The sequence below is a fragment of the Vulpes lagopus genome, chromosome 13 (assembly GCF_018345385.1).
Source record: "Vulpes lagopus strain Blue_001 chromosome 13, ASM1834538v1, whole genome shotgun sequence".
In the NCBI taxonomy this organism is placed as follows: Eukaryota; Metazoa; Chordata; class Mammalia; order Carnivora; family Canidae; genus Vulpes; species Vulpes lagopus.
Window position 1 is genome coordinate 450,691 of NC_054836.1, and position 61,833 is coordinate 512,523.

The window sequence follows — 61,833 nt, forward strand, 5'->3', positions numbered from 1 at the left end:
TTTGCTGATTGAGTGGATAGGGAAGTGCCTCGTCATCTTAACAAGACAAATTTTAGAGGAACGGATGGAACAAATACCTGTTTACAGCAGGTTTAAGAGAGATGGGGAGGAAAGTAGTTGGACACAGATTATAGACCACTGCTGAACAGTTCTGTTTTAAAGTGACCATAGATGGAGAGGAAGTAGGATCAAGAGAAGAATACCTGTTTTTTAACAAGAAGTAATAATAACATTTTTATATTGATGGGAGCGATATAACAGAGAGGGAAAACTAATATGAGAAAGGGGGATAGCCAAAGCAACTGAGTAGATGAGAGAGGATGGAAGCTAGCCCACAACAGAAATACTTCTTCCATTAAGAGCATGGACAGAATCCATACTGATGAAGACAGAGCACATAAGCTGTGGTGAGCTAGGTGAGTAGGAAGGGCCATATAGGCTTGGAAAGTTGTCTTCTTTTTGTTCTTTTTTTGAAAGCAAGGTTCTTAGTAGAATGAGGGTGGTAGAAGCTGAGTTGGCCACGTGAGGAGAAAGGTGAGGGTACAAAATTGACAATCATCTAGGAGAGAAAGAGAAAAAGAAAGAGAACTCAAATATCCAGGTATAAGTATGTGAGTGACTAAGGTTGTGTGAAGGACATTATTGATGGACAGGAAGTCATGGAAACAAGAGGCCAGAATATCATATACAGATATTCTGAAATCAGCCAACAAGAATCATAATAGGAAACATATTGCAAAAGACAGGATGCTAGAGCTGAAATCTTAAGTTTTACTCAACTATTTGGCTTAAGTTTAAGCATCTGTTTTCATTTTCATTGAACACTCAGTCACAGTTTCAAAACTGTCTATCTTTTACCAATTATTTCTTTGCTTTCTTTTATCTTCCTTTAAGCAACTAAAAATGGGAATTTACAGCTAGCGTGTGACTAGCCTTTGTGAGTTTTTTAAGTTATAAAGCACATAACGAATATAAGCATATACCTATAATGAATCCAAACTTGAAATAGTCACTCAATGATTTATACCACAAAAAGAAAATTTTCCACTGGGTAAAACAGAAAAAATTCTAGTTTTATATCTTTGATACATATTTTTAAAGAAAATTTTAAAAATGTGTAGTTGGTAAATGTGTGCAAATTTAAAATGTTGCAATGATTGAGTTCAATGACTCTAGCTGGTGAATACCTGGCCAGAGAAGAATGTTAAGCGAAACGGTCAAAAAACAATCATAAGTGAAATCTATCACAGACCCATCATCTCACATTCACTCATTAATCTTCAGCAAGATGCCAACTATGAATCAAATGAGTATCTAGATGTGAGAGGGCATCATCTATAATACCCAATGTTAATAGAAAACTGAGAGACCCATGCTCAATTGTCTACTGGTGATGGTCATTGATCTGTTCTTATAGAAAGACAAAGACTTATGAATTTTGGACACCTTTTAAAGCAGGTTTCTACATGCTGCCCCATCAATCACCTTCAGTATATTAATCAAACTCTAGCTATTTTTAGTTTCAGTCCTTTCCAGGCTGGATACTGGGGAAGGGATATATAAAATTAATGAGGGACCTAAGTTGATATTGAAGTTCTAAAAGCTAAACCATAGGATAAGGATCCAATTAGTTTGGGCTATATCTCAAATTGTAAGCCTATTCTCTAACATGAGAAACACAAACTAAGTTCATTAATATCTATTAACATTTGAGGACTCCAGTGACTCATAGAATAGAATTCACATACCTTCTTTGTAAGTAATCTCAACTTGAAGCATGTAAGATTGTACACGCTGTGAAATTTTCAGCACTGATTTTTAATTCATAAAGAGCAATCACTCTAAATTTATTTAAAGTAAGTACTTCCATTTCGTATTTTTAGAAAAAGAAATCTAATGTGAAAGAATCTGAGGACCATTTTAGGATATGGATATTAAAAGAAGCAAACAAAAATTCAACTTAAGGAAGAACAAGAGATTTGAGGAAAAGGAAGTTTGATGAACAAAATAAATTATGTGTGAATGAGCAAGGACAGGTAGAGTGGTTTACAAAATCTAGAACAGCAAAACCCACCACCAATCATTTCCATCTGCACTACAGGAAAAAACTCCATAAAGAAAATCACCTGATGTTCTAACAAAATCTCAGTAAAATTAATGCATCAAACAAAAAGACCCTCATGAATAATACGTTTCTCCAGTTCTGTGTGAGAAGATTGAAGTTATCTCATGAGTGCTATATGATGTCATACTTGTGGTAAAGCAACCTTAGTTTGGGCAGCTATAACAAATTACCATAGACTGGGTTGCTTAAACCACATTTATTCCTCACTGTTATGGAGGACGCAAGTCTGAGATCATGGTGCCAATATGGTCAGGTTCTGGTGAGGTATCTCACTGGGGTTGCAGGTAACTAACTTCTCATTGTATCCTAACACAGTGGAAAGATGAGTGAATTAGCTCTCAGGCTTCATTTTACCAGGGCATAATTCCATTCATGAGGTCTCCTCCTTTATCACTTATCATGTAGAATCCAGGGTGAAGAGCAACTAGTTCAGTTTGGTTTTGTTTTGCTTTTTATTGACGCTGAGCCTTTAGGTGCAGAGATAATAGCATTACTTTAGCTATTACACCGAGAACCTAGTAAGAACAGAACCTTAATTTTCCAACGAACACTAGTAGTTAAAAGAAGTGGACAAGTAAGTCAACCAGAGAAAGAAACATATAATAACCAATAATTCAGAAGTCTAGTTGATCTTTGCAATACTATCAGTCTATACACTTGCCTATCTATATACACTTTGAATACTAACATTTTCCTCACTGATTCTCTCCTACTCATGAAATGCCAAAGATATGATCTTCTGAAGACACTCCTGGGTGGTTGTCAAGAGGAGTTGAGGTAGAATATGGAAAACTATTATTGAGCCAGCCTATTGTCCAACTGCCCTGTGCTGTCCCTCAAATTTTCCTATAATCACCATTCTGGATACATAGGACAATTATATTTCCTTACGTCTTTGAGGTTAGGAATGGCTATATGACTTTTTAAAATGGAATGCAGGTGGAGGTGATATATGTCATCTCTGGGCAGGAGCATTTAATTGCCATTGGAGATTTTTCAGAATTCTCTTCCTTGGCTACTGCAATCATGGAAGCATATATTGATATTGAGATGCAAAGCTGAGCTATCATGTGGAGGACAGGTGCCTGGAAAGTTACCTGAGGTACAGTGCACTCTGTTTGAATAAGATTTAAACCTTTGTTTTTTAGGCCACTGACATTTGGAAGTTGTTTAAACTACTGCACAATAACCTAGCCTATCCAGACTAATATAAGCTCCAATTTCCCCAAAGACTCAGAATAAACAAAAGAAACACCTTAACTCTTTGGTATCAAAGCCAGCAGACAATTATGTTGGCAGGCAGCTTTATGTTAGAAAACTCATTTGCAACTCTTATCCCTGAAGTTTCAAGACTACTTTTTAGTACTTAAAAAAAAAAACAAAAACAAAAAAAAAACATAGCCCTCAGCACAACTATATACTGAAAACTGATTATGAAACAACTACCCTACTGACTGCATTCCATATACCCTCTCACTTGTACTTGCTAGTCTTCCTTTGAACTCCAAGTCCTTTATAGGAATGCCGATTTAGCCTAGGACCCTAAGATTTCTTCAACATCCTCTAATTTAGATGTAAAGTAGGACTGTATTTTATTTTCAGCCTTTTATTCATTTCATAGGACTTCTTTCTAAATACTTTGCTATAGATCTGGGTCAGAAAGATAAATGAGCAAGGTAGTAAATATTTTCAGTTTTGTGGGCTCTCTGATCTCTATTGCAACTTCTCAAGTTTGTCATTGTAGCATGAAAGCTTCCACAGACAATACAACAAATGAATGCGCCTTTTCACAAAAATTAACAACAGGCTGGTTTTGGCTCACAGATAACAGGTTTGCCATATCTCACTTTAGGTATTACTTCCATTTAAGTCACATCCATATAATTGCATATCATCAGCTATCATTATAGCTTATTTTGGGACTATATTAATTAAATTGCCTGCCATCTGACAACTCATCTGATATTCTTCACAATCATGAAATAAAATACATACCCTATTTATGCTCTAGGCTTAATATCCTTTTTTAAAAAATTTCTTATAATACTAGTTATCTAAGGCTAGATGTAAGAAAAGAAACTAAATGTTGTTTCTTTGTAGGATATTCTTAAGCCCATTTTTGCCAAATATTATATTTTAAATGGACCTCTTTTATGGAAACATTTATTTTTTGCTTCAAACAAATACCAAGAGATAAAAATCTTGGTGAGATAAGGGAACAAAAGACATGATAGTAGCCACTGCAGAACAGAATGGATCTGTAAAACTGTTTTCAGAAAATGAAATCATGACTGACATGATCTAACATTTCTCCCTCAGGAAAACTCTAGCCCACACCAATTTAGGTCTGGGTTTATTAGTTCAAAATAAAGTATCTCTGAAATAGCTGCATATACCGGAGACCTTTGGAAAAAAGAGGAGGGGAGGATAAATATAAAAAATAAATATATGCATGTATACCTAAATCTACTAGAAGGAAAACAAAAATTTTACTTTTTAATTTCAATCTCAAGTTAATTTCTTTTAATTCAATATTTTTTTTAATTTTTATTTAAATTCCAGTTAACAGTGTAATATTGGCTTCAGGTGTGCAATACAGGGATTCAACACTTCCACACAACACCGGGTGCTCATCACAGCAAGTGCCCTCCTTAATCCCCATCATCTGTTTCACCCATCCCTCACTGACCTTCCTTTTGATAACCAGCAGTTTGTTCTCTATAGTTAAGGGTCTGTTTCTTGGTTTGCCTCCCTTTCTCTTCCCCTCCTTTAATGCAATGTATTTTGAATTACTGGGGCAAAGAAGCAAACAAGGAAGCCAGCTATGGCACATGAATTCAAGCACAAAGCTACATATAGAGATGAATTATGATAAGACCCAAGGTTATTTTTGTTTCCTGCTTCAAACAGCATGTGTATGGGGGGAAAAGATATATGTATGACACAACAGTGCAAGGTCTCAATAAGCACATCTAGAACACTAACTAAAAACAATTTTATTGGCTTTTAAAAGATAATATGGATGAACTTTGTCTTTTAATGTACTTGGTTCATTTGTTCCTGTATAAACCCCTGAATGTACCCATTAGTTGGTTTCTAAAGAAACTGGGATAAGTTCTCCACTTTGCTGCTTCATTGCCCACTTAGGATATAACCAAGGACAAGACTTTCTTCAAAGGGAGGAAAATAGATTGACACAGACTGGAATGGTTCAAGCATAAAATAGATTGTAATGTGCCCCTGTGTCCCAACAAAAAGTGGAATCACTTCTATGTTCAGGTTCCTTTACTGCAGTGTAAGTGCCACATAGCTGGAGATGTCACTGAGCCTGAACAGGACTGAATGCTGAAAACAGACTGGTCATGAGATTTGTATATAGATAGACTTTGGATCAAAGCTGGCTTGCTTACTACAAACTATATGAGCTTGTGCAAATTGTTTAATTGTTAAAAGTTTTGGCTCTCTCAACTGTTAGGTTGAGCTACAGTAACTGCCAATATTTGACTTTTTTAATCTACAAAACTGAAAATCTCATGATTCATCATCTACATCTATATGATTCTATGGCTATGATTAAATAAAATGCTTCTAGACATACGTACAGTATAAGTGCAATTATAATTTTTTATTTCCTCTAAGAAAAATTATTAGAAGATATTATTTAATAGTTGCAATGCATTTTACTTAATTTATAGACACAAATTAATAATTGATAAGTTCATATTTATCATTAAAGAAATATAAATTGTATTCTAGAATAATTTATTTGTATATATACTCTGTGGTCCTAGGACCCTAAAGTTTACTTCATCATTTGTAGAGCCTTTGCCAATAGTCACGTCATCAAGTTAGACATGTTCTGGCAATAACATGCTCTCCTGATATAGTCTTAATATGCCTGTTTGATATCTTTCTTATTCCAGGTTAGTATGCATTTGTAAAGTTAATATATTGGCAAGCTCTGTCAGGATACTGCAGCAGTGTTTTCACTTGTGACTTCCATCTGCATGAATAGACCTCCAGGTATAGAACAGAGCTCCATTATTAAATGAAATGGGATCTGTATCTTATACATACATTCAGCTCCAGCAAAGCCCAGTTGTACAATACTGAAATGCTGAGAAGATGTTTGCTTTAAAAAAATACATATTCATAGAGGTATTTAATTCTTTAGCTGAGGGCATATTTGCACAGTACTATAAAACTTGGGTATTGGGGCGCCTGGGTGGCTCAGTGGTTGGGCGTCTGCCTTTGGCTCAGGTCATGGTCCCGGGGTCCTGGGATCAAGTCCTCCATTGGGCTTACCACGGGGAACCTGCTTCTTCCTCTGCCTATGTCTCTGCCTCTCTCTGTGTCTCATGAGTAAATAAATGAAATCTTTAAAACAAACAAACAAAAATACACATCAAGTTAGAGTCACCAAAACCTGTTAACCTTAAAATAAAACTGCCACTTGTTAAAACAAAACACAACAAAACAACAAAAAACTTGGGTATTTTGGTCAAGTATCCATTTGATATATCTTAAGTTTAAAGAAACCCAAGGTGAAAAGTTGAGTATTCATGGAGAGAAGATTGAAGCAGGACAGCAGAAAATAGTCACTAAGTCTCTAGGGTAATTAAGGAATCTCTAATGCATAGTTTTAGAACTGAGAAAACAAACAATAATCCATAATTAATAATAAGATGTGACAGAGATGCTGATAATGTTTATAATATTTATAATTAACCATGAAAAGTACTTGACTCCCCTTGGAATATAGCAAGTGCTTTGTGGTTGCAATGCATCTCCTATTCAAATTTCTCAAATTGGTTTTTAGATACTCTATTAGGTTAAAAACACTCAAGAAAACCATTTACAGTCAGAAGGACACATCACCCTTCTCCTTTATATCTGGAGTTCACTGAAGGTGACATCAGTGGGAGAGGCTATACACCTCCATGGTTCCAATCATACTCTGCAAACTACAGAATGCTAAATATTTTATCAATCTTTCATTCTCACTTACAGGTTGCAGACTGTTCTGGATATATAACTGAAGATGTAACTTGAACACTGGTGAATTTTCTGAAGATTCCAGATCCATTGCAAAATAGGATATCAAAAATCTTGGCCAAATTTTAGAAGACAAATGGTCACTGACAAAATTTTCCACCAGATAGCCTCTTCTTGTATCCTTGTGAGCTTTGTCCACTTCCTATAGACCCAGTGTCCTTCTCATGCCTTAAGCAGCCATTGCACAGAATAGGTAACTTTCATTTCCATTTTTAATTTTACAGATTTTACAATTATTTTGTAGTTCACAATAATGGTAGCTAATTAAATAGCACTCACTCTGGTTAACAATTACATTTTATCTTCAGGAGAAAGTCCAAAAGAGTCACTCATGATGTAAGTGTTAAGCAACCTAATACTGATAGAAGATATTTACTAGTAGGTATCTTGAGAAATTTTCATAGCATCCCAGTGACATTGTCCTATATTTCTGCCTTACTTAAGGTTACTCCTGTTACGAATCAATCAAGAAACATTTATTCTGTGCCCAGGACTAAGGTAGATGTTGTGAAGCATTACAGTATAAGATAAAGTTCTTCTGAAAAATATCTATTTTTTTTCTTTTACCCTTCTAGGTATCACAGTGTCATTTGAGAATGTCCAGCTGCTGCAGGAAAATTGCCCAGAGGCCAAAAACTGCAACTTGCAAAAATCTAACCAGAGTACAATGGGAGCCTTTGGTTATTAACCACTGAATAAAAATCCAGCAGAGATCTTATTCAGAAAGCAAAAGTTCCCCAGAATAGCTTTGCATAGAGAAGCATTAAAAAAAAAGAAGGAAACAAGTATCACAAAAGAAATACCTGAACTTTACAACAACGTGTCTTTTACCAAATATTTTGTGGAATAAGCATTTGAGAAGATTTGGGCGGTAGGGAGAGAATTCTGTTTTCCTTCTTCTTCCAGGAACAATGTGCAGGCACCCTGTTCAGCCTGCATTTCTGAAGGTAGTATAAGGTCTGATACTTCAGGTCTTCATAGTACACGGTCTAAGAAATAAGTACAACAGTGCGAGTCATTACCTGAGGAAAACCCTCCCAATGCCACCTTCTCCCTCACACCTCCCATCTATAACTAAACTCATGCTCAAATGAACAGCAATGAATGGTAGCATGAGTGGGAAAGTAATGTAGAAATTGTAGCAACCCGTGGAGTATACAACTGTGAGTAAAGTGAATTTATTTACCAGCGATGAGGTTATGGGCTAATGGCCTTTGGAACAGGGATGACAAACAGACCGCCCACGGGGCAAACTTAACTGACAAATGGGTTTTAAATGGGTTTATTTTCTCAGACATGTAATTAAAAGCAGACATAGTCTTCTAAGAGAACACAAAAATTGTATCTTCCCAGACAGCAGATTTAAGGCTTAAATGTCTGCCTTTGCAATCATTACTTTCATAATATTCATTTTTAAACCACCATATCCTTAACTTATTTCTAAGAGGGAAAAACATGAATGTTAAAATATTAAGTGTCAATACCCAGTTTATCCATAAGCACTATGTGACTTGAATCTTTGAAAACTTTGTATTATATGATAAAAATCCTGTCAGTAGAACTTTGGATACCTTTTTTTTTCATCCTCCTCAGCTAGCTTGGAAAGAAAAAAAAAAAAATATTGTACCATATTAGAAATAGTAAAAAAAAAAAAAAAAAAGTTTAAAATTTAAGCTTAAGGGATACCTGGGTGGCTCAGTGGTTGAGCATCTGCCTTTGGCTCAGGATGTGATCCTGGAGTCCTAGGATCAAGTCCCACATTGGGCTCCCTGCAAAACAGCCTGCTTCTCCCTCTGCCTATGGGTCTGCCTCTCTCTCATGAATAAATAAAATCTTTAAAAAAAAAAAAGTTAAGCTTAAAATCATGGTCCACAGAAAATCATCGGGAGGGATGTCAGATAAAAAGATGATTTACATGGGGAAACAAAAACTATAGGAACTAATGAGGCTTTTTTGTCTTGCTTTGCAACATTTTACTAACATGTTTTCTGAAATATGTTGGAGGTAATTATACATTTTTATTATTGAAGATTTAAAAAATGCCTGTACTTCTGCCCTTTTCAATATATGATTACAGTTTGATTCTCCAGCATGACTGAAAACCAGTAATATCTGATGTTAATAATTATCCCTTTTACTTCTGAATATTTTCCTCATTATATTCATATACTGCCTTGTTAATTATCATTTTTTACAGTTTAAAATTTTTTCTCAAGGGAAAATAAAACAAAAAGGATGAGGAATTTAATTTGAAAGTGTAATTCTGTATTTTTCTTTTTCCAAACAATGTTGACCTAATTTTATGACTCTCCCTTTGCAAATTAAAACAAACCTAGTTCCTTACTGCTCAGTCTATGGCACTATATTCTTCATAGGTTATATCTGTATCTTCAACTTATTGTATTGCTTTAATTAAGCTGAATTTATCAAAAATGGCTATATGAAAAGAAATATAATTGCAATTCTTAGAAAACATTGATGTCATTATCTCTTTATTTGTATCCATTCCTTTCTCCTTCAAACTTTAGTGATGTGTTCTCCCTGAGGTTCTCTGTGTTTTCTCATGCTGGGAGTGAAAAGAATCTCCTCCCACCTCTGAGGTTGTATTATATGACAAACATACTCTATTCTGCAGTAAGATAGACGAGCCCCAATGGCCTAGAATTTTTCTGGGTCCTGATGGTAGCAAAACTTCTAAAAATAGGATGGATGGCAAGCTTGTGCAATACTCTAAACTCAAGTGACCGAACTTCCATTTCTTTACTCAGCAGGTGTATAGCCCAAAGGGATGATCTGATTGGGTCCAGGTTGCTCAATTCTGGGGTGTCCTTCCTGGGAAAGTTTATGCTAGGTCAATTCAGTGGTGATATACTTCTGTTGTATCAGTACTGTAAACTATTTGTTTGCCTTTGTGACAATCCTTAGTTTGCTGCTAGACAGCTGAACTGATTTATTTCCTACAAGTTTCAAAAATCATGGTATAACATACCAAAATGAACTATTTGGAATATATATATATACACACACACACACACACACACACACACACACACACACACACACATAGGATTCTTCGGATGAAAATAATAAAAAAAATCCACCACTTTGCTCTTAACCCAGTGAGACAGGTATCAGATTTCAGGCCTATAGAACAGAACAAATGTAACAGAACAAATGCATATTGTTTAAGTTATTAAATTTATGATAATCTGCTACAATAGACACAGAATCCTAATGCACTGAATTAGGACACGTGGATTGAACAAATTTAAAACCACTGCTGAACATGTCACAATGGCAAGGAAAATGCTATGATCTAGTTGGCTGAGGTACAAGTTAAGTAACTAAACAAATTATTCTGGAGAGAAAGATGGAGTCAGAATCAATGAGCCTACCTTTGGAGCGGGGAGCAGCAATCCACAGGATTCATGGTTGTCTCACAATAAAGAATAAATGTTTATGGGAAGTCCAGAATATACTCTTTAGTACACTTACCTCAGAAGCCACATGAAATTGGCAAGTACTTTTAAGACTGTTTAGTTCAAAGGTCATTTAGAAAAGCGGTTTCTTCTTTTCTTTCTAAGAGGCATATGGATTAATTTTTCTTCCATGTCTTACAACTTCTCTTGATCAATGGATTTTTAATGTCTGAGGAAGCTATAATTCGTCACGGGGTCTGTCTGAAATGAGGTGAATGATGTTTCATGTTTGGAGACTGCTTGCTTGATGCTTAATGGAGGAAAGAATGATTCAGTGGAAGAAAAATGAGGCTGAGACAAAAGTATGACCAAGTGTTTATGGGAACACAATGTTTTTATCACTTAGAACAGTATAAGATCATAAACGCATGAAAAATATTACAGCAACCTGTTTATTTTTTTACAGCAACCTGTTTAAATTTATTATATAATTCTTACTTCACTGAGGTATTTCTAGAATTCTTTAAATGTGTACTAACAAAGACCTATTCTCTAACTTTTTAGGCTTATTTCCATTTCTGGCATAAAGTAAATGCTCTATAAATATTTGCTGTCATCAATGCTATTTTATCTATATAATGAGTATCTACAGTATAGGAGATGACTCATTTCTTCCTGAGTCATCAGGAAGAACTCTGAGATATAAAGAAGACTATTTCTCTCTGAAGGTAAAATTAATGTCAACCACAAATAGGAAGCAATAGATCATTTCCTAGACATGAGGGAACAGTAAACTTGGCTAGAAACAGCATTCAATTTAATCAGTGCAGTTAGCACAGAGATATACAGAAGTAAACTCTTGTAGCTTATCTATCAGTGTCCAAAGAAGAGAGAATCAGAGTTCTGAGGGACATGGGCATTTCAATCATGAAAGGACATTTGCCCAGGCATCTTCATGGCCTAGAGGAGCTAGCCTTCTGGACTGTCATTTCCCTTCACTCGCCAAGTCATTACATGGTTACTAATGCAAATCCTCAGGTTCTTTGATCTTAGGACATAGCACCATAGACAGAGGATATGAGAATATGCTTACATGGCCCCAAATATACAAATTAATTGATATTCTTATCATAGCTGAGCCAGTGAGCTTGTCAACCTAGTCAAATTGTCCTAGGTAATACTGAGAGTTCAAGGTCAAAAAACAGAATTTGAACTTTGGCAAATCCAACTCGATAGAGTCCCTTAACTCATGGTAACTCCACACCTCAACAAGACTTTGGCCTTTCTATTCAAACACTCTGCAACTTGTTAATTCTTGGAGATGCAGCCTAATGGTTTCCATGGAAAAGTGTGTATAAAGTTATAAGTAACTAATCTTTAAAAATGTAAACCCTTTTGGAATATTATAAAAGGAAGGAATTGTCTATATATATATATACTATAGTTTTAGGGCCAAATGTTACTTTTCATATTCTAATTTTTAAAATATTTATTTATTTATTTATTATTTATGATAGACATAGAGAGAGAGAGAGGCAGAGACACATGAGGAGGGAGAAGCAGGCTCCATGCCAGAAGCCCGACGCGGGACTCGATCCCGGGACTCCAGGATCGCGCCCTGGGCCAAAGGCAGGCGCTAAACCACTGAGCCACCCAGGGATGCCCTCATATTCTAATTTTTATTAAGCATGGTAAACTATGAATAGTGGCTATGCTCTGTATTTTTCAAAATAGTTCACTAATCATACTACCTAACCATGGTTCTCAGTCAGGCACCACTCCAGTTTCCCAGAGACATTTGTAAATATGGGAGACAGGAACGAAAAGGGAGGAGCTTTCTCTCATCAAAACTATTAGGAGATGGTGGTATTTAGCTCTTGAAGGGTCAAGTATAGTCAACTTGCTGCAACACTGGGAAAATTAAACATGAGGAAGAACAACAAAAAACTGTCTTGTCCCAAACGCCAACTATATTTATGTTGAGAAACATTGCTCTTAATTTCTTATGATGTAAGAACTGATTGTGACTTTCTGAGATTATGAGTTAAAACAGAAAGACATTGAGTGCATTTCCTGCTGCTAGATCAGGAAATAGTATCACCAGTTTTGACTTTTTACTCCCATATCATTGTGTATAGCAGAAGCGAGGACGTGGCTTTGCAGGAGTTTCTCTTCCAAAGGCTCTAACAATAAAAAAATATATATTTTCTCTCCTTTTTCAGTGCCTAGTGCCTGATAACAAAATCCTTGGATCTGTAGGAAATGAAACTCTTGTAAATTTGTAAAGTTAATTTGATCAATCAGAGCAGCTAAGTCAGATAGCTCACCTTGGAGACAGGGAATTGCAGAACTGAAAACGAAGTCCCAGTCCTCACTCAGTTTGGCATGGATCAGTCATTCACTTAACACTTATAATTATTCACATTACACTTCTTTCCACTAGACTTAATCTTCCAAAGGTGACAGTACAGGGGGAACCTCTGATCACCCACGTTATTTTCTCAACCAGATTACAAAGACCAGCATTATATGCACGCTTTGCTGATGTAGAAATAGGTTGAGATACAAATGGGCTGATCAAATATCAGAGCAGGGCTGACCATTTTTACACAAAGGCATTCATTCCAGAGACAGATGCAGCTGGGTCTCACAGGCCTGCCCGAGACAAAGACTCTTCAGCTAAAATCCTTTGAGTGAGGTTTAAACAATCATACAATCAGTTGGCATTACAGCATCCAATCTTTTGAAATGTGGTGACCAAAGATCAGTCCCAACCAGGGAACTTTCTGATTGTTGCAAATGTCACGTAAATGCCTGCCTTGTCCTGCCCCAAGGTTTTCAGGAGATAAAAGTTAATTCAGAAACAAAGTTCTATGGAAGTCAAGGAAGCCTTTTAAAGAAACATTATTGAGATTTTTTCATCTCTTGCCAAAATGAAGAAAAGAAAAAGTTAGATTTCTGTCCAACAATCTCAAAATCAGCAAGACAAAGAAAAATAATCCAACCCCCAAAGGCAACAAAAGGCCCATTTACTATCTGACACCCTGGGTGGACTTTGAAGCCACACTTCTCCAACAATCACTGTATTATGTCCATAGTATAATGCCAACCTATTAATGTGGGGTTTGTTCAATTAATTTGGAATTCAAATCAGAGTAAATCAGGATAGAAGCCTGCCTTAACACCAAGTCACTAAGGCTAATCAAATATAGAGACACAAAAACAAACAAATAAAAAAAGCCTTCATTCCAGGAGTAGTGAAGGCAGGATTAAAACTTAATAGAACTCTGCCCACATTAGCCTAACTATATGGTACAAAAGCATATTTTCAAAATAAAAGAAAACATGACCCTCAGGACTTACAGGGAGTCAAATGTGATTCATGTTGTCCCTCTTGTCCTCACACCAATTCACAAAGGAACATATTCATCTTTACAGACTGTTCTTAAAATTTTTAGACTTTAAACTTGAAATATCAGTGTGATAGAACCAAGCTGTAGAGAAATTTTAAATACATCTACATATTTAAGACTTGTTTTTAAAGAAAAACATGGATGTGTTTTTAGAATGACTAAAGCAAATCCCAACATAATTTCTCCATTACCAAAATGCTTCATGACTTTGGTCACTGTATCATGCCTTGGAAGCAATCAGAGCCCACTTAATTGGTAAACAGAATTAGAACGATAAGACATTCAGAAATAAAATTCATTAGTGGAAGAAGAAGAAGAAGATTGAAGAAAAATATGATTATGTCATTTTTATAAGCTCCTTTGAAATCACAAGCTCTTCTAGACATTTCAAATGTTTTCTCTCATCTCTCTCCTTCTCTATTTCTCCCTCTCTCTCTCTCAGGGACACTATTCCCTTAAACTTCCAAATTCTGTCCCAGACAAACTTTCAAATTTTATCAATTTCAGAATAGTTTATTTGATTAGGGAAAAGAAACCCAGTCGACCTAAATCTCTAAATAATTATCAAAACAAATACAGATAAATAAAATCACAAGAGACTATTTTTCTGAAATCTTAGGAAGATAAATTATGATTAAATAGAAAAAATTTAAGTGTAGGGTTATACTTAAATTCAGTGTATATAAAATCACATGTCTGTCCATATAGCAAGGCATTCATGAGGAAGTTTTTATCGATTTCACAGAATGTATTGCATGAGTTATTTATAGCTCTTAAAAATCCAAGAAAAAAAGTCTTGAATTCAATTTGTAGAATCGACAATTGGACCAGCAGGAAAAGGAAATGTCATTAGTAAGTAGCCGTGTGACTGATTAAAGTATTATTAGTTCAAGAGAACGCTCACTTTAAGATATACTATTTTTTTAAAAAATCAATCTTTAAGTTTTGAGCATTTGAGGCCCAAAGACTTGTCATCCTCTACAAATGCTCAGAATGCAATGGAAAACTGATCTAGCACCAGAGCTCTAGGAATCCAAGATCTCATAACGAGGACAGTAAATGATCTCTTCTACTTATACCAACGCAATCTCTTCAACCAGTGCGTTATCACCCTATTTCAGACTGCAGTATTAGGGGCGCAAGCATGAAACACAATTCAGCAAAATGAAATGAAAAATCGAGGCCGAGAATCGTGAGGCTCTTCCGTTCCAATATACGGGAAGTCGGTTTTCTAACAGCCATGGTAGGTGGTCTCCTATGAAGCCTACAAGGACAGTCCAACCCTGACGACGTGGGCTTACTCTGCCGACACACAGCGGAAACCCACTGCCGAAGACCAGCAGTTTGCCCCCTACACACGCCGGCCTCGAGCCACTTCCGCTCCCTTGGCTTGTGGCGCGCCAGCCTTCCTGGGCCCTTCCCAGGGCTTGACGCGCTGTTCTGTCTACACAAAGAACCTTCGGACCTTGCGGCGCTCTCCCCTTACCCACAGGAAATAGTGCCAAGACTCCCGCGGATGCCTGAAACCGCTATATATGTATATACATGTTGCACACCGAGCTCCACAGACACGGGTTTTCCTGGCCATACACACCCACGTAATAAAGTTAAATGTACACATTAGGCACACTCACAGATTCACAACAGTAACAGAAGTCGTAACAACGTACTCGAAGGTTACGTGACTGCGCTCTCCCTCCCGCATACTCGTAAAACGTCTCATTACACGGAGTTCACCCTTCTTCCGGGACGACCCGAGACGATGAAAGGCCTGCGCGGGGCTGAGGGAAAGGCAGGCGGGCGACGCGCACTCCCACCGAGCCTCAAGCTACGGTTGAGCTTCCGCTGATTCGTCACAAGCCGAAGATCTACTTCCGGAGCGCGCCTGAGGCGAGGGCGAAAACCGCCGAGAAACTGCGGCGGCCGAGCGGCTAATAGGCCGACGAGCCAAACGACCTTGTGCCTGGGCTCGGATGCCCTCAGGCCTCTTCAAGCACCTCCTCGAAGAAGTGCTCCTGGACACTGCCCTCGGTCAGGTTCCCCTATGACATACTCTCAGGGCACTTGTTTCCTGAACTTTTTTTTTTTTAATATTTTATTTATTTATTCATGAGAAACAGAGAGAGAGGCAGAGACACAGGCGGAGGGAGAAGCAGGCTCCATGCAGGGAGCCCGACGTGGGACTCGATTCCGGGACTCCAGGATCGCGCCCTGGGCCGAAGGCGGCGCTAAACCGCTGAGCCACCTAGGCTGCCCTTCCTGAACTTTTCTAGGCATTACTCATGCTTTCAGTAAATATTTTATTGAGGAAATGATGTTTAATGCTTGAAGTTGCTGCCAAAAGGCTCTGAATTGTATCTCATTGGTATACTGTTAGGTCCTCAGGATTTAGCAGAATGTCTGGTGTTTAATGAATGCATGCAATGAATGAGAGAAGGAATGAAATGGGAAAAATATTAAGGAGACTTTTTGGATACTTAGACTCAGTACCTTTGGGATGGAGAATTTTGAAGATTCAATGGTAGCACTCAGGATGATTTCTCCAGAACATATGCTATATACATGGCCATAAGTATGTATATGATACCACTAGATTAACGCCGGACTGCTAATTTTACAATTTGAACACTTTCAAAAAACTTGAACTTCCTTCCTTTTTCTTTTGCTGCTGCTTCTTAACTCAGTCCTGGTTTTCCATCTGATTTTGCTTAACTGTGTTTCCTGCATGTTCTTTCAGTTTAAAATGGTATTTATTCTTTTACTAATTTATTGAACACCTACTATCCGTTGCCAGATTAAGATTTCATATATTGTTGTATCAGTTAAGTAGGAAAGAATTATTCTTGGAAGGAGATCTCCTAATTCTTAGAATTCCAATGCTAAATTGATATTTAACCAGGGTCAAATTACACGACTTGTTGTAAATCAGTTAATTTCGTGAAGAATCCATTCTGTATACGTAGAGAAAGAGCTGGGTAATACTGAAAGTTTGAGATCATTTTGAGCTCTAAAGTAGTGTAACTGCAGTCTATTACATAAGCCCTATGTTGGGTAACTTCAAATTAAAAAAACTGACAATATAAGTATCAAAGCAATGTATTTTAAATCCCAGTAAATCCCAAATTTACTGGGATTCAGTAAATACTCTTCAGTTGCATTCACTAAAAGATCAGGCCAAAGAAAATATATATTTTTCTACTCTCAGAAAGAAGACATTCAAATCCTTTTTTATATCTTTTGAAAAATAGTTGCATATTTTATCAAGAATATACAGGAAAAATAATTTGCATTTTAAGTGCTGCTATCATAAAAGTAGACATAGAAATAAACCAAAATATCTAAATTGTGGGGGAAAGGGAGGAAGGGAATACTCATAAAACATGATTGTGAAATTGTAGAAACTTTAACATGTTTTTTTGTTCCTCTTTATGAAAATGTTCAGCCATAATCAGATATGTTGGGAATATGCTTCCTAGAAAGACACCATAGAAAGCCGAACCAACCGAACGAACATAAGTAAAGAGTACTTTAAAATGTGAGATGAATCCAAATGATCAAGAAGAAGCTTTAACCTGTTATCTTAGAGAATCCTTGAGGACTAGAAAACTCTTTTTTTTTTATTATTATTATTTTTATTGACAGAGAGTGAGCAAGCACGAGCAGAGGAGCATCAGGCAGAGGGAAAGGGAGAACTACGTTCCCCGCTAAGCAGAGAGCCCAACATGGGGCCTGATCCCAAGATCCTGGGATCATGACCCAAGCCGAAGGCAGACACTTAGCCGACTAAGTCACCCAGGCACCCCCAAAGCCCATCTGTTCTTAAAATGAAAGGCAAAGTTTGGAGAAGTAAGTTTCTTGAATAGGAGTATCTTAAATGTTTCTTAAAGGAACCATGCTCCCTGCAAAATATTTTCCAGTTCAGGACTAGGTACGATTACAGGGGAGAAGAGTGAAGTATGGAGGGAGGGTAGGGCCTCTCCCTTAAACACAAGATATGCGGCATGCCAAAGACATAAGGCTGTATAACTGCTTGCTTTAGGAGTACGGACTAGTCTTCAGGAGTGTAAATTTGTGTTTTGAATATCTGATGATAATGGCATCTTCTGTAGTGTCAGGCCATCTCTTAATCTAGATAGTCCTAAAATGGAACATTTTGGGTGAGTATGAGTAATACTCACTAAATGTGTTTCTTTTGAAGTTCATAGTGCTGGTACATAACTGTGGTACATAATAATATTGATGGTATTGATATAATAATAGTGGCCAATATTCAGTGAGTGCTTACTCTATGAAAGACACTGTTCCATATATGTATTAATTCATCTATTCAATATTATGATTCCCTAGGATTATCAAACAGGAGAGAATATTCATATAATTATAAATTAATCACATTTTGTTAGAAATTGTGAAAAGGCTAAAATGAACAAATGAAGACTCATCACAGTTTTTAGAACATCTAAGGCAAGTTTTATTGAAATGAGGTCCCCAATAGAACCACTTGGATGCTTAGTTCACCATAGACTTAGTCAGGTTCTGATCCTATGGCTCAGAATTAACTTGGAAAAGAGTGTCTCATGTGATAAAGACCCAAGACTTTTTACAGAATCAGGGAACTTTCTGAGTGTGAAATATTCAGTCTGAAACAGAAATCCTTATATGAATAAAGTCTGTAAGACTCGGAGAGGTAAAGGATTCAAATATAATCATTGCCATACACACCATGAAAATGAATCAGTAATTTAAAATCTCCCCACAATTGAAAGCCCCAACCAAGATGGCTTTGCTCATGAGTTCTATTGAATATATGAGAAGAAAAACAGCAACTCCTCAAAAGTTCTTTCATAAAGTTAAGAATGGAATATTTCCAGTTCACTCTTTGAAGCCAGTATTACTCAGATAATAAAACCAAAGATATCATAAGGAAAAACATACAAACTATAGACTAATATTCCTCAAAAACAGGAAAGAAGAAACAAATAAGTCACTGGCACTTAAATCCTTCTCTGCTTTTGCTTTTAGGAACCCCCACCCAAGAGGACAATAATGTTCCAAATGTAGAAAGAACCAAGAAAGAAGTGGGCGGGGGGGGGGGGGGTAGGAAGGAAGATCTATAAGGAAACTCTTATAAAGGACATTATTGCAGATAAATTTGGGAAATTTGAAAATGTATTGCATATGAGGAAATATGAGTGTTTCTAACATTTAACTCTAGGTTCTAATAATGATACTGAGTTCAGCAGGAGAATGTTCTTGTTCTTAGGAGATACAAGATGAAATGTATATAGGTGAAACATCACTACTATCTGTAACTTATTTTCAAAATAGAGAAAAAATAAAGTGCAGAAACTGTTAATTTGTGACTCCACGTGGAGTAAAAAAAAAACACTTGATTTTTCTGTTGGTTAATCCTTTTTAAAAATAAAATTCACTAGAGAAGTGCAAAAACCACAGGCACTGCAATGCACCTATTTGAATGGCTAAAATAAAAAAAAATTAAAACTGGCAATATCAAGTATTGATAATAGGGAGAAAGTGGAGCTCTCTGGTGAGAGGGTGGAATAGTACAGCAACTTTGGCAAACGGTTGTTTCTCATAGTTAAAAAATGGACTTACCAAGTGACCCCAAATTTCTTCTCCTAGCTGTTTAACAGAGACACAAAAACTTGTTTACATAAAAACCTATACATCAATATTTATAGTGACTTTATTCATAATCACCAAAAACTTGAAACATTGCAAATGTCTCTCAACTGGGAAAGAAAGGGATACACTGTGATATATCGACACAATGGAATATTACTTTGCAATAAAAAGAAACTACGGAAACACACAACAACACGGGTGAATATCCAATATATTATGCTAAGTGAAAAAAGCCAGACTCAAAGGCTATGTATGGCATAATTCCATTTATAGAACAGTCTGCAAAAGGGAAAATATAAGGACAGAAAACAGATGAGTAGGTGGACTGGGGTTGAAATAAGGAGTTGTCTACAAAGACACATGCAGGAATTTTCTAGAATGATAGAACTGTTCAATACTTTTCGGTAGTGGTTGCATCATAATATGCGCTCAGGACTGTAGTCTAAAAGGGGTGAATTTACTGTATATTTCAATAAAAATTTTATACTAATTTTAAAATTAAGTGAATAAATATTGTTTATAATGTCATGTCACTCCTCTCTCTCTCTCTCCAAAACCATTCATTGCAGTCTTACCAGGAATAAACAACAGAGTCATTTCAATAGCTTACCAGGCCCTACATCATCTGGCATCCTTTTAGCTTTCTGATCTCATCTGGTACTTCTCTTCTCCTCCCTCAATCTGTTCCAGCCACATTGGCCGCTTTACATTCCTGAAACCTACCAAGTGTGTTCCTGCATCAGAGCCTTTGTACCGCCTATTCTTCCTCTAGATAGCTTTTTTGTTTGCCTCCAGTGTCACCTTCATAACCCTGCCTTATACTGTTACTCCTTTTCTCCAAGTTACTTTTCAATATCAAACATACCATACATATATTGTACTTTTATTTTATCCAATTTCTATAGCAAATGCACCCACAGCAGTGTTTAACCTATAGTAGTACTCACTATTGGCTGAATAAATGAATTGACATATAATGAAAGAGCCACTACTCAACCAATCCTCTACACTCAGTATCACTTGCACACTTTCTATAACACACTAAAATCAATCTTACCATAATTATTAAAGATGTGGACCTTTATTCTAATTCCACTTTTATGAGAAAAAGGCAAATAATGAGGAAAAAGAATTAAGAATATATTTTTAAAAACAAGTATCGTCATTTCCTTAGAATAAACACAAATTCATAAGGATTCAGAAATAAATCACTTAGATCTAAAATGTGGACCAATAATCATTTGATCTTTCTCCTTTGTGAAGCCTTCGTTCCTACCCCCTTCTAATCATTGAGCCCTCAGAGGGAGTCAATTCACCTTCAGCTTCCCACCATCCACTCCATGTTTCATGCAGGCTGCACTTATCCCACTAAATTTTTTTTGCTTACAAATATGCCCCTTTCAGCAAATAAACTACTTGATGGCAGGAACCTTAAGGTTAAGAAAAGTTAGTTCTGTGTTCTAACCGCCCACCCTTGCACCAGGTACAAAGAAGTTTAATAAAAGTTCTTTGAGTTGAATATAAATGAGTTGCTTTTTGAAATCATAAATTTTAAGATTTCAGAATTGTGAATCATCAAAGAAATGCTAAGCTGATTATAATATGAAATTATAGATACAGATATATGTACACACATAGGCATAGATGTAGAATATTTTTAAAAACAGTTTCACTGACTATCCTGAAACCACAGAAGTGACTTGGTTCAGTAGCTCAAACACCATCTGTAGAGATTTCTGACCAATCAGAATGCTAGTAGACTTAATCTAAGGTGTGAGTTTCTCTTTTCAAGGAAACTTTGAAGAGGGGAAGACATGGGACAGACTCTGGATTAGAACGAAGTAGAGCAAAACAGGTCAACAAATATATATATATGTGTGCTGTAGGAATTCTTGTGAGAAAACAATGAGCAAAGCTGTGGAGAAAACTCCCAAACCACTTTGCACTTAGGAAAACTTCACTGGAGTTATCAAAGTTTCTACTTTGACAGAAATAGGATTCAATAAGAAGGTACGTGTTTCAACTACTGAAAAGTCAAAAGTCAAGGATAAAAGAAAATTGAGTCCTAACTGCCTTCATTGTGGTTAACCTTTATAATAGCTTCTTATTGGTTTTTCACTTTCAGCCTCTTCCGAATAGCCCGTTTAAACAGTTTTCAGATTGATCTTTCTACTACAGAGATACGATGATGTTTCCCCAATGCTCAAAAACCATAAAAGCCAACCCACATTGCTTGAAGGACTCCATCTAAACATCTTTCAAAACATGACCCTTTTATAAAATGGTCTCGATGCATATTTTCATCAGCATATTCCATGAGGCTTCTATGCCCACACAGAACAGAAACCAAATTGGACTATTTATTTTTCAGTCACACATGATAAGCCCTCCTTCTATTCTTTTGTTTAATTGGCTCCCTCCTCGTGGAATGTCCACTTCTCACACTACCTTCTACTAACTTTCTGATGGACTACCTATCCAGTTATCTTACAGCCTTGCACGATCTCCTCTAATCTGGTGGGCTCGTTTTCTCTTCTCTGACCGATCATGGAACATCACACCTCCCTAACGTCCCAGCTTATACCATTGTTGTTTATACATTTGTTTTATTCCTGCTTTGTCATCCCACTCCTGCCTAGTTTTGTAAAGTCTGACACTAAGCTCTGGTTACCTTTATTTACTACAGATAATAGCACAGAGCATTTTCTGTATCATGTGCTCAATCAGTGTTTCTTGATTTATAAGGTTGACTAAATATCATGAGAGACACTGTGGAATCACAATTGCTGAATCTGCTCAGCAGCCAAAACCTAGTGTAGGCATCCTGGAGACGTTTTCCAAAGACCTATTACAGGGATCTGCGAGAAGACAACAGTGCCTTGTTTTCATTCTCAAACCTTACAGGCAGACATCCTACACAACTGTTAGAACTTAAACTCCTGGAAAGAATCAAATAATTCAAATGGAGAAGGTTAGTTTTTCGTTGGAAGCTTATGGAATATCAATTTAAACGTGGTTGAATATTCAAGTGTTCTAATCAAGATATACAAATATGTTATTATTCCACTATTGTGCTTTCATTCTACTTAAAGAAATTAAATCACACAGATTTAACCAAGTTCATTTTTTAAATGGAGAAAAGTTAGAATTCAGAGTGCTTTAAAGGTCAACATTCAGAGGAAATTAGATGACAAGTGCATTGTGTTTTATCCTTGATTTTGCTCATAATTTATATTGGGAAAACCTGTGGCTCTACATGCTGGTTCAGAGATAAATAACCAAAAAAAGATACTTTCTTCCTACTCTGCTGTCTATTTATTCATATTTTTATAAATATTTGGAAGTAATTTTACATCTGTATCTGAATATTAAAAATATAATTTTGTCTGAACATACAATATAGTTTTATATGAATCATGCATATAAAATAGTACTGTTAGAAACTGCTTTATAACATGGTGATTACCTGCCTTAAAGGAAAATAGTATTTTAAAGCAATAAAGCTGATTTTAAATTGTGCGTAGAACCAGTAATTGTGGATTTAAGGCAATTAAAAGATTTATTGACTCTTGGTTAAAAGTAGATTGACAATGATATTAAAGAATAAAGTATAATTTATTTGGTGCTACTTTGTGAATGCTTCTTTAACTACAAATCATCTCACGATAACATATACAATATACTTTCAATCACAACTCAAAATAACCTACAAAATCACATGGCTATAATCAATATACACTGATTATATTTTTAAAAGAAAGTTAGCAATTAAGGTGCAGTAACTTTTTTCAAAAAAAATATTAGCACCATACCAAATAAAATGACCTAAAACTATTGGCCTCCTCATATTTCTTAAATAACTAAATATAAACATTTTTTTCAAAGCACAAATATTAATTTGCAAAATCAGTTCTACAGTAGTTAATATTTCTCTCTTTTGCTGCATTTTTTTTCCCAGGAGGGAAAAATATGAAGTAAAAACTTTCACAGGATATGAAAATCAAACAAGTAAATGTAACCAACAAAAGGCTGTCTTTCAGCAATGAGTTCCAACAGAAGCAAAAGTGGACATTTCGCGGCGTATGGTACTAAAAGGTGAGAGTTCAAGTTCTGTGGTATATTCGTTGTCATTGTCATCGCTGGTCACTGTTGAAGACTTCTGAATGCACTCATCACAGCAACAGCAACAGCACTCCATAAAAGCCCGACTGAAGGGTTTGCAAAGACAGAAAAGGAGGACAGGGGTAACACAGGACTTAAAGAACAAAAGGAACTGGCTGATGATATAAAGCAGGTCCATTGTCTGCTGAGAAACCCCTGTCGCCATGTAGGCAGTAACAATATTGCAGATATTTTCAGGAATAATGCAAAATCCATATAAAATGGTCAGAGCCACTACTGTACAGTTCATCTGGCTTTCTAGCTGAATCTGTCGTTTATTCCCTCGCGTACAGGCTTTCTCAGCTTTGCGGATTTTCCTTGCAGTCACTAAGGAGCAGGTGATGGTGAAAAGTGTGGGCAAACAAAAGTAACAGCCAAAGTACCACCAGAGTCTTGCACTGTCATAGGTAAGAGCTAAAACATAGATGGTGTCTGGCAAATCAGGGGAAACCTTAATAACACAGCGTTCCGCAGGAGCTCTGCCACTAAACCCCAAATCCTCCTTGCTCAGCTGGCGGAGAACAACTTCTGGAAGTGCTAACAGTAGGGCACCAACCCATATAACAGCAAGCTTGGCAGTTGTCGAAGAACAGTTCTCTATCATTTCATAGTACATCTGCACGTTGGTGGCTGCACGGAAGCGGTCTATACACAGAGCACATAAGGTGAAGGTAGTGACTCCGAGGGAAGCAACCTGTGGGAGGAACACAGTACACTTATTCTGGGTGATCTCTGAAAAGATCAAAACACTAGGCAGTAAATACAGATTGCCAAAACAGAAAACAAAACAAAACAGAACAGAACAATTTCCTGGAATGAGGCATGGGTAACTGGGTTGGTGACTTTAGCTGAATTACTGTAAAGATAAAAATAGGAGGGAAAAATAAAAAGAAAAGAAATTTAGTGGTTCAGATTATGGAGTCAAAAAATTTTGTAACTGGAAGGATCCATAAGCTAAGTCCAATACCACTTTATTATAGAAAAGCACAGACACTCCAAGAATTTCAGTCACCCCCCCCCCCAAAAAAAAGCCACCAGGAGTTCTACATAAGGAGTAAGGATAGTTGAGTGTATCCCATTTTCATTACTGAAAAGGATGGTCATGTTTTCCAGTGCGTGGGTCAATAGCATGCCTCACACAGAGAAAACATTCAAGAGCTTATTATTTCCAACAAGTGAGATGAGTAAAGATCTCCAATTTCTCCTAAATGCAAAATAAAGTATTTCAATATTATCTTTAAATGCATACACTTATGGAAAAGAAGAAAGGGAAATTCTCCAGGGGTCAAAATCAATGAAAAAACATGCCAAACAGGTCAGTGACCCCTTCCCCTCCATTCTGCATGCTTGCCGAAGTGACATCTGCCAAGCCTGATGAGAGTTTCATCTAGCTAAGTTGGTTTTAGCTAGATCATGGGGCAGGTGCCCAAGTACACAGAGGTAGGAAACAAAGCTAGCCAGTATACATGGGGATTACATCAAAGATCCTTTTATGATTTTGGAACTCCCCAAATAGTGACATCTTCATGGGTATAAAGAGAAAAAGTAGAGGGAATTAGTAAAGAAACATGTCTGCATTATATCATTTGGATCTAGTGAATTGGAGATAAAAAAAGAAGAGCAAATTCTAACCAGGAGCCCGAATTTACACTGGCCTAAAGCTAGAATTCACACCATTTATGTGGCTCAGAAAAAAACCAAATTACAATTTTAAATTGTCCCAGGCACCTGGCAGAAGAAGAAAACACAAAACCTCTCTGGAAGAATGCACTTTAAAACCAGGCCTCAGAAACCCACAGATAAAATTTGAGGGAACATGGATTTACAATTAAAAATCAAAATATGCAAAAGCCAATCTGCCACTATGAACTTATGTGCCAAAAGAAGCAAGTTACAGGATCAGGCATAAAATAAGTACATTTATCATGAAATAAGTACATTTATCAAATTTAAAGTTATAGGAGATACACAAAGAATGTCAAAAAATAGATATAAAAAGTAACCATGAAAATATGCAAAAAGGAGCCAGATATAATGTGTAGATGTACCAGCCATAGGAAAATTTCAGATCAGAAAACAATTTGAGGCTGACCACATAAAGCACGGTATCCAAACTCTCATATGTGTATGGCCCAGACATCTAAATAAATTAACAATTAAAGGTTAAGAATGAAAAATATGTACATTTTTCACACAGAGAATAAAAATGCATGTTCCTAATGTAAACATAGTATCGTTCAGTAGTCTGTTAAATATTTACAAACATCATACACACACTCTAATGGGGTACACAGACATGTGTTTAACACAAGCACACATTTATTAATACCAACTTTGTCCTAAGCACTCTGCTAGATAGGAGGCTATAGAACAAGAAACAGTCCTTTCCCTCAAGGAGGTCATAGTCAACCAAAAGGGGGGGAAGGTAGTTCTCAAAGTCACAAGATAAAGACAGTAATCATCTGGGAGCATCAAACTTACTTAACTAGAGGAAATTGAGTAATGTAATGTTTAATAAATGTCATTATTTATATATTTAAATAAAGACAGAGTAGAAGGTAAAATGTTCATGAGGTTTAAGATGAAACAGGAGACTAAAACTGTAGATGAGAAGGATGTTTTGGGGTGTACCCTGGGCTCTGAGGTATGGGAATTCACTCTCCTCTGTCTGCTAGTGGGAATGTTTAAGAAGTACAGGAATAGGTCGTGCCTTGGCAAAGGGGCAAGGAAACATATATAATGTTCATGTCTAATTTTTTAGAATTCAAAGGGATCATGTTGAAAAAAAAAAAAACATTTGTCATAACAGTTTTGACACTCAACACATTAGTTGTTTATCTGCTACATTCAAGCTGTCACTGTCCCCAGAATGATGGCAACTTGCTTGTGGATTCTATGAGAATTCCAATGTCAAATGTCCACCCCCTTACTACATACTAAACATTAGTCAGTGTCTCCTGGTTCCACCATGGAAAATAAGGACATTGCATCCATGCCCTGACTATTCTCATAACTCTTAGTGGAAACAGTCTGAAAATGAGAGATAAGGAGGGCTTAAGCATATGAAAAGCAAAACTGAAGAAAAAATATGACTCCCAATCTAGATCAGGGCAGATCAAGACTACACGGTTCAGCTTATAACCACAATTTTCATACAAAATCTTCAGAAAGTTTCCCATAAATACCAATATAAGAAATATCCATTCAGGGATGCCTGAGTGGCTTAGTGGTTGAGCATCTGCCTTTTGCTCAGGTTGTGATCCTGGGGTCCTGGATCAAGTCCTGCATCAGGCTCCCCAGAGGGAGCCTCCTTCTCCCTCTGCCTATGTCTCTGCCTCTCTCTCTCTCTCTCTTTCTGGGTCTCTTACGAATAAATAAATAAAATCTTAAAAAGAAATATTCATCCAATATGACTGCCATAAAAAGTCATCTCTCCATACACCCTTTTCTTTCAAATTAATGAATTGGTCTTCTTGATGGAAATTTATTTTGCCTCTATGACAGAGATTCAAAATAATTCTAAAATTGAGGTCTGCACTGTGCAACTGTCTTAAGATCAGATTATTAAGTTTAATGTCAGTAATTGCCACACTTCGCATGGAAATCTGAGAAGGAGAATTCCTTCTAAAGGTCTGCATCAAAAGTATTATTTAGGAATTACAGGACTTTATTTTATGGGTTTTTGAAACTTCACATTTATGTATTAGTTTTTCAAATATTTTGATTCATTTCTCTGTAAGAATGTAAAACAAAACAAAAAATCCTCAAACTATCAAATGTACCCAAATCCTCAGCAAGGCTTCCTGTGCCATCTTTACTAACTTAAGTCTTTGTGCGTGTTTCTCTGTCACCCACGTATCCAGAGTCGGTCCATAAATAACAAAGCTACAGAGGTTTAAGCTGTGCATTCTCTTAAAATTATGAATAACATTTCTACTGAAAGGATGCTTGGTAAGACAAAACTACTAGAGTCTGATGGAAGGCAATCTCTTAGAGGCGTGGCACATACATTTGCTTGGTAGTTTTCTATCATTTTTTACAAAGAACACACAACACTCAAGAGATAGCATCTTGTCCCCCGATTAATCTCCTTAATTTTAAACACAGAGATTTAAAATCCGGACCAGGGGCACCTGGGTCGTTCAGTCAGTTAAGTGTCTGCCTTCATCTGAGGTCATGATCCCAAGATCCTGGGATTGAGCCCACATTGGGCTCCCTGCTCAGCGGGCAGTCTTCTTCTCCCTCTGCCCCTACCCCTGCTTGTACTCTCTCTCTCTCTCTCTCTCAAATAAATAAAATCTAAAAAAAAAAGAAAGAAAGAAAAGAAAAGAAGGAAAGGAAAAGAAAAGAAAGAAAAGAAAAGAAAATCTGGACCAATTACCACAAGAGCTAGCATTTGCATACCTAACTCCCAGTCTGTTACAGAGCATTTCGTGAGAGGGACTAGCCAATGAATGTGGGTGGACACGTATTAAGACGAGTGTGTTAGATTGCCTCTCCTTAGATATTTATAACCTGTGCTGCACATCCACTTTTAATTAAAAGATGTTCACTGCTTCAAAAAGCAAAAAATTTTCTAGGTCCTGTATATATCATTGCACATGATAACAGAGCCAGGGCAATTTTTAAACAAAATTTACATGTGCTCCAACTTTTGCTCAGGAATTCTACACTGTACTTTATTTGAAGATTCTTAGTTCTTCAGCCATATTCTCGAAAGCTATCAGACTGAGCACCAAATGTGTTTAAAAGAACATATTTGATCTGTAATCCTCTTGACGAATCACATATTGAGGGAAGCTTCCTAGGTTTCATACACAAATTGCAAGAGGCTCCTGTACCCAGCTTCGTATTGTCAAATCCTACTTCTCTTTGATAGTGTTCTCCTCAATTAGGAGCCAGCTGAAGCAAAGGTCACAAGAGCTGGGGCCTCTGAGGAAAATGCTGCCCCAAATGCAGATAGCACTTACTACATAGTTGCCAACAGCAACCGCAGCCCAAAGGCTAGTCCTAGATATCTCTTCCCTCCTGCTGCCACCGCCTGCAGTGCCATTACTTCAGATATTTTTCTGTAAATTCACTTCTACACTTGATTTTATGATGTGAAAGAGCAAGAAAGGTATAAAGCTCCTGCTCAGTAGTTTCCCAAATTATTTATAGAAGGCTTTAAACATTTGTAAAGGATCAACCTCGGAAATTAATTGATAAAAATCATCTGGATCATGGGTGGTGGGCTAATTTCTGCTTTCTCAGGTATGAAATCTATCCATGCCATTAAAATTGGTAAATGTTGGAGTAGCATGAAAAGATTTCAATCCCAATTTTGAAATGTATTTGTTTACTTACAGCTCATTAGAAATTCTACCAAGATGAATGGCACAATTATATGCAATTATAAAACTGTGTCATAAATGCTGGATCTCCTGCATTTAATGACCATATCTGATTGCTAAAATTCAATGTCACTAAGAAATTTGCTCTTGGGAGTAAAGCTGGTAAGGGGTAGTTTTTTGAAGCAACATCCGGAGAGATGGAATGAGTAAGATGCAATCTCCTATTAATTAAACTGCAATGGGAGAAATAATTAATGTCAACAAAAGCAGAACTGTAAACACTTCTAATAGACAAGACTATTAATTTTGAGACTCAAGATCAGAGGAAAGCTGGAAGCAGAAATTTTTAACTATTTGGGAAAATGAGATATTGAGCATTTTGAGGGTTTTGGTATCAAAATACACAAAAAAGAGAATAAAAATAAACAACTCTAAAATCTTTCTTTCATTCAGCAATGGTGTGCTCTTCTCTGTACTCCACAGGAACAACAGTAACCGTCCTTCAGCCCCTGCCAGTCAACATCCAGAGCGGTGAGTCTTCTGGCAGCCACAGGACCCTGCAGCAGTGCTCCAAGGCTGGGACAGGCACAGAGTCAGCCCCGAGTACTCAGGTTGGAAAGCAGCCACTGGTGCCCAAGTGGTCTTCCCACTGTTCAAGTTTCTAATTCAATGCAAACATCGGGCTATGAGAAAACCTGGGCCATCATATTCACTTTGTACTACACTAAATTCCTGTTCACTCAAAACGATAGGAAGAAAGAACACATGGACACTTTATAAAACACAGTAAGGATCTTTGTAGGAAGATCCTTGGCTATTGTCCTAACTATTGCTCCATTTTTCAGGAGTTTACTGCAGACAGACAAATAAGAAACTTTTTTTTCAAGTATTGTATTTTTATTTTTTAGAGAGAGAGAAAGAAAGAGATGGTGGGGGAGGGGCAGGAGAGGGAGAGAGGACTCCACACCCAGCATGGAGCCTGATGCAAGGCTGCATTCCACAGCCCTGAGATCATGACCTGAGCCAAAATTGAGAGTCCGATGCTTAACTAACTGAGCCACCCAACTGCCCCATAAGAAACCATTTTGAACGAGAGTAAGTTATGAAGGTATAACTCTTACCAAATAAATAGTATCTTTTGCTAAGCTTTCTGATATAAATCAGTGATGATAATTATGGGGGAGAAAAGACCAATGCACTTCCAAGCAAAATTTCTTTCACATGAAATTGAGTTGATATGCTTCAGTAAAGTGAAGCAACTAGAACACAATGATTTTTATAAAATAGGGAAATTTCTAACCAAAGTCATGATAACTATACTCTAGCTTAACTTATATTTTACCTCAAAAAGATGTTTAAGTACATCTATTTCTGTGCTGTCTTTTGTATACAAGTAACTCACAAAACAAGGGCATGATTGTTAAGAAAACCCATTCATTTGGATCATGAATGATAATCTATTATAAGTCTGTGGTTACAGGCCTAACAATCAGTCAGGAAAAAAGCAGGAGGAGCACAGGGTAGAGTTTCCTTTGAAACTTTAAATGGCTTGAGTTTGTGTATGCCTTTGGCTTCCTCTTACATTTTCCATAATCCTTATACTTGTACCAGTTCAGGGCAACTTCTCCAGGAAAGAGACACTCCTTTGATCACCACTGTGGAAAGCATGTTTAGCAGAGCCTCTGCTGTGAATAAGATGGCCTTTATCAAAAGGTCTTCATTTCAGAATGCATGCAAGTCATGATACTATGGTAGTAACACCCTTCCATTAGTGTTTCCAAACCAAAACAGAGAGTAGGAGAGATTTGCCTCACCCCTTACAAACATGCATAGATCTCTAAGATAAAATAAAGCCATTTACAACCATTCGTCCAAAGAGAAGCCTTCTTTCCTTTATCAAAATCAGTGAGGTTTAATCTGACACACCCACATATTATAAATATCTATTTATTTCGGTGATACCCAACATATTTCATCTCTACTTGATTCCCAATGTCATGGAAAAACAAAATAACTTCAAGGCATCAGCTGCCATTATAATCTCATTCTCTACCTTAAGCTTGGTAACATGCTCTTCCTTATTTTAAAAACAACTGAGACTATTTAAAAGCTAACATATCACCCTCAAACTTGGGTAGATTTTATAAATCTTTCTTTACCTTTATAGTCCCACCTTGACATAAAGTTTCCTACCAACTGTGACATCTGACTTCTGTAGCACAGTATATTTCTTTTGTAGTAAAAAAAAAAAGTGGGGGGATGAGGTACCTGGGTGGCTCAGTCAGGTAAGTGTCTGCCTTCAGTTCAGATCATGATCCCAGGGTCCTGGGATTGAGTCCCATGTCAGGCTCTCTGCTCAGCAGGGAGTCTGCTTCTCCCTCTCCCTCTGCCTACTGATCCTTCTGCTTCTGTGCTCCCTCTCTTTGTGTCAAATAAAAAAAAAATCTTTTAAAAAAATTACTATAACTTGTCTAAAATATTGTAATTTGGTTATAAATATGCCAATGCTCATTAATATAAAAAATACCAATGAAGCAACATTAACATCATTTGTCTCAAGAGGCAAGCAGTCTATTAAAATCAACAGATCTTAAGGAATTGATATAGTCTATTTTTTCTCAATAATTAAATATTCATTTCAAAATGTAATATTTATCCCAAGCCTGCAGTCTTTGGTATTATTATAATTTTTCTAATCAATCTTAAAGTGACCTGGAATTTCTGTTGTTCACCTAGGGGTTCTGATGAGTTTTCAAAGAACAGTGATAAATTTTCACCAATTTTCCTTTGTTCTATAATGATATTAATTTGCATGATGGTAAACCTAAACTAAAAACACATTCCTCGTCCATTTGTGGTTTAGTAATTGTGATTTGAATGACATGAAGAGACAATATATTAAGACAAAATTCCTCAGCTCTTAACCAAGGTTGCACCCTTGGTACTCTATTAAGGAAGTACTCTTTCTTTATTTAATCCTCCTATAAGAAACAAATATCTCTAAATCTCACATCTTGCTGCAAATTAGTTAACAGATGCTTTTCCCATACATGAGAGATTGGAACCAAGAAGACAGTGAAGGTAGGGCAGGGAGTGATGAACAGGAAGTAAAAAATGGCAACCCTAAGCATAGTCATAGACCTAATGAAAATGACTCATTCCAGTCCTGGATCAAATCAGTGACCTTGGCCTTGTTAATGCTATGAACCATGCAAGTGTGCTGACAAATAACATTGAAAACTATCATAAATCCACAAACGAAAAGTATTCTGTCTCAGGAATAAGCCTGTGATTATATCCTGTGTTTTATAGTTTTATTGAAAGTATATATACCTACTTTTCAAATAGAGAGACTTCAAATTTGAGGTTGCAGCAACCCCATTTTCCACTCTACCTTGAAATTTTAGATGAGATCATCTCCTCTGGCACAAAGAACACCATTCTAATTAGGATACTTAAGAGTTAGTCTTGGCAACAAGGTTGAGTTAATTATTGGACTTTGGCAGGTCAATTCTTGGGAAGTAAAAGGACAGGAGGATCCCCAGAGGATGGGAGAAGTGCAATGCCAGAGACAAATCTCACTGCAGAGCAGCCTACCCATTCCTTTACTCCCACAGTCCACATGCCCCAGACACAGATCCCTGTGCCTCCAATGTGACACCGTCAATCTAGCTCTAGTGGAGCTATTAAAGAGCTATTAAAGGTGGAAACATTCTATCAAGGTCCATGTAGTATAAGAGTCAAAGGCAAGGTAGATAGACCCTTACCTACTTAGCCTGGGAATCATAAACCCAGATCTATTTTGCTTTTCCAGACATATTTCCTTCCTTTTTGCTGTTGAAGGATGCTTTGTTGATATAACCAGATACCTTGGCAGTGCTTGGGAACTCAGAATAAGTCCTCACTCTGTTTCCATTCTTGAAAGATTAATCCGAAGAATTGGGAAAGTCAATCCTTTATGCTTCCCTTTCTATAATAGGGTCTAAAGTATCTATAATAGGGTCCAATGTTATCTCCTTTTTCACCCTTTCTTCCTGGATTCTCTAAGGTCAAATTAAACAATAGGTACATTATGAAGTTTTCAGAAGGACTCAATTTAATGTGCTATTACCACTGTTACTAATGTGCTATTACACTGTTAAATGAACCATTCATTTAAGTAAAATTTTAAAATTTAATTTATTTAATTCCTTATGGCTAATAAGGACTAATAATTCCAAAGCACAGATGGTTATCTCAGGCACTGTATTCTAAATAATAATTTGGGATTCTGTGTCCTAAATGAAACTTTTAGGGCTGTCCTATCTGCTGAAGTATCTTGCCCCAATGATTCTTATGGGCCTCCTATCCCACAAAAGATTGAGAAAACAAGAAAGCAAGAATTAAAAGATTTTTATATTTGCATCTTTTCACAATGGATCTAGGTTGTACAGAATTTATGAAGACTATAATAAGACTATGATGAAAAAGAATTAGAGTGAGCACAGTTTTCACTTGAATTTATTCATCTTTGGTCCTAATTAAGTACAACTGTGAGCTGACTCATTCCAGGACCCATTCCTGACCTTCCATAATCCTTTGTTTAAATCTCTATTATAGTACTCATTACGCATTAGAACGTTACTTCTCTATAGCTTTAAAAGCAGTAATGCATCTATGTTATTCATCTCTGGAAATTTTTCCCCCTTTTCTCCCATCCCTACCTAACATCATACTCACACAGTAGAAAAGCTCAATAAATGTTTGATGAATAAATGGATAGTAAATAAATGAATGAATGATGACATATATGGAAAAGGATTATAGAAAATAATGAATTATTCAAACTGTTCTTTAATCAGTTATTAGTTGCTGCTCTTTTATATATAGTTCTTCCAAGCTGAGTGCCAATGAGTAGCTCTAGAAGGGAAGTAAAGAAAAATCCGTTTCTGTATGTACTTCACTAATAAGCTTCAGAAAAGAATGGCATTCTCAGTATAATCAATAGTGAAGGCAATTATTTGAATTTCACATGTGGATATAATAAAACTTTTATTGCTTATATAGAACCCAAAATCTGTATGTTCATAAGTGGCATTATAAATAAGAGCTCATTCTATAACATTTTAAATCTTTTCTGCAAAAGTCATCAGCGAAGTATTTTTACTTGTATAGAAATGTAGGAAATGATTGTAAAGGGATTAATGGGAAGTCATAAAATATTTGTTGAGCACCATTCACACATATATTGGGTTTACTTTCCCTGAGAATATTATTAGTGACTTTCAAATTGCTCATAAAATTGTATCTTTCCACTTAAAAGTCCATCAGAATACCTAATGGCTAATCCACAATTCAAGCAAATTTACTATCTGTCATGGTAAATGTGCTATTACTTGAAAGTAGGGGTTCTAGAGAAATCTGTGTGGAATCACATACTTGTATGATAAATCATCTTCAGCTTCCACGACCCTTCCTTTCTTACCTATCAGTGCTAACTACAATCTGAGGCAATTAAAGAGCCATTTGTTTCACTCAGTTTGAAACTAGTATTTCTAAAGCTATTGGAGAATTGTCTCTTTTCATCACAAAAGATTGTATATCTTTCACAAATCATCCCGAGTCCAGAGGCTCTGGTGAGATTCATTCCCTTTATCCATCCTCCACCTTCATGCAGGAATCTTGTATCTCAGTAAAACAAACAAACAAACAAACAAACAAACAAACAAACAAAAACAGTTAGGGGCACCCAGGTGGTTCAGTCAGTGAAGCATAGATTCTTGACTTCAGCTCAGGTCATTATCTCCAGGATATGAGATAGAGCCCCACCTCAGGCTCTGTGTTGGGTATGCAGTCTGCTTAAGATTCTCTCTCTCCTTCTCCCTCTGCCCCTCCCTCATTCAAAACTTCCAAATTAATGTCCAAACAGAAATAAATATTTAGCAGTGGATCTGAATCCAATGATACATTGACTCTGGTTGGCTTTCATCAACTAATGAGCAAAGATCTATTCCAGTTACCATTCAGTGCCCAAATTATCTGGCTTTAATCATTTGTTAGATCCTTAAAGTGTGGTAGAGAACTCCTTTGCCATTTTCCTATTGCACTCCACACCCAGACCTCTATATCTACCCATCTCTCTCACTCTCTTGCTCTCTATCTCTCTCCTTCCCTTTCCCCTACCTCTCTCTTTCCACACACAACTATCACTTTGAGTATAGTTCTGTTTTGTTTTGTTTTCTGGTGACTAGCTAATAACCCAGTTTAAAATGATGTGTCTATTAGGATGACCACCATTCACTCAGATTCTTTTCTCTCCTATCCCCTTTTCCTACCATTCCATGTGCCCTTGATCTTTAAGGGATTTATCATTAAGCCACAAAGGCATCAGAATCCTAAAATAGAAATAGAGAAGTTATCAACTACAATAGTTCCCAGTATATTCCCACTCATAGCAACATTAAATATGATAAAACTACTTTCTAGTAACAGACCCTGAAAGCTGGCTATTCTCCTCAAGCCTTATGCCAACAAATTGAAATAAAACAAGAATTGAATGTAAATTTCAAAGATATGTGATTTTTCTGAAGAAACGTCTCCTATTTTTCTATACAAACTCAACTCTCTGCCAAGTTCCACTATCTCCTCAAGATTATGCTAATACTCAAGTTGTAGGGAAAAAAAGAACTATGGTAGAAGAAGAAAAGGAGACAAAAGTGAAAGGAGAGAAAATTGACAAAATTTCTGAAGATTAATAAAATTAACTGTGGTACAGCTACTATGGAAAACAGTTTGGAGATTACTCAATATTTTAAAAATAGAATTACCATATGATCTAACAATTCCACTTTTGGGTATTTATCTGAAGAACATGAAAACACTATTTTTTTAATTTAAATTCAATTTGCCAACATATGGTATAACACCCAGTTCTCATCCCATCAAGTGCCCTCCTTAGTGCCCGTCACTCAATCACCCCATCTCCCCACTCTCCTCCCCTTCTGTAGTCCTTTGTTTATTTCCCAGAGTTAGGAGACTCTCATGGTTTGTCTTCCTTTCTAATTTTTCCCCACTCAGTTTCCCTCCTTTCCCTTAGAGTCCCTTTCACTATTTCTTATATTCTACATATTAGTGAAACCATATGATGATTGTCCTTCTTCAATTGGCCTATTTCACTCAGCATAATACCCTCCAGCTCCATCCACGTCGAAGCAAATGGTAGGTATTAGTCCTTTCTGATGGCTGACGAAAACACTAACTTGAAAAGATACATGCACCCCTGTGTTCACTGCACCATGATTTACAATAGCCAAGATATGGAAGCAACCTAAGTGTCCACTGCTGGATGAATGGATAAAGAAAATATGATGTATGTACATACGTGTGCATGTGTGTGAATGTATATAAATACAATGGAATATTATTCAGCCATTAAAAAGAATGAAATCTTGCCATTTGCAACAACATGGATGGACCTCAAGGCATTATGCTAAATGAAATAAATCAGATGAGGAAAGACAAATACCATATGATATCACTTATATGTAGAATCTTAAAAAAGCAAAAACAACAACAACAAAAAAACCTAAAACAAAACAATAAACTGAGCCCTTAGAGTCATAGAGAAGAGATTGTGGTTGCTAAAGGCTGGGGGTTCTTGAAAGGTATCAAAAGATACAAGCTTTCAGTTATAAAATAATACTGTATTACATATTTGGAAGATGCTAAGAAAGAAAGTAGATCTTAAAAGTTTTCATCAAGAATGTTGTAACTATGTAAGGTGACAGATACTAACTAGAGTTATTATAGTGATCATTTCACAATTATACAAATATCAAAGCACTCTATGTTGTACACCTGAAACTAATAAAATGTTATATGTCAACTATACCTCCATAAAAAATAAAAATTGTGAATAAAAGTTTAAAATGTCTAAGAAATATTAAAAAATAAAAACACTGGAAAAGATGAAACATTACTATCAAAAAGGTAGATCATACATTATAAATCAACAATAAGATGTGTGGTAGAAAAAAAGGAAAAGCCAACAAATAAATATAAGAAAGTAAAAAGTAAGGAGAGAGAAGGTAAAATCTAGATAATAAAAGGAGATAAAATGTCAAATAGTTTTTAGAATTCTTGTGGTCCTGAGGTGGACACTTGACGGGATGAGCACTGGGTGTTTTTCTGTATGTTGGTAAATTGAACACCAATAAAAATTAATTTAAAAAAAAAAGAATTCTTGTGGTCAAAAATAAACAGATTTGATGGGGGGAAGATTTTTGAGAAAGTTTAAACAAATGTAATTATTTATAGTGTTTTTTACCAATCTAAAACACTGTGATTTTAAGAATATAAAATGTAACCTACATAGCTTAATTTGATCACTAACATAATCATCTTTGACACAGTAAAAGTGCAATTGATTCAGATTGTTGCAATTTTTAAAAATTTTCAAACTCTGGAACTTACTGTTAATTTATGAGAAACAAGATGAAATTTAAGAATATAAAAAGTTATAAATTTCATCATATAGCAAAGCATGTTAACTGGGCTTATTTTTCCCTACCCATTGGATATAAAAATCTTTTTTGAAAGATGCCAAGGAGCAGACATAAAAAGAAAACACTCATTGGACACTTCTGCCTTCTAAATGTTTGTCTAATAAGCAAACTTGAGACTGAAAGGTCTGGCTGCTACTAACTAGGTATAAATGCTTAGGATGATCATTTCTCCTCTCTGGGCCTCTTGTTTCATCTTAAAAATCGGGAAGTTTGAGTAGAGTGTCATCTGGTTCTAATTTAACATTAGAAAAATTCAAAAGCTACTGCAGTGCAGGCTATGGCTCCCCACCCAGATTGCCTCTCCACAAAATTCCTTCAGGTATGAAGTGCTGATTCCCCCAACTGCTGGGACTGTTGGCGGTTGGTGGCTCTTAGCTGCAACCTGCTCTAGGAATTGCCTTTCAGAGAGATCCCCCCAGATCAAGGTTATGTCCCCTTTCTAGGAGCAACTTCCATGTAGTAACCGGTCCCTTAGGGGGAATAAAGTCTGGGCAGTCTTGCCTCTATCCAGGACATAGTGCAAGGTTATGTCCAGCCCTGCAGCTCCTTGTGGTGTCAGCCAAGGTCTCTAGCATCTGGATCACAGTTCAACTTCTCCCTCTGCCCAATCCCACCTCCTTCATTCCCCATTAGGTGTTGAACCTGAGCACATGCCCCAGTAAACTTCCTGCAATGCAAATCTCCACATTTGGGTCTGTTTCTTGGGGAACCTGACATGAACAGGCACTAAATCTTCTTAGTTCTGTGAAAATCACAGTGCCTCCTAGAGGCAGAAATGTTTTGTTTTGAAATTTGGACTGTATTTTTTATTTTTATTTTATTTTTATTTTTTTTTTATTTTTATTTTTTTTTTAATTTTTTATTTATTTATGATAGGCACACAGTGAGAGAGAGAGAGAGGCAGAGACACAGGCAGAGGGAGAAGCAGGCTCCATGCACCGGGAGCCCGATGTGGGATTCGATCCCGGGTCTCCAGGATCGCGCCCTGGGCCAAAGGCAGGCGCCAAACCGCTGCGCCACCCAGGGATCCCTGGACTGTATTTTTTAGTCTCATAATCAGGAATTACAGAGCTGACAGTACTATCCAATCTTTTTTTTTTTTTTTTTTTACAAAATATACTAATGCATTATAAAATTATTTCAGAAGAATAGGATAGGAATGTAGAAACACTACATCTTAAGATTTTCATTCATTACTTTAATAGTAAAAATGTGTATTACAGTCTAATTTTTAAGAAGAAATGAGTAAGGTTTTTTCCAACTCTGGGGGGAATAAAGGCTAGCACTAAAAACTAAAAAAGAAATAAAGGACTATAAAGAAGAGAGGGAAATACAGATAGCAAAAAATACCAATAGTTGTTTTAATAATAAAAAAGGTAAAAATATATTAAGGATCAGAGAATTAAATTTAAAAATGAAATAAAAATGAAAACACATATTCAAAAAATAACCAGAGCTAAAGAAAAAGAAAATTAAGACATACATGATAAATACCATCACTCAAAACTCTTAGGTCTCATAAACTTACCAAAGTTTTTATATTCTTTTCTGAATTTGTTTTTTTTTTTTTTAATTTTATTTTATTTATTTATGATAGGCACACAGTGAGAGAGAGAGAGAGAGAGAGAGGCAGATACATAGGCAGAGGGAGAAGCAGGCTCCATGCACTGGGAGCCTCACGTGGGATTCGATCCCGAGTCTCCAGGATCACGCCCTGGGCCAAAGGCAGGCGCCAAACCGCTGCGCCACCCAGGGATCCCTCTTTTCTGAATTTGGATGGAATTCCTTTCTTTTGAGGTTTTTTAAAGAACTGAGTAACTTTTTTTTTCTTTCCCCAGTTTCTTTTTTCTGTCCTCTTTACCTTTTTTTTTTTTTCCTCTAATATATAAAGCCTTCATCATGCCCATTTTAGACAAGCCAATACACTTCTGTTACTGGGGGTAACTCTCCTGTTCACTTTATAGTTTACTTTTGTCTCATTCTTGCATATGTCAATTTCTTCTGTATTATTCAAGAAAAGAATCAGAGAAATCTTAAACATTGACCTTGAAAAAGCAATTGATAGATACATCTCTTTTACATAAATTCAACTACCTCCGCTGCAATTAAAAAATGAACTGTCTACAAATAAAATAGATATTTCAGAGCTACGTGGAGCCTGGCAACAAAAGAAACCCTAGGTTTTGGTAAAGTAGCAACAGCTGGTTTAGCCAGTATGGAATGATTCTGCATCTGATCCCTGCCAGGATAACAGAGGGTCTTATTTACTATCTCTTCCCTTGTTCGTCTAAGTAGGTACTGTTTTCTGTTTACTTATCTCCTAGCTTTGAGCCCTGGAACAATGTTGAACATAGTGTCACTGGCTCTGGTGCCAGACAGGATCAGGGGCTCTGGAATATTTACAGTTTCCCTTCTTCTGCTTCCATAAATGAAATGGGCAGTCTGAATGGAGGAAATCAAGGGCCAGCTGGCTAAAAACACAACTGGCAACAAAGCACTTGGGCTCCTTCCAAGAGCTGGTGTTTAAAGAGAGGCCATTTAAAGAGCAAATACCAACTACCATAATAATGGTCCAGGACACTAGCTGTAAGATGAAAAAATAAAATTTCACTCAGCAATATTTTTGTCTCCAAAGTTTGGAACCTATTATATGCCCCCCTTCTTCTTAAAAATTTTTTCTACTCTTAGCCAATCCCTTAAAATAACCAATCCATTATATCCTAACAAGTGACAAGTACATAATATATATGCATGCTCAAATATATATGTATGTGTGTGTGTGTGTGTGTATATATATATATATATATGTATATGTATGTAAATTCAGTGCCATGATGGCCAAAGTGTTATTTTTGCTTAAACTCATCCATAAAAAATAAATAAAACTGCTAAGAAATTGAGAAGGAAAAGGAGAGAAATAAGAAATGACATAAGAATTTAGATGGGATAGCATGGCAGACTGCCAAAGGACACTTAAACTAATTTGGGAGGTTATTAATATATCATGAAGCCAACTGACAAAGGCAGATTTCCTTTGTTAAATAAAATAGTATTTCCATTTTGATATTTAAGAAAGATTCAATAATCTCCTTGGGGAAAAAAATCATGTTGGAGCACTACTTGAGAAACAATACATGATTTTTTATTGTTGCTGCTGAGTTCTGGTAATGACAACTATACAATGGCCATTTATTAACCCTCGACTCTCTGGTGCCAAATCAATACTATATATAAATGCCATATTCAGAGAGATCAATTTAAAATGTAAACAATTCTATACATGATGAAAACATAATTATTTCAAAATCCAGGAGCAGAAGAGTTTGGAAGTGAGCAGACAAAGCTGCCTCTCTCTTTTTCTCTCTCTTAATGACTGACAGGAGAAGTGGAGGAGGACCCAGAAAAAAAGTAAAGGGGTGCGTGGAGCAGCAATTCGGACGCTATACATCCCCGAAATGGGTAAAGCCAGTAGTTTGAGACCCCCCTGGAAGACATTACCTCGATATAGGGCACAATCTTGCAAGAGAAGTCCTCCAGCAGCCACTTCTTCGTCAGCTCGTGAAAGATGACGAGCGGAAGGCAGAAGAAGATGATGAGAAAGTCCCAGAAGGCCAGGTTGGCCAGGAGGGAGTTGGAGATGCTCCGCATGTAGTAGTTGTGGCACACGATGCACATCACCGCCAGGTTGCCGATGATGCCAGTCCCGAAGATCACCACCGACAGACACATGACTGCGTAAGCCCCGTAGGACTCCTGGGTCAGCGGGTAGAAGGGGTTCTTCAGCCGCAAGCGCCGGTGCGTGCTGTTCCCCCGGCGGAGACCCCCGCGCTCGTGGACGCCCTCCCCTGAGGACCCATTCTGGGCCAGCGCCCTGCCAGGGGGTGCGATCGTCCGCCCTTCGTGCCCCGACGGTCCCTCGACCGTCTTGGGTGGGGTGTCGTGGTGGGCGCCCTGGTGTTTCCCGCCTCTCCTTGGCCAGTAATAAAGGTCGCTGGCTGCAGGTTCTGTCCTCACACTCGGCTCCTGGCTGTGCCCAGAAGTGCCAGCGCCCCTGGGACCCTTCTCTGCCCCCTCTGAGCTCCGAAGGAAGAGCTGGAGAGCCGGGGGGTTCCCTCTTCCCAAAGTCCCGGGGGGCTCCTGGCCCCGGGCACCTCTCCACCTCCAGGCTCCGGAGGGTCTGGCTGGAGGTCCCGAGGGTTCCGCGGCCGACACCTCCGGGCCTCTCCCCGCGCCTGGGTCACCGCCCCGGGCGGCCCGAAGGTCCCGCCAGGGCGCCGCGCGCGCCGCGGGCTCCCGCTCCTCCTCCCTGGGCGCGCGGGTTAGCAGAAGGTCCCCTGCAGAACTCCCTCCCCACGCGTCCCTGCTGCGACGCTGGCTCAGTGCAGGCGAACAGTTTTGTCCTAGGCACGTCTCGTTCCTGGGCGGAGGAGCGGACCCGAGGGCAGGCGAGGCGCAAAGCTTGAGCAGGAGCAGAAGCAGCAGCCGCAGCCGCGAGGTGCGGGCGAGAGGCGCGCCCGGGGCCCGCATGGCTCGGCGAGGGCGCGCCCGCAGCGTGGCTCCCGATCAGCACCGACACCTGCTGCCTAAATTGCTGCTGAGAGTCGGACACATGTCACACACTCACCCCCGCCCCGGCCACGGGGGACGGGAGATTACGGAGAGGTTGGGGGATGGGTCTTGGGTCACAAACCCTCCCCTTCTACAATCCTTCCTCTTTCGGCTCCGCGTGCATTTCGCAGCCAAATCCAACCCGAGCGCCGCGTACCCCGGGGTTCAGAGAGGGAGTCGCTGCTCTCGGTGGCCGACCTTGAAAGTTGCCACCGGCACCTGGTTGTCGGTTAACGTTGCGACTGGGAGAAGCCCGAACCGAGCCCCACGTTCCTCCCTGCCCTTGGGCGGCTGCCTTCTTGGTGACAGTTGCTCTGCCTGTTTACATCCTGTCCTTGCCGCTTTATCCAGTTGGTAACAGTTGCGCTGCCTTTTTACACCCTTTCAATAACCGCTTTGCCCGGTTGTAAGCCGAGGTCGCCAAAGGCAGAGAAAAACAAGTTGCCCCTTTGCGGGTGACCGGCAGCCACGGTCCCGCTCCCGGCTCGCTGGAAACAGGTTGCAAACCGCTGGACGCAGCGCGGATGCGCCCGCGGAAACTCTCGCCCCGCCTAACCCCGGCGACTTGCGAGGCTCCTGCTGCCGGGGGAGAAGCGGGATCCGAGCCCCGCGGCCACTGTCAAAGTTGCTGCTCCTCCCGCCCAAAGTTGACCAGGGGGCGGCGCGGGCTGCTGGGCGGCGCGTGCCCGCGGGGAAGGCGCTCGGCGGCGCGGGCGGGCGGGCGGGCGGGCGGGGGGCGCCGCTCCTCGGCCGACGGTGCCCGCGGCCGAGGGAGCCGGTTGCTGCGACAGCGGCGCTAGGCGGGCGGAGAGCGCGGTGCCTGGAGCGGCCGCGGGCGGGGCGGCGCCCGGCCGGGGAGGGGGTGGCCGGCCTCGCCCCGCCGCCCCAGGTCTGCGCGCGCCGCCGGGAGCCAGCGCTCGGCCCGGCCTCCTCCTGCGGGAGGTGCTGTGCGCGGAGGCTGCCTCCGCCGGCGCGGCGGTTGCCGACTCAGGAACGCACACGCGCTTCATTCAAGCCCTTTGCAGCGGCTTTGGCTCGTCGGAGCTGGGAGCCGAGAGGGAACAAGGGCGGAGGCCGGGGCTGGGGCTGGGGCCGGGCGGGCCGCGTTGATCCCACACGTCGGAACCAGCTCGGCAGGTCCCGGGGACGCGGGCGCAGGCCCAGGCCGCGGGCCCGGGGGTGGGAGGGGGAGCCGCTCCCGTCCCTCGGCGTCTCCAAGAGCGGGGCCTCGAGAGGAAGAGGAAGCTCGGACGTCCCCATCGCGAGTGGGGCGCGGAGTGAACATGCTCAGGGCGCGCCGTTACCTCTGACGCCGACTGCGGGAGCAGGCTCACGGGCCGCTCGGAATGCCCGGACCCAGTGCCCCGACGACAACGAAAGTAGTTCAGTTTGATGAACTAGTGGGAAATGACAGGGGGCGGGAGTGACCTTGAACAGAAGTGCGGGCGCGGCCGGCCCTGCCCCTCCAGCCTTCGCGCGAAACCTCGCACTCGGCCACGGCTCTTCAGGGTGTAGTTAATGAGACAGGCGGATAGAATAGAAAATAGGCAAATTGATTAAAAGACAAAGTGATAGAGGAAGAAATAAATGCGTTTTGAAGTGAAAAAGGGCAACATCTAGAAAAACAGGAGAAAATGCAATGAAAACCATGATGCCAATTATGACAGGCAGAAGGGGACCTCCAAAAAGAGGTCCACATCCTAATTCCTAATACACGTGAAGATGTTATCTGACTTGGCAAAAGGGACTTTGCAGATGCGATTCGGTTAAAGATCTTGAGATGGGAAGAGTATCATGAATTATTATTCAGGTGGGTCCACTGAGATCACAACGGTCCTTACAAGAGGGAGGTTACAGGGTCAGAGTGAGGGTTTCTTTTTTTGGGGGGGGGGTTGTTTGTTTGTTTTCTTTTTGTTTTTGTTTTTTTTTCAGGTGGCAGAGATATCTTTATTTTTGCAGAGCAGAGGCAGCATTTACTGGCTCTGGAGTGGGTGGCAGCTGTCCTGGGGCTCCTCTCGAGTACCTTCTGGACACCGGTCTCCAGTCTGAGGAAGAAGCAAGGCCGCCATGCTAGGGGGCAAGGCTCCCCCTAACTCCCTGAGAGGTATCCAGCAAGCCCTCCACTGGAGACAGCTCCGACAGGGTGCCTTCTAGGGGGTCCAGTTGGAGGTAGGACTTGAGGGCAGGTTCAGGGGCAGGCTTCCTGTCCATCACAGTGAGTCAGTGAGCCAAGTAATGCAGCAATCTCTGGAAGCTGAAAAAGTCCCTGCCGGTTCAGTTTAGACTTCTGACCTCCAGAACTATAAAACAATGAATTTGGGTTGTTTTAAGTCACTGAGTTTGTAGGAGTTGGTTGCAGCAGCAATAATAAACTGATATACCAATTAACCTGAAAATGTAGACAGCAACATTTTATTGAAAAATATTAACTACCAAAAATAGTTGGGAAGAATTTTTTAGAAACCTAAAGATAACCATAACATTAAAGAAATCAAGTCATTCATCATGTTCTACCTATCAGACAGCACTAGACATTATCAAGTCCTAAGAGTAATTATACTTAAATGAAATGTTTGATGGCTAGCTGGCTCATTTGTGAACCAGAATAACCTTAATATCAAAATCAGAAGATGACAGAAAAAGAAAAAAAAAAAGGGCTAATAGCACCCATTTATACATCGATTTATTCATTTATACACAATAATTATCTCAAGTGCATTAATTCATTAAACAGATATTCTGCTCACAGTGTATATGGAAGAGCAATGAACAAAATGAAGGTCCGCTCCCTCTGAATTTATATTCTCTTTGGGGAGACAGATAATAAACAAATAAATACACAATATGGCAGATGATGACCAATGCTATAGAGAGAAGAATGGGGAGTAAGGAAATAGAGTAATGGGTGGGGGAAATCTGTTCTTTTATAAGGATAGTCAGTGAAAGCCTTTCTAATAAGGTGATTTTTGAATACTTACAAACATATAGTCCAATAGTCCCAAATGAAAGCCTGACGAATTCAACATCACCTGTTTTTAAAAAACATATAGTATATAATAGGTCTTATTGCAGAAATGTCAGGATAGCTTAACATTTAGAAATTTTTTAAATAATTTATGAAATCCAGCAATTTATGAAATTAAGGACAAGGATATATTAATCTCAACAGATGCAGGAGAAGCATTTGGTTAAAGGCAATCATTCATTATTAAAACTATTAGCAATCTAGAAACAGAAAAAAGCTTCTTTAATATAACAAATGTTAACTTAAAATTACAGCTAACATTAATGTTAAAATAACAGAAACATTCGCTCTAAAATGAAAACAAGACACAGATCAACTGTTCTATAATCAGCACCGTACTTACCAATGAAATAAGACAAGAAAAAAGAAATAGTTGTAGTAAAGAAGTACAATTGGTGCTATTTGCAGATTAGGTAAGCCTTCATACAAAATTTAAAATGATTTAATACTTATAAAGCTACCAGTTGTAACTTACCAGATATCAAGACTTATATAACTATAGTAACAAAAATAGCATGATATTGGTGCAGGGAGGGCCAAAGAGGTCAAGGAAAGAGAACAGAAAATAGAGAAATATGCATAAACTTATGTGAGAATTTGAGATAGCAAGAGAACTGCCATTGCAAATGGATGGTTAAACTAATCAATAAATGGTACTGAAAAAAATTGACAATCCATAGAAGAAAAAATAAAGGTATATTTCTTCCTTCATATACTATATAAAATATATTTCAGATTAAAGATCTTAATATGAAAACTAAGTTTAAAATTTTGAGAAGAAAATACAGGAAATGTCATTATGACATAAGAGTAGAAAGGTTTCATATGATGGAAGAAGACAAAATATGAAATATAATAATGATAAATATGATTTTCTTAAAGTTTTACATTTCTGAACCAACAAGGAAGCCATCAGCAAAGTTAAATCAAGCCACAAATTGGAAGCAGACTGTGATAAGACAAAGTAGTAAGCTCTAGTGCTGCTTACTAGTGAGAGGATAGTCTAGCTCCAGCGGATCTTTTAAAGACATAAACATGCTATGGTACAGGTTTATAACTGCTCACTAGAAATATCGTATAACGTAACCACCTAGCACACTTGCTCAAAGCTGAGTTATTACATAAGTGATCATAACAAAAGTAATATAATTTCTGTAAATTTGCATGTATATCGATAAAACTTCTAAGAGGGCTTTCCAAGGTGGTCCTCCCAGCAGTATCCCTGGGAGGATTATTAAAGTTTTGCTCTGGGGCTACGAGGAACAAATATGGGAATACCCACACATGTTGTGGTCTTGAGTTTCTTTACTATCGTTTATCATTTTCTTTCAAACTATCCACATTGCACTGAAATCTTTGGAATCTATTTTTATTCCTACACTGGACAAAAGGACTGCCCTCCAATATCTACAAAAACACTTGCAAAGATAAGAAAAAAGATTAATTTTAAAAAGATGGGCAAAGGATGAGATCAGGAATTTCACAAAGGAGGAAAGTCGAATGTCCATTAAAAATGTGGGAATATGGTCAATCTAATTAGTAATTAGAGAACTGCAAATTATAATAACGATGGAATGCCATTTACCTCTATTTGACTAGAAAAAAGAATGCCAATATCCAACTATTTGAGAGGATAGGAAAAAATGAAAGCTGTTATAACCTGCTCTTGGAAGAGAGAGTAATTTGTCAGTACCTTAAAAGTTGATGATGTTTATACCTTGTGAACATGAAATAGTACCCATAAGAATAAGCCCTAGAGGAGCTCTTGCATGTGGGCATAAGAAAATCTTTACACTTGTTTTTAAGAATAAAAAGAATGGAAACACTGCAAATGTCAATCAATATAGGAATGGAAAAATTAATTGTAGTGTATTCATAAAAAGGATAAACTAGACTTAAACATATCAGCAAGGCTGAATCTCAGAAATATAAATGTCAGAATAAAAAAGCAAGATTCAACGTCAACTATACTATGCTGCTGTTTATATAACTTTCAAAAAGAACATAAAACACTATGGTAAACCACACACGATATATCATAAAAGTATGAAATATATAGAAGGAAAAAATACACATCAACTTCAGAATATTAGTTGACCTCTGGGGATAGAGGGATGGGAATGGAATGAGAGAGAGCTTCTGCTCTAAGTGTTGTATTTTGTACTTTATTTTTTAAAGATTTTATTTATTTATTCATGAGAGACACAGAGAGAGGCAAAGACATAGGCAGAGGGAGAGGCAGGCTCCTCACAGGGAGCCTGATGCGGGACTCGATCCCACCAGCCGGGGATCACACCCTGAGCCAAAGGCAGAGGCTCAATCGCTGAGCCACCCAGGCATCCCTGTATTCTGTTTCTTTAAAAAAAAAAAAAAAAAACAAAAAACAAAAAAAAAACTATTCAGGAGGGAGTAATCTGGCTTTATTATGGAACAAGAAAAAAAAAGCTGCTGAAATAAAACCAGAGATATTGCCTCCCCTTTTTCCTCATTAGTTTAAAGTTTGGGTTTACAGTGGTAAGCTATTTGTATATCCTTTTTACTCTTGATCATAATAATGTGTCACTAATTTTCACCTTTACCTAGAAAGGAATCCAAACTCAATAGGGAAAAATTCCTTTGAACCCTTTCCAGAAACCCAGTGTAACTGACACATGCTTCCCCTGAGGAGGGCATCATTTTCAGAATGGGAAGCTGCAGAACTAAGGTATCCAGCTTGGGGAATTGCTTAGGAAAATCCTGGAGGACAGGCTGCCTTTGCCTCTCTGAGATGATACCTCCTTTTTCCTAAGTAGGCCCCTCCTTAACCTGAACAATAGTGCCTTTCTATTAGGATGGCTGCCATGCTCTGGCTCCTTAAGTGAAGGCTTGTTGTGGCCATGAATAAGACCTCAGAGAGCTCCAGCCACCCTGGTGGAGCCTGGGACAACGTAAATCATTTATCTTCTTGGAAATAATTTTCTTATCCGTAAAACAACGATGTTCACACCTGCTCTCAGCTCTGCCCACCCAAGTCATTATGATGATTAGGCATCATGAAAAGACTTCAGAAATTGTACAATATTCATCTTTGCTCCTTTTAGTATTCAACTATTTGTTGCTATTAGCAAAGTTTAAATGACATCGAGAACACATAAGCTGTGAAGGAGATCATGCTTGATAAATGAAAGTCTGAAGTAATATATGTATTTTATAAGAAAATTGAGAAAGGGGTACCTGGGTGGTACAGTCAGTTAAGCGGCTGACTCTTGGTTTTAGCTCAGGTTGCATGACTTCAGGGTCCTAAGATCGAGCCCACAGCCAAGCTCTGGGCTCAGCCTGGAGTTTGCTTAGGACTGTCTCTCCCTTGCCCATGCCCCCACTCTCGCTTTCTCTAAAAATATATAAATAAATCCCAAATAAAAGAAGAAAATTGAGAAAGCATTCACTGCAAAAAGAAAAACAAATGTCACTGAACTCTTTTCCCAAAGCTCATCTCGCCTATAACTATAGTTTTGAAATAGGAGTAGTCACAACTCATCTATTTCTGTAGTTCTACTATAGAAATATCGATCAGAAAATATGTTGGCTAATTATTGTCTGGTGTACATCAGAGATCATTTATCTGTACAAAAACTGATCTGAAAAAAAAAAGAACTGATCTGAGCATGGATTTTTCTGTGTCAGCATTCCACAGGGTTTATAATATATAATATTGATTTTTTAATATACAAAACAGAACATGTAAATTATTACCTGTCTTGGCATTTCTGTACAATCTATTATACTGTGTTTAGTGTTTGGTGTGCTGAAGTTAAGACACATTATAAAAGTCAGAGAAATGACTACTTCAACTTTTAAGATACATCACTGAACATAAGAAGTTTTACTCAGCATCCTATTCACTTCCCAATATTTCTTTTATTTTGGCTTCAGAGAATTCAAAAGGATCATTTCTCTAATAGAAATTATAACATACAACCAATAGATCATTATTCTCTGAGATTCAAAATGTGCCTTTTTTTTTTTTTTACAGTTTGTCACTGTAGACTCTGTCCCTAAATTACTGTCAGCTTTTCTTGACTACCTACTCTATCCTCTCCCTTTGCCACATATTAGAATTAATGGAAAAAATGTACTGTTTGGGATAAAACACTAATATGATCATATCTATCTAAAAATATCAATATTAAAAGTATTCAAAATTTAAAATGAAACAATTATTAAAATGGTCCTGGGATGCCTGGGTGGCTTACTGGTTGAGGGTCTGCCTTTAGCTCAGGGCATGATCCCAAGGTCCGGGATCGAGTCCTACATCAGGCTCCCTGCATGGAACCTGCTTCTCCCTCTGCCTGTGTTTCTGCCTCTCTCTGTGTCTCTCATGAATAAATAAATAAAATCTTAAAAAAAAAATAAAACGGTCCTTTATTTATGCCAGAAAAAAATATGTATCTGTTGGTCTGCATAAAATGTTTATACCACTACACTACATTGCATATAAATGTAAATCTTTTTTTTTTTAAGATTTTATTTATTTATTCATGAGAGACATGGAGAGAGAGAGAGGCAGAGACACAGGCAGAAGGAGAAGCAGGCTCCATGCAGGGAGCCTGACGTGGGACTCGATCCAGGGTCTCCAGGATCACACCCCGGGTCCGATGGCGGCCCTAAACCGCTAAGCCACTGGGGCTACCCTAAATCTTTCCTTTTTAATTGGAAAGAAACTTGAATGCAGAAAGGGATAAAGTTAAAGATTAATTAATGCATATATAATCAAACATTCTAACCTTTCACAGCTCTTCGCCAGGGTAAATGTTTTATCAAATACAACCCACTCTTTGATGAAAATCCATTGAGAAGCAATGATACTATGTTGGCACTGAGCCAATAATGATATCCCAGGAGACCAGAGAACTTCAGCCTTTAGTCTCTTATAACTTCTCAAATAATATATTTTCCCTAGCAGTTGTAATACTTTAGTTTTATTCTTCTAAATAATCACGGTAGGCAGAACTTTTCAATAGTTATCCAAAGAAAATGTAATCTTACAAAGATACAGATTTTACTTCGTTCTTCTATTGTTTGGGTCCAAATATATTGTATCAATAAGATTCCTTCTAAGACTCCCCAAAACAAATTGTCCTATTGTATTGTGGCTCCTACTCTGACCAAGCATTATTCTTTAAATCAGTTTTCTGTTTAACATTGATACTAAATAATACTCAAGTATAAAAGCAAGTCAAGCCAAGCTTTCAACACTACAGAAGCATTGTCTTTGCTTAAAACTTAAAAATACTAGTAAATTTGACCAGAATGCAATTTTTCCATACAAAATCAGTAAGGAAGATCATGTATTTCTATATGAAAAGTGAAAAGCTGAGATAGTTAGAAGGGTTTTAAAAGAGAATACATCGAGTTGGCAGTCTCTCAGCAACCTTTTAAGCTTAGCTCCAGCAAAGAAATCAGTTCAATGGATACATCTAAGCCTTGAGTCTTGGCACTTTTAGCAATTATTTTCTTGATTAGTAATTGAAATATAAATGGTTCTAAAACAAGCTTTGCTTTGTGAGAGTCATAAAACTACCCTGAAGATTGGTCAACAAAAGGGAAACCATAAACTTTTCCATATAATCTTTGTAGCTTGTTTGAGTTCCCTTTTTTAAAAGATCTCCTTTAGAGGTTTTTATTTCGGGGCAGCCTGGGTGGCTCAGCGGTTTAACACCGCCTTCGGCCCAGGGTGTGGTCCTGGAGACCCGGGATCGAGTCCCACACCGGGCTCCCTGCATGGTGCCTGCTTCTCCTCTGCCTGTGTCTCTGACTTTCTCTCTCTCTGTGTGTGTCTCATGAATAAATAAATAAAATCTTTTAAAAAATACAAATAAATAGGGATCCCTGGGTGGCGCAGCGGTTTAGCACCTGCCTTTGGCCCAGGGCGCGATCCTGGAGACCCGGGATCGAATCCCACGTCGGGCTCCTGGTGCATGGAGCCTGCTTCTCCCTCTGCCTATGTTTCTGCCTCTCTCATCTCTCTCTCTCTCTCTCTCTGTGACTATCATAAATAAATAAAAATTAAAGAAATATAAATAAATAAAGGTTTTTATTTTTAAGTATTCTCTATATCCAACATGGAGCTTGAACTCACATCTCTGAGATCAAGAGTCGCATGCTCTACCAACCAAGCCAGCCAGATGCCCCTAGAAGATCTCCTTTATCGTCATTTTTAACTTAGTGGAGAGTGTTTGACTGGGTATTATCACTAAATAAACTTATCTGATAACATAAAAATTTTGAATGGTCAAATTAATAAAATGTTAAGATTTGGCCCAAGGTAATTAAATTTGTACTTGAGATTACTAGTTCTTTACTGTTCCCATTATCAGGCTACTACCTGCAGCTACTTCCAAGGCCCCTGCTGGTCCACAGAGTGCTTTTTTTTTTTTTTTTTTTTTTTAACTAATTGATTCATTGACTTTTAGAGAGAGAGAGAGAGAGGTGGGTGGATGAGTTGAGCAGAGAAAAAGGGCCAGGGACTCTACGCAGAGCATGGAGCCCCACACGGAGGTTGATCCCAGAACCCTGAGATTATGACCTGAGCTAAAATCAAGAGTTGGCCATTCAACCAACTGAGCCACACAGGTGCCCCTACCAAATGTTTTCTTAGGATTGGTTTTATGTTCACCCTTTCATGAACTCAATATCCTTCCCTGAGCACCTACCTTTTGGAGAAGGGAAGGCTTTCATTTTGACTCTCAAAAAACAAAGAGGCTCTAATACAAGCTCCTCTTGTATTAGATAGAGGACATAATGTTATATGACTGAGGCCTGTTGCAGTGCTCTACTTTTTAAGGGAGGTGTCCCCTGGTGAAAGCAAGGTGTCCACTAGGGTGGCCCTTTTTAGGAAGTGTAGAGTGTGGTAGTTTATATGATTTCAAGATGTTTTTTAGCTTATGAGAGAAAAGATGATACATTCACCTTCTGACAAGACTTCCATTAAGGTATATATTGAACTTCATGAAGGAATTTCACTTATAAAATAAGAGACTTGGCTACTACAAAGAAACATCAATAATCTAGTACAACCCCTTTTATTTTAGAAATAAGGAAAGTAAGGGGCGCCTAGATGGCTCAGTTCATTAAGTGGCCAACTCTTGATTTGGGCTCAGGTCAAGATCTCAGAGTCCTGCGATCAAGCCCTCTGTCTGGTTCGGTGCTCAGTGTGGAATCTGCTTCCTCTCTTTCTGTCCCTCCCCCTGCACTCTCTCTCCTCAAATAAATAAATAAATCTAAGGAAAAAAAAAAGAAGTAAGGTAAACGAGATCAAAATGAGTGAGTTAACTTACCCTATATCACGCAGTGCAGTAGAATAGAACTTGAACTAAAAACCAAGTTCTTTGAGAGTGAGGAGAAAGGGCCACCAGTCAGTGGTGGCTCAGAGAGGCTTCTTGAAGGAGGTGGATGGTAAAAGGGCAGGAGGGTAGGAGTTAGCTATTGAAGTGGGAGAAAGAAGAATTCATGGTGCAAGCAGAGGGATTGATTCTAGCAAAGATGGGGAGAAGAGAGAAAGGATGAAGGGTAGCGTACAACAAGTAGTTCAGTGTTGCTAGGAATAATGTTTGAGAATTTTGTGTTCTTAAAGAAAAAAAGCTTAACGTCAATTGTATTTTTTGAGGAGTGCTTAATTAGTACAATACTTAGGTGATGTTCCACTTAGAGATCTACTTATTCTGAGTCTAATAATATTTGAATACATGTTAACCTTTATTTATTCAATAATATTTATTGCTTAACTACACCTCGTGTGCTAGATTTGTAATGGCGAAGTGAAATTCCAGAAAAATTGCGGGGGGCATTTCCCAGTAGAGGAGAGGTTCTAAATGGAAGAAGTCATGGGTCTTCACTTCATTGACTAGCAAAGTTGTTGTAATGATGGAAAAGGTAATGCATACACGATTAGACTGCACTTTGACATGCACGCATAGTCAGTAACTGTTGATTTATTTTAATTGCTTGAATATCAATGAAGAGATTGAAGGTTTTACAAGAACTGCTTGTTTTGTCTTACCACCAGCTACACACACTCTTCTGGGAAATACGCCCACGCAGGTTATTGTCCTTGTACTGGTTCTGTCAAATTAACCAAAGTTTACCCAAGGAATCCCAAGCCTGGAATTTTGCCAACTAAGAAAGAAAGAAAAAAGTTTAGGGAGCAGCTTCATTTTAGATAGAACTTTAGATAGGAGCTGTTGGCAGCTGTGTTTCCAGTGAGGATAAGGGCCCACTGAAAAGCAACCTGTAGTTAGGAAGGTGAATGAAGGAGATTCAGAAATAAATTTAAATAAATAATAAATTCGTATTTCAGAATAAAATATTTTACACATGCCTGAATCACTTTTTAATGACTCCTCACATTCTGTTTTTTAATGCTATAACCAACTATAGGTTCTACTTGAGTCAAATAAGAAAATTCCTATTATGTTTTTAGTTGTAGTAGGATAAATAATCCTTCTGTGACTCATTTCCTACTATCTCACAAGTGAATCTCAAACCCTTCCTTCCTTTTCTAAACCTTCTTAATTATCAACAAAGTATAGATACATTCTGAATTATAACAATCTGAAATAAAACAGCCTTAAGACAATTATCTTGGCAGTACCATTAATAATCTGCTTATAGGGACGGATGCCTGGGTGGCTCAGCTGTTGAGCGTCTGCCTTTGGCTCAGGGTGTGATTCCGGGATCCAGGATCGAGTCCCACATCGGACTCCCTGCAAGAAGCCTACTTCTCCCTCTGCCTATGTCTCTGCCTCTGTCTCTGTGTCTCTCATGAATAAATAAATAAAATCTTTAAAAAAAAATCTGCTTGCAATCCTATTATTCTAATTACTGCTATTTTTAAAGAAAACTCATTCTTGGTCAAGTCAGTCCATTCATCTAATTTCATTGTCCCATGCAGAACCAGGGATTATTACTTTAGTTTAAAGTTTTGAATATTAAAAAATTGACATTAAATCTTGACTAAATTAAATGAAGAATTACTATCTTCCAGAATAGTTTGTAAGGGGAAGAAATATTAATTCAACAAATACTCACTGGTTATCTGTTATGCACAAGACAGTGCAGTGTGCTTACATGTGTACATTAAAAAAAGAAAAAAGATCTTATACAAGGAAATTTGATATGTCTGTGGTTCTAGCTTTAGGGAAGGTTTCTTTTGATGACTTTAAACCAAGAAGTATGAAATAGACCATGTAAAATGCAAAGGGAAATCCAATAGTGTAGCTAACACATTCTCTTATGAAAGTGCTTTTCCCTGAAAAATACAAGGGCTAATGCATTAATTTTAAAAAGATGGGCAACAAAAATCAGAAAATAAAAATGACAAGGGATTTAGGTTAAAGGTCATTGTTGCTTTAATCTATATTCAATATCTTGAAAATTCTTCATAGTTTTCTACTAAAACCTATACATTGAAACAATGCCTGACATATTTTCGCACTGCATGTCTTCAGCAATGCATGGTTGCTAATGACAGCATTTGCTCATGAGCCTTCCCTGCAGGAGAGCCTTTGGGTGGAGAATTTTCTGTAACAGCAGACCTGCCATAGCTGATCTGTCAGGGTGAGTCAGACAGGCATTCTGCTCCCAGAGGATGACAAGAAAACAAATAAAAATTAAGCCAAATGCAAACAGTTTCATCAAAGGCATTTGACAAATGAGCAGGTGCCCTAAGGAATCAAAAGCAAGTGCAGAAATAAATAGCACTTCATTTACTGAAATCTTTTGATTTCAAAATTCCAAACAAATAGATTAAACCATCTATTATATTTTCTGATATTCCATTGCACAAATAGATGAGCTTGAAATTTGGCCAACATTATATGCTTTCATGCTCTACTCATATTCATTTTTCACTCTTTCTACAAAGAGTCTTTACCAAGCTTCTATGATTCCAAGGCACAGTGCTGGGAACTAGGGGAATGTAATGGTGAGTACAAACTGACAAGGACTTTCCCTCACAGAGACCACAGCTTGATGGGGATGGGGAGGCAGACAGGGCAATTAAGTGTTCACACAAGTAAGTGTGAAATTTTACTAGAAACAAATTTGATGAAGAAGAGCTATGTGATGCTTAGAATCTATGATTGGAGTATTTTACTCAATTCAGAAGGTCTAGGATGGCCTCTATAAAGAAGTTCTGAAGGATTCTTAGAAGTTAACTACTCAACATGGGGAGGGAAGGATACTCCAGGCAGAGGAAACATCCATGTCCTAAGGCATGGTGGCAGAAAGAGTTGAGAGACTGAAAGGAGGTCCCTGTGGCTAAAGCAGAGGGTGCCAATGTGCTGTGGCTGGCGATGGGGCTGAAGAGAGATATAGGAGCCAAATCATGAAGATGAAACTCACCGGCATGTAAAGGGCTCGCTTCCAGCAGCAGTGATCTATAAAGTCAATGGAGTGTTCAGATATGTGTGTGTGTGTGTGTGTGTGTGTGTGTGTGTATCTGCTGGAGGGGGGCAAGTGTCAAGCTATTTGAGTGGCACAGTCATGTTTGCTTTCATACTCTGTTTAATCACTCCTGAATTTTACCAACAGACAACTGTCCTTGCTACCAGTTTCCTATAGTCAGAGTAATTGGAGTTGAATATAAAGTGGTTCATATCTACATTGTGGAAAACACAAATATAGCATCATATATAAAGAAAATATTAAATCAGGAGATACCACAAGTTTTGCATGTTTTTCACTTGTAACATAACACAACTAAATGCCTCTTTAAATGTATAATTTGCATTCAAAAGTAGTATAATTCACTATTCTTAACAAAAAAAGAATCTTTCTTACTATAACCATTAAATGTCTGAACAATCACCTTTAAGCATAGACACCGTTGTTTCTGAGCAAAATAATGAATAAAATATCTGATTACATTCAAAGATGAATAGTGTTCCTCTTTTAGAGAATTTACAATATAGTAAATGCACAGAGGTTTAGAATATGAAAAATCTGAATATAGTCTTAGTACACGGAAGGATAATATACAGAATAATACACTAATAATAATATAATAACTTGCTGTTATGGTTGACTTTAGCAATAAATGCAGCTCTTAAGAATACTGTTTTCAATTTAATTTAATAATTCAGGAATAACCTACAGAATGATGGACAATATTATATATGTCACAGAATTCTAGTTTTTAATTGATTGCTTTAAACATTTCCATATTAAATCTTTGTGAGCTAGTTGGTTGAAGGAAGGGCCCTCACAGAGCTTGAAGCTCAGGCCTGCTGAAGCCTGATCGTGGGTAATAGAACTTCACTTCATCCCATATCCATATAAATATTTGGGAAGGTGCTAATTTTATTTTGCACTAGTTATTTGCACCTAGTGAGGAGGCAGGCATGTAGCCAGAGTCTCCACAATAGTCTGGTTGATACCAACAACAGGGTATTAAAAATCCCCTTGAAAATGGCAAAGAAAGCTTCTCCCACATGGTGGGATTCTTACTGCATTCAGGCAGTGTCTTTGGAAGCTGTACAATTCCACTGAATCCTGGAGGAACATGAGAAACCATACCCGAACTTCTAAAACCTGTGTTAACCCCTGCTTTATGTAACTGTTCTCTGTTTTTGCTATCTCTGTAAATTTCCTAGCCATTTGCCACTGAAACCTTTTATCTCTCTGTTGATAACATTACCATCCTATTGTGACAACGTGGAAATTATTACACTCTAGAAATGAAGACACAGAGGCTCTGAGCATTATAGTAACTCATCCGAATTAACAAGCAAGAGTGTTAAGGTCCTGATCAACACAAGCATGACCTTTATGGATGCAACTCCTAGAAAAGGCGAGAAGGCTGATGGCACAGTCACAGGGCGAGCATTATGAAGAGAAAAGAAATGACATAATTGTGTAATTGTGACACTAAGGAAGGGTAATTTAGGTTGTTTTTTCTCATATTGCACATGAAAATCATAATGTGACATTATGTTTATCTTACCATCAAACTAAGATCTATGAGTTTGGGAAATCTATTTTATTCACCTGTGTAAGGCCAGTATCAAGCAAAGGGCTATGCATGTAATAGACACAGAACAAATACTTAAAATTTTACACTTTTAAGATGGCTTTGAGCTGAATTTTTCCATTACTTTTTGAAAAAAGATGTTATTAAAAAAAAAAAAGAAAAAAGATGTTATTTATTTGACAGAGAGTGAGCACAAGCAGGGGGAGTAGCAGAGGGAAAAGGAGAAGTAGGCTCTCCACTGAGCAGGGAGTTCCATGCAGGGCTCGATCCCAGGACCCCAGGATCATGACTCAAGCCAAAGGCAGATGCTTAACTGACTGAGCCACCGAGGCGCCCCTGAATTATTTCATTTTTTAATTAAGTTGAAAAGATGTTGTTTGGTTATTTTGGGGGATGTATTTTAAGTACTGATTCTGTGAGGGTTTTTTTGGGTGAGATTTACATTTAAATTGGTGGACTTTCAGTAAAGCACCTCCATACTTTGGGTGGGCCTCATCCAATCAGTGAAAGGCCTGAATAAAACAAAAGAATAAGCAAGAAGGACTTAGTGGACTAAGTGGACTGCCTTCAGACTTCAACTGCAACATCAGCTCTTCTTCAGGTCTTCAGTTTGTCAGCCCATCCTGCAAATTTTGGACTTCCCAACCTCTACAATTGTGTGAGCCAATTCATCAGTAAATCTCTGTGTTTTTCTAGAGAAAGTTACTAATACAGTCAGTATTAACATAACTTGTTAAGGATATAAATATTTCAATATAGATAGCCTTAATGGTGTGCAGACTATGAAGGTGGGGTCATATCTAACATTTTTCTTTTTATTCATTCATCAAATACTTCTTGAGCATCTATGATAGCCCCAGGTCTGAGGGTACAGTGAAGAATGGTTTTTTTTTTGTAAAAATGTACACATTAGTTTCCAGAAAGCTTTCTGACTTAAATAATTAAATCAAAGTAATTCATTCAGTTTGGAAGCAAACAAAACTAATTTCCATAGGATAGAACTATTTTACTTTTCTCTCTAACTCAAGAAACTTGGAAGCAACTTTACCATAAAACAAAAAGAAAAGAATTATAACCCACAAATCATCCTTCTCCTTTCTTTTGTACCCTTTACTTCTTATATAACCATATTGCCTTATCTGGCCAGTCTATGTGTATCTCTATCTAGCTATCTACTATCTGTCTACTATCTATCTACTCTCTATCTACCATCTATCTCTACCATAGTTATTATTTCTTTATAGCTATCTGTGTATATTTATATGCACATATAATATATGCCTTCATTTCTTCTAAAAACATATAAGTGTGAATAATTTTAACTCCTCAAATGACTTTTCCACATACTATAGATCATTCTGCCCAGTTGACACCTCTGTAGTCTGAGACTCAGAGCAGAAAATAGACATTGAATTAATATAGCTAGTATAGTGGTAGACCCAGGATCAAGTTTCTTTACTCTCTCGCTTTTTCCTCTATGGCCCAAATTGCATCCCCGGCCAAAGATTTTAGTTGAAGAACAGCTAGATGTCCATTTGCCAATAAAATGCGTTTTGGGTTCCATTTTTCTTACTGTTTCTTGAAAACATGCAAATCCCCCTTGACTAATTTCTGAATGTTACAAACCTATTGAAAGATGTCATCATTACAATATAATAACTTATAATTACAGATTGTTTTTATTTATTTTTGAGAACAAATTTAATGTGAACTATTTAATTCACCCTATCACAGTTCAATATCAACTTGGCTTTAAAGATAGGCCTAAATATTATCAGGATAGTCACTCTATAGATATCCTTAAAGATGGGAAGTATCCAATGTTCCCTCTCATTGTTAACAAAAATAAGTGTTCCCATGCTATCATAATACTTTAAGTAAAGAAATGAGGCTCATGACAATCACAGTGCAAATTAAAGCAGAATAAAAAGAATGAAGAATTCTGTTAAGCTCCCAAAATATATAGCTAAAACCATTCTTTAAAGAGAGCAATGGCAGTTCAAACTTCAACCATCCAAAGATCATGAACTTCTTTGTATTTCAGAACTCTTAAAGATATGTAAAAAGAGGGATCCAGAGTCCAAAGTCACAATCCACTGTCTATGTCAGAAGGTGCTTATCCACATAGTATAATGTATGGCTCCAGCCACTTCAGACTATCGGCTGGGAGTGAACTTGAATGAACCTCCTGAGTTGAAAGCCCTCCATTTTTAGCTCTGAGTAGACACTGTAATTTCCTTATTCCTCCAAAACAATTTAGAATCTCTGAAAACCTCAACAGAATAATAAAAAAAAAAGTCCTCCTACCCCCATCTGCGATAGGCCTAATTATGTTTCTCAAGGTCTCCAAACACAGCACGGCCATGATGCTGCCCAGACTTGTGGGGTGTTTCCTCTGACTAGGCTGGCTTCTCACACCTGTTTCTCCAGAGCATTAGGCCAGAATACCATGGGGAAGGGCTCCCTCGCCTGACTCTAGAAGGTAATGCCACTGTGTGGGAGATTGCCAGGGTAGGTTCATTAACTGCCTCTTACAGCCAAACTAGTTAATTTGATTACACAAAGTTAATTTGATTACTTTAGTTTGGCTGAATTTTTTTCTATATTTATAGTTCTAGTCTTTCACTTGGAAATCCAAGTTTCATGTATAAACAAATGTATAAATAAAACATCAACTATAGATTGCGTGTATAAACCAAATGTATAATTTGCACATTGACTACAGATTTTCTCCAGAAAAACAACAATTATTTCACATGAGGTTTTGGAATTAATAGGAATCTGTTTAGTTGTGATTCATGTGTACTTCCAATCTGAGATTGTTATGGAGGAAATTGTGGCAGTTAATCAACATGCAAATGACATGTTTATGCATGAGTTAAAATGAGTTTTGACAGATGTATGTATGTATGCCAAATATTAAAAGTTAATGCTTTAGCCTTGTAATGAAAATGACACAAACCACAGAAAGATCTGTTTTACCTATAGATATGCTGAAGGTCAAGAAAGTTTTAATTAATACCAAATAATTTTTCACTATGGGTAACAGGTGAAATATAAAATATAAATACTCAAAATGCCAGGAGAAAACACTCTTATACTTAAAACTTTACATGGCACCTGTATCACAATGTGTTTTTATAATATTCATTTCAGTAAATAGAGTTTTCAGACATGTCTTCAGAATTAAAATGAGTATATTTAAGTAACCATTGTGAGATCAAATTCTTTTTTCTCTGTTCATAAATATTTGAAAATACATACAGTTTCTGAATCTTAATCATGAAAGTTCAACTTCTGTTAGGAAGGAGTTGCTATGAAAAAGTATGAGATTAAAAGATAAACACAAAAGTAATTAAAGTAATTTTCAGTAATGTCACTCATCTCCACTTTATTTAGCTCTCATCACTCATTTGGAAGTTCATCAAATTAATATGAATTAACACTTATCGAGCATTCCCCAAATGTTAGCTACTATTATGTACCGCACATTGTGCTAATTGCATTACATTCATTATCCCCTTCAAACCTCAGGAATTCAAGGAAATCTAAGCAAACCAAGGCCAAGGGAATTAAATATCTTGACCAAGCTCACACTGCCAGGAAGTAGTGGAATTGTGTTTTCAACCAAGGTCTGATTCCAGACTCCATGTGGTTAACCACTACACTATAGATTTCCAACTAACTCACGGACTAACAACCATGCCATCTCCCACAATCTTTTGCCATTTCCTGGGTACACTACTGGTCAATGAATCCAGTGTGGAACTGGAGTTGAAGAACCAAGATAGCACTTCCAATGCCAAGACTTCAAGAAGGAGAAATACTAGCTTTTGGTATGATACACAACAAGAAGTTAAAAGAGGTTAATTAGAAAGAAGTGGATCTGGTCAGGATCTGGGCTTCGGTGAGATAGTAAGACACAAAGTAGAGAGTGGAATGGGCATAACAAATTGCAGAAAGACAAATATAAGATGTCTATTAGAGAAATCTCATTATAAATGGAGAAGGAATATGAACGATTAATTGGAAAGTGGTGAGAGAAAGAAAGAAGGAAGAAAGGAGAAGGTGAGATGAAGAAAGAGAAACTAAAACGTGTTTAGAATCCTCCATGGGATAGGTATTTTTTAATATGTTTCACTCCATTTAATCTTCATATTAACCACTCTAAGCACAAAACATAATATTTTTCCTCATTTTTACAGATGAAGGTACTAAACAACATTTTGGAGAACACTCAGCTGATAGAATTTAGAGTCAAGACTTAAACCCATACCCTTTGATCCCAAATGCCATGTGTTTAAGCCTAAGGAGGGAGGGAGTTGATAGAGATGTTTGAGATGGTTTTGAATGGATATTGTTTGCTTGCTCGCTGGAAGTACTCTGCATATTACTTCTAATTTAAACAATTACACATACTTATTGGAAAAAAATGGGACTAATTTTCTAAAATTTCCTGTTGCTTTCTTTCTACAAAGAAAATGTTTGTATTTGCTGT

General features: G+C 37.8%; 1 protein-coding gene across 1 annotated transcript; it reads right to left on the reverse strand.

Moving 5' to 3' along the window:
- Positions 1-19,703: 19,703 nt before the first annotated feature.
- On the reverse strand, positions 19,704-42,968 carry GPR37 (G protein-coupled receptor 37). Its single transcript, XM_041728292.1, has 2 exons — positions 41,194-42,968; positions 19,704-24,513 (listed from the first exon to the last, which is right to left on the reverse strand). Exons 1-2 carry the CDS (start codon positions 42,220-42,222, stop codon positions 23,695-23,697), a joined length of 1,848 nt encoding a protein of 615 aa, XP_041584226.1. The 5' UTR covers positions 42,223-42,968; the 3' UTR covers positions 19,704-23,694.
- Between the last annotated feature and the right edge of the window lie 18,865 nt (positions 42,969-61,833).

Coding starts and splice junctions, on each gene's coding strand:
- GPR37 (XM_041728292.1), bottom strand. CDS start 42,222: ATGCGGGCCCCGGGCGCGCCTCTCGCCCGCACCTCGCGGCTGCGGCTG. Junction 24,514..41,193: donor AGATTGTGCCCTATATCGAG/GTAATGTCTTCC, acceptor TTCCTCCCACAG/GTTGCTTCCCTCGGAGTCAC.